Raw genomic sequence first — 72,089 nt, forward strand, 5'->3', positions numbered from 1 at the left:
ATTTTCGACGTATAAATTCGCGTCAGAATTAAAGTAAAAAAAAATAAGTCGGGAGAGGATCTCTCGGCATACAAAATGTAGCGTCGGGAGATCCTCTATTTTAAAAAAAATACTGCAACCTAGAAGAAACCGAGAATGGAAAATTAGAAGGAAACGAATGGAAAAATAACAAAAGTAGAAGAAACCCATAAGTGATTTAGTTGAATCTTAGCATAGGAAAGAAGGAATAAAGAAATACCTTCAGGAACAATAACAATAAAATCAACAACAATAACAAAGACTAACACACATATTTAATAGTTTTCTCAACCTCAAACCAAAATGAAAAAAAAATAAAGACTTACCAGCAAAGGACAGATGACGATGATGATGGAAGGGCAATGACAGACGGCTACGGTAAGGAGAAAAACACACAAAAGAAGGCCTTAACAATCATAAAAACATACCTATTTAGTATTTTTTTCTCAAACTCAAACCAAAACAAAGAAAAAAATAAAAATTAAAACAAACAGTTATCGATGGGGGGTAGACGACGACTCACAAGCATTGACGACAACGACAAGCAACGGACAACGGACGGTGAGCGGTGGTGGACCTTCTTCTTCCTCTTTCGGCCTTCAAACCCTTCATTCATCTCCCTCATTTTCGATCTACCTTTCCCTCATTTTTAGCTAACACAGACCTGATTTACAAATATGGAAATGGAATTCGAAGGGAAACGCTCGATGCATGGCTAAACATGTCGGGAATGTGTTAGGCATTTACGACATCATTACGCACGGCGTCGGAAGAAGTTAAATATATCAAAAAAATTATAAACTTCTCCCGATAACATGCATAATGACATCGGGAGAAGTTAAATATATTAAAAAAATTATAAACTTCTCCCGATGCCATGCATAACGATATCGAAAGAAGTTTGTAAATTTTTTATGAAATTACCTTATACCAACTCGCCTTATGTCGTGTCGAAATTATTAATCTTTCTCGACAGAGACTCTATGATGTCAAGAGAAACTTTTTTTTCTGATGTCACTTATCTCGACGTCCGTGTTGTCCGTCAGGAAATACATATTTTCTTATAGTGCCAGATCAGAAGCTGCTATTTGGTGTTGTTTATTTCCATCCCCTTCATTTCATCATATTTTTTTGGTTAAAATTTGTCTACCCTATAAGGTATCAGCATCTCGGTTTTCTTCATTGTGGTTTCCTTCTTCTTCTATACTATCAAGCCTCTTTTGAAATTCAGTAGCCGCTAGTTTAGATTATAAAGGTATTAGTATGTAATTATTTTTATTGAGTATTTATATATAATAGAACATGTAAATTGTTGACTGTTCATAAATTGTTGACTGTTAACTTGTTCATCTACATGGCCTTTTATTTTTTCCATCTTATTCACTATCAAATTCATTTTCTCCATCAGTTGTTCCATTTGCTCTTTCAGTAAGGTTTGGTTCCTCATCAGAACTTGTTGATTTTTCATTCAACATTTCATTCATCGCTTGATTTTTCTCTATTCTTTCCAGTGTTTCCAATATAAAATCATTATTGTTAACTAAGTAGTGCCCTCCTCTATTAATTGTTAGGTCCACTACATGTGACTGTGATCTACTTTTCTGAAGTTTTGCTTCAACTTCAAGGATGAATTTTTTTTCTTCTTCCAAGAATGGTTCAAACTATGGCATTGCCATTTCTTCTTTTATTGCTAGGAATGGACATATTTCAAGCTATAGATAACAAACATACAAAAACTGTTAATTGTTATGTACTACTTAAAAGATGTTGATTATTAAAAATAATTATCGTGTACTACTTAAAAGATGTTACCTCAGGTGATTCAAATACTTTCTTCTACAAGTTCGTCCATTTTGGTTGACTATCAACTACCCAGTTTATTATTCTTAGTATCTTCATTCTGACTCTTTTTGCAAAACAGTTTTGTCATGAGGTCAAAGTGAGAATTGCTTCATAAGCCCATGCAAGGATTGGGAAGACAAAATCACCCATCGTCATGCCTGTAGCACACTTGCTAGATGCTATTTTAAATATTACATCAACTAAAAGGTCAAAGGCTAAACTACTCCAAGGATATGTTTTAAAAAGTTCTTCATCATCAACCATCAAGACATGGCCAATGTCTACATATACATTATCTAGTTTAGGTAAAAGGAAACTCTCCAAGAAATATAGTTGAGCCATTTTTAATCTATCACTATCAGTCTCAGTTCTACTAATGTTGAAGCAGACATTGATATACATCCTCATTATTTTGCTTTCTCCATCAAAATACATGGGAAATTGCCAAAAATAGGTTAAAAAAAGAGGTTTAAATGAATTTTGGGACAAGTTTTCAAAAGAAAGACTTTTAGGACAATTTGGGTGTGAATGGACAAAAATGCCCTTCATTAAATTTCAATCCCTCTCTATTGAATTTTTCGCCTACCCACGTTCGCTTTTCCTTCTCTTTCGCGTAGAACACCTGAAGTAAAAAAAAAACATCTCCTTTCGTTGGCTTTTGAAATTTCCCGCTCTGCTCTTCGAAGATACTCCGACTGTTCATCTGTCGTCGGTCCTCTAGTGCATTTCGTCGCTTCTCCTTTTCGAACCTAAGAATCAACTTTGAGCGTTTTCTCTTATTTCAGTGAGTTTTATCTTTAACCCATTTTCAATATATTTGCTGTAAATGTTTGGTTTTGGAATCGACTTATTTGCTGGAATTTGTACAAGATTAATCATGACATCGACATCGACCGATGGACCCTTGTACAAGATTAATCCTTCCCATCATTTTTATTCCCTAGTAAGTTGTTTGTCTCATTTAGAAAAGACAACACATAATATTAAGGTCAAACTCAAACCCGATCAATTAGCCTTATTTAGGAAAACAAAGTTTGGGCACTTTTTGGACCTAAATATTGTCTTTAATGGGCCACTCATCCACTACTTACTGTTAAGGGAGGTTGAAGATGAAGGAAAGGATTCTATAAGTTTCTTACTAGGGGGCGTTGTTTGTACTTTCGGTATGAAAGAGTTTAATATCATAACTGGACTATGGGGTCCTAAAGAGGGAATAGTCGACTGTTGGAGAAGTTTTTAAAGACAAGGAGTGTATTTATGTTAGTGACTTAGAGGATATATTTTTGGAATACGAGGTTGATGACGATGATATTGTGAAATTAGCTTTAGTCTACTTTATAGAGATATCTTTGTTGGGAAAAGATAGGCGAACCAAAGTCGACATTAGTTTTTTCAAGATTGCTAATGATTGGAATACATTTAATAATTATGATTGAGGTCAGATTGTTTTTGTACGCACTCTAAGTGCCTTGAAAAGAGCCTTGGACAAGCAATATGCCAAGGGAAAGAAGAAATCAACACAGACAAAAAAAATATACTATCAATGGATTTCCGCATGCATTACAGGTATGTGACTTCTTACTTCTTACTTCAAAACTTATGCATACATTTAAAATTAAACGATCGTTTAGTTATTTTAAACGATCGTTTAGTTGTTTTTTAACGATCGTTTAGTTATGTTAAACGATCGTTTAGTTGTTTTCAAACGATTGTGAAACCACTTGTTTATATATCTATATATATCTTGTGGCACTTCTTAAACTTGTTTGTCAAATGTCGAATAGGTTTGGGCATATGAGTCTATACCAACCATCATTGGATGTGGTGTAGATAAAGTAAACGATCATGTCATACCACGAATGCTGAGGTGGGTGTGCCAACAATCACCAAAGTCCCAAACTATAAGCCAGGTGTTTGACTCGCCAATGGTAAGTAGCAAGCAATAGTAACTTACTTAAGGATCACATGATTTTGTGCTTATTTCTTTGTCCTAAATACATTTGCCTTTTTCTATTTGCAGTTTATAATTAAGGCGGTCATTGAGATGACATCTGAAGAGGAGCAGTTGAAAATTGCTTCAGGTGAACTTTTTGAAAACTTTCGCTCATCTACCATTATTCAGTCGAAGAATGGTGGTTTAAAAAGAGTAAGAGAAGTTGTTAATGATGAAGATGACTTCAAAAAGAGTAAGAAACAAAAGTCCAAGACTAAGATGAAAAAGGCTATTCGGAATCTCCAAGATCGAGTAGCGATTGTTGAAAGGAAACTTAATAGTATAAAATCAGATATTGACGAATTGAAGGGCATGATGTCAACCATATTGAAGCACATTGGACTTCAAAGAAAGGTTAGGAATGAAACTGTTAAGTGTATTGACGTTAGTTGTTTCATATTTGGTAATTACTCATATGTTAAGTTGCATGTTCTCGCTAATTCATTTTGAGGTTCCATAGGGTGACGAAGGGGATCGCAAGGTGTCTGAAGGCTTAGTAGATCATACATTAGATGTTAGAAGGTAAGGTCGATCAGATTTATTACTGTGCCGTGACGAACCACTGCCCTGAAAGCAATTTCGGATGACCGTGGTGCTAATCGTTATGTCGTTTGCTCCCCAAGGTTAACACAGCTTCCCTGGTACGAACGTGCACTCGTAAGTACAGGGAATAAAAACAAAGGGCTTATATATGCTCAGAACACAGGGCGAATGAGAGGAAGAGAGGAAGAGAGGATTGAATTGTATGATTTGATGAATGGGTTCTCTCCAATTTATAGAGGGGTGAGGGAGGAAGTGCATGAAGGAGATTGTTTATCGGGAAGAAGAGGACGCGAGCAAACTTCGCAAAAGTCTGGCAGAGAGAACGTAGGACACGTTTCACGAACGTTTGAACTGCGTGAATGTGCGCCACGTACGTATGTTTCGCGCAAGCGCGGTTGCCTGAGCCCTCCCGCCCGTCCGTCCGACCGGACGGACGGCGGCGGCGCGCGTGTGGGACAGGGTTATACTATCACCACTAACTTGGTTTGTAGTTCCCTTCAATGGTAGTAGTTTATATTTCCTCACCCCACTTCAAGATTTATCCATGTGGGACAAAGTTTGATAGTTTTGCTATTTGAGCCAAGCCCAATAAGTCATTTCCAATAATCCCCCACAAATGATTGCTATAGCAAAGTTTTCGGGTAAGTGAAAAAGAATGAGATTTGTTCTGAGCATAGAGGAGATATTAAGCTTAGGCACCAATATCCGAAGATTTGAATTGATGCGTAGTGAAGTAAGGCAACAACCTTGTTTAGAGGGAGTGAATTATATCTTAAACTCCTTGTAACACTTGGTTGAGACCCTTACGACATGCTCTATCTCTAGGGAAAAGCCTTTGTTTCTGCAACATAAACTTGTGCCTTTTTGGCCATGCACATAGACCGAACCTCGGGTTGTCGTGAGAGCTCTAGAAAGAGACCTTTAAACTCTTTCATAGAAGGCGACCCCACCTTCACTGTCACGTTATATGCTCCATCAAGTTTGTCAAGTCAAACCACTCAAAAGAGCTATGGAGACTTCATTGTCCATACCGAGTATGAACTCACAGGTTTTGGATCATCCATCTAGTCCATTTAAGGACTGTCCATACGATGGGCTATGGACCATCAAGTCTATCGCAACAGACCACCCAATAAGGGGCTATGGACCATCAAGTCTATCGCAATAGACCACCCATTTATCAAGTGCTATGGATCTCCGAAGGGCTTCAGGCCCATGTTCATAGAGGAATCTAATACCATTTTCCTTGTTAGTCCTTTGGTTAAAGGATCAGCCAAGTTCTTCTCAGATCGAACAAATTCCAAGGAGATGGTTCCTTCCTTTAGCAGTTGTTTTACTACTGCATGCCTAAGACATATGTGTCTACTTTTACCATTATAAACACTGTTCTTGGCAGTACATATCGCAGCTTGCGAATCACACTTATGGACACTGGTACAGATGTCCCCCACAATGGTACATCTCCTAGTAGATTTTTGATCCACTCAGCCTCCTGTCCTGCCAACTCTAGTGCTATGAACTCGGATTCCATTGTGGATCTGGCTATACAAGTCTGTTTTGTAGACTTTCAAGATATAGCTCCACCTCCGAGTAAAAATACATACTCACTAGTAGAGTTAACCTCATCATTATCTGTGACCCAGTTTGCATCACAAAATCCTTCTAGTACGGCAGGAAATTTGTTGAAGTGTAGACAGTAATTTATCGTCCTTTTAAGATATCTCAACAAATGGCGTAAGCCATCCCAGTGGTATCTATTAGGATTGTGTGTATATCTACTTAATCTACTGACAGCATATGCAATATCTGGTCTAGTGTAATTCATTAAATACATCACACTACCTATGATCTTTGCATATTCGGGTTGAGACACACTATCTCCTTTATTCTTCTTAAGATGTTTACTAGCGTCAAAGGGAGTTCTCACAGGAGAAACATCAAAGGAATCAAACTTCTTTAGTATTTTCTCTACGTAATGAGATTGACATAGAGACAAATTGGTTTTGTTTTTCCTGATTTTAACACCTAGGATTACGTCTGCTTCTCCTAGGTCTTTCATTTCAAAGTGTGACGAGAGGAAAAACTTAGTATCAGTTATTAACTCCATGTTTGTTCCAAAGATTAACATGTCGTCAACATATAGACATATTAATATGCAATCAGCTCCAACCATCTTTGAATAGACACACGTGTTAGAGGATTTTTTTTAATCCATTGGTTATCAACGTATTGTTAAATTTTTTGTACCACTGTTTGGGAGCTTGCTTGAGACCGTATAGGGACTTTCTCAGTTTACACACTTTGTTTTCTTGCCCAGAGATTTTAAAGCCTTCTGGTTGTGTCATATAAATTTCTTCTTCTAAGTCACCATTTAAAAAGACTGTTTTTACGTCCATTTGGTGAATAAGAAGGTTATGTATTGCGGCCAAAGCAATCAAGGCCCTAATTGTGGTTATCTTAGTTACAGGGGAATATGTGTCAAAATAGTCAACACCTTGTTTCTGGGTATATCCTACTACCACTAATCTAGCCTTGTATCTTTCTATTGATCCATTTGGTTTTGTTTTTCTTTTAAAGATCCACTTACATCTAATTGGCTTGTTTCCCATAGGAAGATCCATCAGTTCCCATGTATGATTCATGACCAGTGAGTCCAATTCACTTTTAATGGCTTCTTTCCACATACTTGAATCTACTGAGTTTAGCGTTTCTTGGTAAGTTTTAGGATCCTCATCTATTAAGTACAAGTTTGTGAAGTTACAGTCAATTTCATCACGCCTTTCCACTATGAAGGTGCTTAGGAAATATGGACCGAAACTTTTCTCAGTTCTCTGTCTTTTACTTCTCCTAAGTTCTAATTCACAACTTAGGTTTGGAGTATCAACAGTTTCAGAACCAGGTGTTTCACTAACGATTTCAGGATCATGCATTCTGTTAGATAGGCTAGGAGCATACAATGATTGTTTTAACGGAAAAACATGCTCAAAAAATTCTGCATCTCTAGATTCGTTTATAGTTTTGTTATTTAAACACATAAACCTATATGCAGCACTATTTTGAGCATACCCGATAAAAATGCAGTCAAAGGTTTTAGATCCTACCGTAGTTTTCTTCAATGCAGGAAATGGTACCTTAGCCAAGCATCCCCAGACCTTTAGGTAGGAAAGATTTGGTGCATGTCCTTTCCGAAGTTCGTATGGAATTTTGTCTAGCCTTTTGTAGGGAATCCTGTTAAGAATAAAACATGCAGACAACACGGCTTCCCCCCACATATTATCAGATAGGCCGGAGCTTAATAACATGACATTCATCATTTCTTTAAGAGTTCTATTTTTTCGTTCTGCTATGCCATTTTGTTGTGGTGAGTAAGGAGCAGTAAATTCATGGATGATACCATTTGATTCACAAAATTCTTTAAGCGTTTTATCGGAATACTCACCACCTTTATCTGATCTTAATCTTTTTATCCTTTTTCCTAACTGATTCTCAGATTCTGCCTTGAATTTTAAGAACATACTGACAGCTTCATTTTTTGTTTTTATCAGGTATATCTTAGTGAATCTAGAGTAATCATCAACAAAGGATACATAGTAGTTTTTACCACCTCTACTAGTCGTGGTTCTAAAGTCGGCTAGATCCGAGTGAATTAATTCTAACAGCTCAGTAGTTCTATATTCAACTGGTTTGAAAGGCTTCTTATGGAATTTACTTTCTATGCAGATGGGGCATTTACCAGTTTCATGCGACTCAGAAGTATTAATGAGTCTCAAGTTTTTAAGTTTTCTAATTGATGCAAAGTTCACATGTCCTAGTCTACCATGCCATAAGTTAGCAGATTCAATCAAGTAAGCAGAACTGGAAACATTTGCATTCATAGAAATCGTGTTTAACACAAATAGACCATTGGACAGATACCCCTTACCGACAAAATCTCCATTTTTAGTGAGGACAACTTTGTCACCTTCTAGCACAATTTTAAGCCTGACCCGATTCAACAGACTCCCAGACACCAGGTTCCTACGTAGGGAAGGAACATATAGAACATTACTTAAAGATAAAGTTTTTACAGAAGTTAACTTTAAAATAACCTTCTCTTTCCCGATTACTTCTGCAGTGGCTGAGTTTCCCATGAACACACATTCTCCATCGACAGTGTCTTCGTAGTCATAGAGAAGTTCATGATTGGTGTAGAAGTGTCTCGAGGCTCCAGTGTCGAGAATCCAGTCCGTCTTGTTTTCTATCAGATTGGCCTCTACTATGGCTGCTATGATCTCACTGTCTTGTTCTGCTAGATTGGCTTGAGGTGTTGGTTTCTGACTTGGCCTCCCTTTTCTCTGGTTGCATTGGTATGATTTGTGCCCTTCCTTTCCGCACACGTAGCAGACCAGCTTTTTCTTCTTAATTTGTCCCCCAGTAGTCTTGAACTGTCTCTTCTTTGAGTTTTTCCCTTTATGCCCTTTTTCCTGCTTCGTTCTGTCTCTGTTTACAAAGGATGATTCGACTAAGTTAACATTAACTGAATTTAAATTTTGGGAGGCTAACTTATCTTTCAGTCTGTTGGCTTCTTCCGTGCGCATATGACTGATGAGTTCCTGGAGCTTTAGATCCTTCTTCTTGTGCTTGAGATGATTACGGTAGTCATTCCAGGATGGAGGAAATTTTTCCAACAAGACATTTGCTTGAAGTATTTCGCACATCTTCATGCCTTCAGACAGGACGTTTGCCACCAAGTTCTCGTACTCATGTATTTGTTCCACGACTGGCTTGCCGTCAGTCATCTGGAATTGTAGCCATTTTCCAACCACATATTTTTTCCGTCCAGCATCATCCCCTCCATACCGTGATTCCAGGGTGCTCTAGATGTCCTTGACAGATTTTTGGACTACGAAGAGGTCAAACATCGGGTCTGACATATGGTTTAACAGGTGTCCTCTAACGGTCTTGTTATCCTTTGCATATTTTTCAGGATCGATCACTTGGTCCTTTACTTAATCAGTGACAGCGACAGTAGTAGGAGGCCCCGTAGATGATTCTGGATCAGAGGATGTTGACGTGGTAGTTGGGGGATCAGATGACGGGGGATATGTAGTGAGGACATAATCAACTTCTAGTTGCTCAAAGAAGATTAACAACTTTTGGGACCAACGGCGGTAGTTCATTCCGTCGAGTGGCTCAAGCTTAGACAAGTCCGGTAGGATTTTGTTGGAGGTCTTGATCGACATAATTGCTTTCAGAATGTTAGAAGGTAAGGTCGATCAGATTTATTGCTGTGCTGTGATGAACCACTGCCCTGAAAGCAATTCTGGCTGACCGTGGTGCTAATCGTTATGCCGTTTGCTCCCCAAGGTTAACACAGCTTCCCTGGTACGAACGTGCACTCGTAAGTACAGGGAATGGAAACAAAGGGCGAATGAGAGGAAGAGAGGATTGAAGTGAATTGTGTGATTTGATGAATGGGTTCTCTCCAATTTATAGAGGGGTGAGGGAGGAAGTGCATGGAGGAGATTGTTTATCGGGAAGAAGAGGACGCGAGCAAACTTCACAAAAGTCTGGCAGAGAGAACGTAGGACACGTTTCACGAACGTTTGAACTGCGTGAATGTGCGCCACGTACGTATGTTTCACGAACGAACGTTTGAACTGCGTAAATGTCGTCGACGCCTTGACTGTCTAAAAAGGTTACACGTGTCCTAGCTGCCATAAAAAATAAAATCATGTTCCTATCTTTCACGCAAGCGCGGTTGCCTAAGCTCGAGCTCGCCCGCCTGTCCGACCGGACGGACGGCGGCGCGTGTGGGACAGGGTTATACTATCACCACTAACTTGGTTTGTAGTCCCTTTCAATGGTAGGAGTTTATATTTCCTCACCCCACTTCAAGATTTATCGATGTGGGACAAAGTTTGATAGTTTTGCTATTTGGGCCAAGCCCAATAAGTCATTTCCAATATTAGAAAGTAAAGAAGTGGATAATGCTAAGACCGAAGATGTTGACACAGGCGGTATCCCTAATTGGTTGAGGATTCCAAAGGAGGATGAACACATTGAACTTAAAAAGAAGGTTTGGTTCCATGTTCTTGCTAATATTGATGTTTAATTTCTATCATTATCCACACTAATGCATTATGAGCTTCCATAGGGCGACGAAGATGTGTTGGAGAAGAAGGTTGATATTGGTTTAGAGGAGCCAATAGATATCGTTGACGATGAGGACGTCACAGAGATAGAACCATTTCTCACTCAACGACCACACGTTCGGCCCGCCCGTAGGAAGCGTGCAAGTGTTTACCTATCAACCTCATTCACAACTCTACCTAAACGATCTGTGACATCAACCACCAGCACCTCTCAGTCTGAACAATTGTTTATGATCCTATGCACAAAATACTTGACATCCATTTAGATAGACTTCGAGCTTAGATTACAGACAAGCGTACAGACGATGAGGTGTGTGAAACCTTTCATGGGAAAAAATCGAAGGTTTTTTTCAGATACATCTCAACTGACTCCTATGTAAAACTATCATCTTTTGAATGATATGACTCATATGATTCCCATATAGCCGAATTGGTCCCTATCATGTTATCACACAAGCCAACCTGAACTTCACCAATATCAACTTCATTCTCATCTAATGTATCGATTTCAATTGGAGGATGAGGGTTTAAATTTTGAACTTGGTTGCTCCCAGATACTGAATTGTAATCTTTGTTTAACACTTTCATGCTTCAGTTGCTTGTAGGCTCAAATGATAGGTATAGGGGGACCTCCAATGGATTTTCACTAAGAATATAAAACTTCAAATCACGATCATTTCTTAACTCAAATGGAGGAGCTTCCTTTTCCCCTTTGATCTCATATATACATCTTATCTTTATGTCGAACTTTGTAGGGTCAACTTCTGCAAGGTCATATAATTCATACTGTAAATCTTTGTGCGTTATTTCTTTAGGGACAACAATGCCTTTTAACACTCCTTCATATTTTCTTCGTCCCTCATCCCATGCACCACCGTGACGCACTAAAATCCGAACATGTGCCATCCTTAAACTACCTTAAGTAGTTTTGTATCTTCAAAAATTGATTTGAACTTAAGAACCTACAAGATGCGTGCAAGATGTAAAGAAATAACAAAAATAGCTGCAAGATGTGTGTGGGCCTAAGAGAGTTACTAAACATGCAAAGAATAGCTCTACATGGATTAGGAGGTGTACAAATTTGATTTTGAAATAAATAGTGAAAGTTTGGAACGTGCGAGATACGTGCGAGATGTGTGCGAGATACGTGCGAGATAAAGCATGAGCGCCTAAGAGAGTTACTAAACATGCAAAGAATAGCTCTAAATGGATTAGGAGGTGTACCAAGTTGATTTTGAAATAAATAGTGAAAGTTTGAAACGTGCGAGATGTGTGCGAGATATGTGTGAGATAAAGTATGAGGGCCTAAGAGAGTTACTAAACATGCAAATAATAGCTCTAAATGGATTAGGAGGTGTACCAAGTTGATTTTGAAATAAATAGTGAAAGTTTGGAACGTGCGAGATACGTGCGAGATAAATCATGAGGGCCTAAGAGAGTTACTAAATATGCAAATAATAGCTCTAAATGGATTAGGAGGTGTACCAAGTTGATTTTGAAATAAATAGTGAAAGTTTGGAACGTGCAAGATACGTGCGAGATACGTGCGAGATAAAAAAAAAATACGTGCGAGATAAAAAAAAACCATTCATTTCTTCTATTCCTATTGCTTACTCCTCCTCTATTTGATCCAACTAAATCCTCATCTTCTAGTTCAATTCATTTTTCACTACCCATTGAACTTTCTAAGAACCTAAAACCAAACTTTGACTAAACTAATTTACGACAAATAACACCAAATACCAGACAATTACGGATGAAAATAGCACCAAATACCCCAACCAAACATTTACTTACGGCAGATAAATTGAAAATCGGTTAGACATGAAACTCATCCAAATAAGAGAAAACGCTCGAAGTTGATTGAATGGTTCGAAGAGGAGCGACGAAATGCACTGGACAACGACCGACGAAGGGCAAGCGACGAAGGGCAAGCGACGATGAGCGGAGTAGGTTCAGGTGTTCTACGCGAAAGAAAAGATAAGGGAAAGGGAACTATACGCGAAAGAGAAGGAATCGATCGTGGAGAGAAGGGAAAGCAAACGTAGAAGAGGGAAAGGAAAAGAAGGGCATTTTTGTCCATTCACACCTAAATTGTCCTAAAAGTCTTTCTTTTGAAAACTTGTCCCAAAATTCATTTAAACCTCTTTTTCTAACCTATTTTTGGCAATTTCCCAAACTACATGTGTTTTATATGACCCCCTCCCTTGATATCATCCTTGGTTATCTTTGGTAAAGGTCCACAGTTAAGTCCCATTATTAAAGCAAAATTTTTAAGATCAAATCTTATGACTCTTCCTCCTATTAATAAGTTTAATTATTTGGATGATTTTGGTTTGCATTGTTTTTGTATTAGATGCATCAACAATTGTGAGGATTAATTTGTAATCGCAAAGTCAAGGAAGTGTCCAAAAGGTGTTTACCTAAATTTTTCTAAGAGGCTATCACCCAATTTTTCCTTGATCTTTTCAATTACTTATAACTTAGTTTCAAGGTTTATCCTTAATGGTCCATTTCTCTTTTGGCTTGACATTAGGTATAATATCTTAAGACAATAAAAGACCTAATGAATATGCAACCAGTCAGAACATAAATATATGCGGTTGTTCTATTTATGCAGCCGGTCACAAATACAAACATATGCAGTTCAATAATAAGTAATCTATAATTAAATTTATCCAAATATAATCTTAGATATTCAGCCAGCCTCAATACAATTAACGAAAAAATATTACTTATAATAGAGGGCATTGTATGTATTACAAACCTCACTTCTTTCTCCAATAGTGAACACTTTTTCTAGACTCTGTTTAGTTTTCCTTATCTTTCACTATCTTTTTTAACTCTTGCCTTCAACGTTGAACATTGTATTAAGTATTACATACATCTATTTTACATCAACGTCGAACATTTTGTTTTTTCTTCAACAATTGGTGACTTTTGTGGTTTTGAAATGATTTCTTCGTGGCTTTTTGATTGTTCACCAATCTCTTCCTTGCTTTCTTTTTCCTCTTTCTCTTTTATATTATCTTCGGTATATTCTACCTCGTTACTACAATTCTTCATTTTAAATAATTACATGTGAATTATATTATGTTGAAAAATATAAACCTTTTGGTCAAATTTCTACATTGTTTATTCACTCTTGATTTTTAACATTTCAATGCTCTATCTTTGGGATACATAATTCTAAATAGTATGCTCGTTATGCTTTGTTTTTTGGTTTTATATGGGGAACCTTTCTTTTAAATAATGTGTTTTTTAAAAAATAATGTAAAAAATAGGATAAAAGGAAAAATATTGACAAAAATAAGGCAGTTTGGGCGACCCATACACGGCTTTGCTTGGAAGGGTCTACGACTTCAATGAGATGGCATGTGGATCCCAGACATTTTTCTTTTTTTTTTTTTTTCATTATTATATATATATATATATATTAAATATTTAAATTTCCAATTTCCAATTTCCAAAATATCTTTCCTTATTAAATATCTTTACAAATTCCAATTTCCAATTTTTAAAAATATCTTTCTTTATTAAATATATTTCCAAATCCCAAATTCTAATCTCCAATGTTTGCAATTCACCGATATTAACAAAATATCTAATTTTTTATAAAATCAAAATGGAAAAAGTTGTGGCAAGAATAATTCTATTGTATGAAAATTAGAATATCTAATTCTTTTTAGAATCAAAATATCTAATATTATTGTATGACTAGAATATCTAATGTTTAATATATTTTTTAATATATATTTTGTTAAAAAAATTAGAGATTGAAATTTGAAAAGATATTTAATAAGGAAAAATATTTTTTAAATTTGGAAATTGGAATTTGAAAATATATTTAATAAGGAAAGATATTTTTGGAAATTGGAATTTGAAGATTGAAATATATATATATATATATATATATATATATATATATATATATATATATATTAAATAATCAAAAAAAGAAAAAGGTGTAGGGTCCATGTGACATTTCATTGAAGTCGTGGACACATGGCTTCGTCCAAACTACCTTATTTTTGTCAATATTTTTTCTCATACCCTATTTTTTTTGTATAGGTGTCATCATTTACCAGACTTCTTATTACATTCTCTTCTCTATTAATATTTCTTCCTGAATCTACCTTAACTTCCACCTTTACCAATTTTATACAGAAAGTTGAAATAAAGAAGATGGATGCAGCTACAAAGAGTTCCTTATGAAATTAAGGTTCTTAACACGTGTTCACCGCTTGAACTTGGTACGACTCTACCCGTCCTTAATATTTAACGATAACAATGATCCATTTCTTTACTAATTACTCATGACTTAAAGAAGTTTTCATAAGAACTACAGTTCAAAATTTACTCTGACAATGGTTGAGGCTGCATCACATGCTGGAAATAATTCTTTTGATGATTGCCTATTAAATGGTGAAATAATTGATTGAGGTTTGTTTGATATAGGACATGATTAGCTTCGAACCAAAATTATGAACCAAACTAATCCATACACCTCATAGTCTTCCTTTTTATAAAAGGAAAATCTTATGTTGGAAAAAAAGTTTTGAATTCACATGATGATTTGATGACTCAGTCAAAGGGCAAGCATTGTCGATGCATTTTGCTTCTAGGTCAAGTTCTTGAAATTGGCTTAATATATGCTTAAAAATCATATTATCGGACCTTGGATAGTGTATAATTACAACATAATAAGAATTGTTAGTACCCTTTTTTTCTTCATTCACAATTTCTTTTTCCTTTCGTTTAACTTTTTCTGTTTGCTTTATATTCTTGAAATTCTCGAATTCAATGACTTGTCTTATGCTTCTCAAATTCTTAAAATGGTTTGTTTTACGAATGATAAGTCGAATTTGAAAATGAATTGGAATGATTATAATGATGGATAGTGTTGGTCATTTGGGTCAAACTTTTACGTAATTGGACCTATATATTTAGGTTATATGAGTTAAAACCTCCCTAAAATACAATTTTTCAAGTTTCCATTTGAAAAAATCAAACCTTACTTTACATTAAAAATGGAAAAACGAAATAAAAATAAAATAAATAGAAATTGATAAAAGTTCATATTATACCCCTAGATATATAGCATGTCAACTACTTTCTACAACTAAAAGAATATATAATTACACTTTATTAAAAATTGACATTAGATCAGCCTTATCTCATCTACTATTGATTTTTTTTTAAAATGTTTAACCTCCATAACAAGAGATTGTTTAGCAAAGGGGATGAAGAAAGTTGGATCACTACCAGTTCGAGGTTCAAAATTTGAAAATTAAAATCTATTATTAAAACTTATTTTAATTTTCAAAATATTAACTCTCGCGATTGATGGCAAACTTATTGATTGGAAATGACAATTTTAATTGAGCCAACTAATTACAACCCTCGAATATGGTTAATATTAACTAAATCCATAACAAATAGATAAGATAACTAATATAGTAATATTATTTAAAAATTAAACACAACTACTAAACTTGTTTAAATTTACATACCACTAATTCTTGAGATCTTAGGAAAAAGTTACTATTGGAAATAAGACATCATAGAAAGAGTTTTTTTTTCTTCAAAATATAACAAATCGACAAAATATTTACACTGTATAGAACAATTTCAAAAATAGAAAAAGCTCATAGGTCCATAATGAGAAAGATAAAAAATGTTCGGGTCAACACGAGCGCTTGTAGTTCTTTTTCTAAACAATCATGAACCAAGATCATTTAGATATTGGTATTCGATTGTGTACCAAGAGCTAAACGGACAGTACAAAATCTAAACGATTTTTTGTTCAAGATCGTATACCAAGATCTTTTATATTTGGTACACAATCTTGTACCAATATACCGTTTAGATTTTGTACATGATCGTGTACCAAGAGCTAGACAATTGTGTACAAAAATCTAAATAATAGTTCAAGATCGTGTACCGATATTTTTTATATTTGGTACGATCCAAGATTGTTTAATTTTGCTACACAATCGTTTAGATCTGAAAGAGAACATATATGAGAGATAATGAAAAATCGTTTATCAAGTGGGGATTTAAGAAGTGAAAAAAGAAAGATATAAAAGAAAAAATAATAATATTTGTAGAACAATTATCATGATTTTAAAAAAATATAAAAGAAAAATCGTAGAAGAATAAGAGAAGAAAGAAGATGGAAAATAGAAGGAAGGAATCATAATTAAAATATTTTAAAAAAAGAATTAGCAAGCATAACTCTGGAATATTTGAAAAAAAGCAACTGATTTCGTGAACTTTTCGAGTTTGCTATACCACTCATAAATATTTGGATGTTTATTATATTTATGAAAATTAACGGTCCAGCGAATGCATAGAGTTAATGGGACACATGTACACAAGGTAAGCACAAATATTAAAATAATTACGGCTAAAAATTAAAACAAACACCTACCCTGTTCAAAATTGAAACTTTGAATGGAGGGATTTTCTAGAATTCATAGTTGACAATGAACTAAAAATTTGGGGCTTTTGGCATTGCAAAGCCCAAACTCAGGCCACGAACAATACGGAATTGCCCAACCAATATCTTTTGATCGAAATCGGAGAACGTACCCCACGAATTCTGCAGTCCACGGCCAAGGAAAACGATGACTTCTACAGAGTCGTCCACTTCTGCTCGAAAAGGTGAGCTTTAAAGGATGTATGAACAAGTCCAACTGTTTATTTTCCTATGTTTGATGAATCCAACATTCAAACTTTATTCAGTTTTCAGACTTAATTGTTCTGATGCAGAAGAAGATTTGTTTTGCAATTGTTGTTTTATTACGGTGCTTTCCTAATGACGTTTTCGATCAAGATTCATCGTGATTTATTCTGGTTTCGTTTCTGGCAGTGGTTGTCCTGTTGAGAGCAACTGGGGATGCTCCCATTCTCAAACAAACTAAGTTTAAGGTTTGTATTATGTCAATTTTCGTCAGTTTATAGATTTAAAGGTTAAAAATTTGTATCATACTGTTTAAACTGTAAATTGGAAATCAATCTTGATGCTTGTGAAAACTTTTGATAATTTGATTTGATTAAAAAACTGAACTTTTACCGTCTGATTCTAGTAATCATGTATACCTATGTAGGTAAGGTTGTGTGTATGTGTGTGATGTTCTCTGAGTGAGCTAAACGGACTAGGCTAATAGATGAAGAAGACGACCAATCTAAGAGCCGAAGGAATGAAGCTTAAACTCTGTTGTTACACAAGTATTAGATCCCATGGATACAATGCCACATCCTTATCCCGTGCAAAATTCACATTTCCATCAAGATATCATTTTTGTCGGGAGTGTGACCAAAGTGCCACATTGCATAGATAAGGGAAAATTATGTGTATATTTGTAAGAACAACTATGTTCAATAGTATGATAACTTTGGGTGAGATATAAAACAAAGTTGCGAGAGTTTATGCCCTAAGTGGGCAATATCATACTATTGCAAAATATGTGGAGGCGCTGGAGGGTTGTTGTCCTCACAATTATCATGTGGATAATCACTGAAACTTTGTTGAAGATTTTGTAAGGATTTTGGGGGCCTTATTAGGTTCTCTGTTAGTTTCTCTCGTTTCTCGTTGACTTACAATTTACTCGAATAGAACCCCTTCTTGTAGTTGGCTCTCTTTTTTATGGGCTTCTTGTTTAACCGTGTTTTTTCTTCCATTTTTCTCAATGTTCGGCTTTTCATCCAAAAAATGAACAAATAAACAAAAATTATTAATTATGAGAACTTGAAGAAATTTTCAATGGATAATCGATGACTGATTAATGACTATTTGGGGGGGGGGGGGGGGGGGGGGCGCTATATCCCTGTTATGCCGTGAATTTTTTCTGCACATGACTTGTGGTATTTATAAAATCTGGAATAAACATATAGAATCACCGGTCTTAGAATGTGCAGTTTTGTAAATTTTATACAGCAGCTCATCCATGAAAGTTCAACTTTTTGGAATTTGGTTTTCTACATTTGCAAGTTTATGGAAAACGTTCATTCACATATTTCATACATTTGACAGATGCCTGGCACAGACAAATTTATTAAAGTTATTGATTATATACGCCGGTCCATTCAACGGGACACCTTGGTATTCATCTGACTTGTGGAATAACCTCTTTTCCATCTGCCAATTCATTTGAAATTAATGACACTTCTCTATGCTAATTGTTTATATTCTTTGAAGTTTGTATTTGTCAACAGTGCATTCTCACCGGGTCCAGATGAGACAGTTATTGATCTATATAATGTGAGTTGATATTGACTCATTTCTTCTCTTTATGTTCAAGTTGCGTTTGTACACTGTTTATATTAACTTTTAGAAGAAAAGAAAAGAGGTGAGGGATGTGTGTGTGTGTGTTGGGGGGAGGGTGAATTGGTTGGAATCTATCTTAAAAAAATCTATTTATTGGCCGGTCAAAGCCTGTCATCTAAACTTAGGGGGTATATTCATTGAAGGTGTAGTGTAGACTTCTGATGTTGATGCTGGTCATGAATCATTCTTGAAAATACCCATCATTGTATATTTTTATGAGGTGAAGGGAAAAGGCTTGAGCAATCAAAATTTGAAAACTTCCTGAAGCAGGATATCTGTAAGAACTCTTAGATTATCATGAAACAAAATATAGCATAAGATCATATGAGTAACCTTAAATGTTTTTTTTATCACCCTTCCCCGAGGGTAATTATTCTCGACTTCATAGCAATTTTTTAATCTGTTTCTTTACTTAGGTATACATATATGGTTTTTCATATCCACATGCATCTAGAGTTTTATCATCTTGTGGATTATTCTTTTTTGTGTGTCTATTTGCAGAACTTTGGAATTGATGGGAAGTTGGTGGTAAATTATGCCTGCTCCATGGCTTGGGGCTAATTTGCAGCATGGTAATGCTGAGTGCTGAGGCTGTAAATAGTATCTTGAACAGTTCATTCTAAGTACTGTGATTTTAAACTCACCCATTACGAACTATAGTGGTAGTAATCCTTCATATTATTGGCTGCTTTCCCCAATGAAAAACGAATCAGTCAAGTTCTAGAGTCATACTTGTCAAGGTCCAGAGTTTGTAAATTAACTGTTTATTTGATCGACGTCTTTAATTAATTGTTTTAAGGTTGAATATGTTAACACAAGGATGTATTGTTCCAAGATATGGAAGCTCAAATTCTTGATTACCCTACTCAGTTTCATATTTTTCTTTTTACAACGTAACAGTTGTTGAGACCAATACAAATCCTCATAAGTGCAATATTTTGTCTGGTACTCCACGTTTAACATGATGGGGACTTACAATCATTCAAATTATCTTTTTGTTTCTTTTATTTTTTTTCTCCATGTTAAGAACTAGTTGGGAACAAATAATACTTATAGTAAGCTTCAAAGGGGCCAATTTGTAGGTTTAGGTAGGAGAAAACACAAACATGAGTTGAGCGATGGTCTAGGTGTTATGTATATTAAGTACATTAGTACTTAAACTTTGCTGCAAATTTGTACTCATCTGTTTTGTTTGGGTAAAATCCAAGGTTGACAAGATATAGACGCTGACCAAAAGACCGTATGTGGCTGAGTGTTATGTGGTGGAGGAATGCTGGTCAGCACTATTTGTCTGATGCTGACCATCTGAAAATTTGGACTAAGCTCGTGACAGAAAGTGAGTATTTTATTTTTCTTGTCTTTCAGAATGATTCTTTTCATATCCCCACCACAACATCGGATTATGAGGCAAAATCTAGAAACTTAAATCATCCCCTCTTAATGAGTGCACTAGCGAGCTCCCCCCCCCCCCTCTCTCTCTATAAACTTGGAGGATTACTATATGTAGCACAAGATCTCTCTGTGTCTCTCTCTTTAAATTTAGGAGATTACCATATTGGCACTAGATGTTTCTTGCAGATTCCCCATAGTTGTGTATAGAATTATGATCTTTGGAATATGATTTTGATAGTTGATGATAGCAGAAGATGAAGTTAGTAGGAATCTATACATCAGCAACCAAATATTTTGGTAAAGGCTATGAGTGAAACGATTAAATTTTAGATAATTCAGTGATGATTTGCATGAGAGTGCACCAACAACCTAAGCTTTATAGTTGCTGCTTATGATACCCAATTACAGGAAATTACTCATCCACTCCAAATCAGGTCCCTCATTGGAAAAATCAAACAAGTTATCGACGTCATACTCCAAGTTTGAGCTGTTTTCACGTTCTTGAGACGTTTCCTCTTCTCTAGACTCTGTGTTCACTTTTCTTTTACACCCTTTCCTTCTTTCTTTTTCACTCTGTTGGTTCATTTTTTTGCTCAAATGAGAATTCCAGTAGTTCTTGATCTCGTTATCTGTTCGCCCAGGCAGTCTCCCAGCAATCAAAGACCACCTAAACTCCGAAAACCAACACTTCTGTTAAGTTAATGAAAGCAAGAAAACATGAGATATATAGAGTGAAAGGGGATAGAAAATGTGACCTGTTGCCAAGAAGTTTATGAAGCCTGAGGATCAAATCTTCTTCTTGATCTGATATATTGCCTCTCTTAATGTTAGGTCTGAGATAATTGAGCCATCTTAGTCTGCAACTCTTCCCACACCGATTGAGGCCTGGAAAATTTGGAAACCCATTGAATATGTGTGCGTGTGGAAGTTGGGAAAGAAAAAGGAGAAGTTGAAAGTTGAAAGGGATGGACCTGCTTTAGCTGCAATGGACTTCCACCTTTTTGCACCATGAATGGCAATAACTTGAGCCAATTTTTGATCTTCTTCTGCAGTCCAAGCGCCTTTATTGACTCCTCCATTTCTCAAAATTTCAGCCTCATTTATGTCTCCTTCAACAACTTGTTTCACTTTTCTTTTCAGAGACTCTTCTTCTTCTTCAGTCATTGGAAGTGGAACTTTAAAGAGAGAGAGAGAGAGAGAGGGAGATTATGGTTTATTTTCTCTTCTTAGAGGGTGAAAATATAATAGAGATGTGAAGAAGCAATTAGAGATATATATGAAGAAATTGGAATAATTTATGGGTTGGCAGTCTTTCAGGAAAAGGACACTCTGATCATGAGGTAGATGATTGAGTGAGATATAAAGTCTGCTTCTAAATAGTTGCTCACTGTTTTACAACTCAACAACAACACAACAGCTAGCAAAATATCCTGTTTAAGAAATTGGGGTTCTTATTATTATTTTCTCCATATTGTTTACTATGCATATAAAATTCAAAGACTCTTGATTTAAACAGCATATATATATATATTAATTTCAGATATAATTGTAATGAGAATATGTACACGTCTCATACTGAATTACTTTTCTTCCAGATTTTTAAATTGAGTTGGAAATTATATTCTCTGTAACATTATTTACATTATGATAGTATCAAAACCCTTCTAATTTAGATTAGTTATATGAAAACCCCAAATGAACTTTTAGAATCATACTCTCCCTGCCTCTATTGCTAAGCTAATGATTTGAGTTGTGTTTTCTCCTGGGCAATGAATTTCATAGTCATTCCTTTGTCTAAATAGTTTGTCGTTAACATTCATAGCTTCTCTCGAGTTAGTACAAATCTGAATGTTAGTAAGAAAATAGTGAAGAACTTTTAATACATCATCAAATATCAATTTTATTCAAAATTTCATATGTGATTGAATGATATATTATTTTATTAGTTAAAACAACGTTTCAAAAGACACTGTTTCTTTTTCATGAAAATATTCAACAACAAGCGAAGCTACAAATACTATTTAAAAAATTTCTTAAATTTATAGGAGGACCAAAATAAATGAAATTCAAACCATGGGAACCAGAAATAGTATTATATGAGCCTACATCATTCTTAAATTATTCTTGTATTGTATGATAAACAGTGAGCCGTTATTATTATTGTTATTATTTTCTCTCTATTAAAATGGTGTTTTCTTTTATTCAAAGGGTTTTATTGTTATATCCTGAATAAATGAAAGTCAATAAATCTCATGAAAATCAGAAAAATAAAATAGTTTTTTTAAGAGAGAGATAGAAAGACCTCGAATTTAGTGAAGAATCTACAATAATGGAAAGGAGGAGAAAGAGAGAGAAAAAAAAAAACAGAGGGTAATTGCTACAGAAAGGACAAAGTGAAAAGAAAAAAAAAAAAAGAAAGAAGAGAAAAGTATTTGTCTTGAAAAAATACAACTTTTTCAGAGCCATAGAAAGGAGAGAAAATCAATAAGTCTTTTTGATTATTTAATTTGATATGATCAGAATGCAAATGCATGAATATCCATTTTCATTGGTCTCAAACTTTCACATTCCTATTTTCCCTGTCCAAACCTGACTTAACAACTACTGTTTATCTTTGTTTCTTTCTTTGTTTTTTTTTTTTTTTTTTGATTTTCAAAAAAATATTAATTAAGTTACATTATTTTTTTTATTCACAAAACACCACCTGCAGTACTTCAATTTTTATTTTTCTTTTATATCATAACATCAATACAAAAGGAAAGTGTTAAACAAAAAGCAAAATTAGGTTTAAAGTATGTTTACTTTAAGGTTGGGATTAGGTGCTCAAAATATAAAACCATATCCATCTTCCCTTCTTCCATGCATTTATCTCTTTACGTACTTTTAATTTATTTGAACTCTAATCTTAATTTGTTTAATATATTATGATAAGTTAATTTGTCATCAATAAAATCCCTCTTCTCGTCCCTAGATTGAATTAATTTAGTTTTTCAATTCATTGGAATTGTTTGTATAAGTTAGATAAGATTACGTTCTCTTGATAAATCTGGAAGATTACGTTCTCTTGATAAATCTGGAAATGTGAGCAGAGATTGAAAGAGATATAAAAATAAAAAAGAAGAAGAAGAAGAAGAAGAAGAAGAAGAAGAAGAAGAAGAAGAAGAAGCATAAATCCAAATTAAAGCAGCAGCTGGGGGTGGGGGTGGGGGTGTGGTTGGGTGGGTCTCTGGGTGAAGAAAGAATAATCCTTCCAACTTTTGGTTAATGTGATATTCCTTTTAAAGCTGAAACTTAAATTCGGATCTCAAACCCTTTGGGTTTTTTCTGTTTGTCTTTTTACATTAATGAACACCTCCATGGATCCACCTCTTTTCTTTCTCTCTCTCTTTTTTAAATTCATATCATACTTTCTCTTATCTTCAAATTTACTGCCCTTGTTATCATTTTCTACCTATTATCATCACTATTATATTATTTGTTGACGTTGTCCAAACCTCAACACTTAAGCCACCCAAACTCATATCTTCTGTCTGGAGGGGCACATGTGCAGTACAAAAATGTTAATGTCTCTCCAGATTTGGGTTGGTTAGCTGATCTTTTGAACACATACAAATCAAAAAACAACTAAATTGAACCTAAATTAGAATCATGCAAAACCTCAATAGCTGGAAGAGTCTTTTTAACACACTGGAGGCGTTATGCGTAGTATGAAGATGAATAGCTTATTAAATAGAACAAGTTGACCGCTCTAAAGGGGAGAATATGTAATCTTCAAATGAGAGACACCGACCTTACTTAGATTCTTAATTTTGTGCTTAGCATCATAGTGCAAAACACTCCTTTAAACATCATAGTGTACTAAGATCTCTTATGACAATCAATTTGGAGTATTTATGGAGAAGCAAGCTAGAGGTCAAGCCGGCCACAAATGCAAAAGACCCACCAAGAAGTCTAATACGAACAAGTTGGATTTGAGTGGCAACATAATTATTATAAGATTTCAAGTGAATTAACCACTCTCATTTATCCATTTAGTTCGTGTACTATTAAAATGTTTTTTCATTTTGAACCTCTAAATTTTAAAATGTATATTTATTTTGAGTAAAAAACTTTATATATATCAAATGATGGTGGAGAAAATTAAATTTAGGTGAAAAAGTTAAATGTCAAAGTTCAAAGACTCAGCATAGAACATTCTTGAAAGTTTAACATAAGAGTAAACCTTTTTCTACATTTGAGCTATATTAAAGTTGAAAACTCAATTACAATTATTTATTTAGTTAAAGAATACAACAATAATATGATTTATGCTCTAATTGGGCTTTGATAATTACAAGGTGTAGATTCTATAATTAGTGACATAAATCACAATACTTGCATAAATCATGTTGTTGAGGGACAATATATGTAGACATGGCTAAGAAAGGCAAAAAGAAGATGAATGTCTTTCTTTCCATTATAAATTTGAGCTGACAACCAATTAAATGAAGGGCAGTGAGGATTATAGGGCAAGAAAAGTCTCAATTATTTTTCATTTTCACTTCATATTGCCCAATTTCAACACAATGATCTCAAACATATAATTATGGAATGCATTTCTTTTACTTGATTTGTTTGTCAAAAAAAAAAAAAAAAAAAGAAAGAAAAAGAAAAAGAAAAAGAAAAAAAGAAAAAGAACTGACAATCATAAATTAAGAAAGAAAGAAAACCAACTTTTTTTAGTTATTGGTAGTTTGGAAAATCACCAAGTATATTTGGTATGATTTAATTTTATAGGTTTGATTTCGTTGGATTCTCTTTCCTTTTAATAAATGATTGACAATATGCATTACAATATTGTATATAGTCTATACGTTAATGAATCAACAATTTTTGCAATCAATAACCCAACATAATCTTGTGGTAATAAAAAAATAATTTTCTTTTATAGTCGAAGATTCAATCTCTTTTACCTCACACATATTTGTTATACTCGAAAAAAAAAAAGGTTTTAATGTAATATATTTTGATTATGAATCCAAATCATATCATTTTAAATGTGAGAGCTTTTATTGAAAGCAATAAACAGGAAACCCCTTACGTGAAAACTCGAGTACATGGAGAAAAACCACGATTTTGTTGTTTTATTATTTTCCAATAAATAATAGGTATACAATGAGGGAGAATAAATAGGATACACGATATAATAAAAAAGAAAAAGATTTAGAAAATAGGGTAAATCTTCCCGTAATATTTTCATAAATATTCTAAGGGTCAAGCCCACTAATTCTACCACTACCTTCGTAAATACTAGTGAGGCCCAAATTGATAACACAAGAGCCGAAGTTTGATTTGAGGAACCCCTTGGTTGAGAACATCAATAGCCTATTGGCTCGAAGGAATGTACGGATTGCATATGCTTCCACTGTCAAGTCTTTCTTTGATGAAATATATATCAATCTTAATATATTTAGTTCTATTATATTAAACTGAATTGTTAGCCATACCAACAGTGGAACAAAGTTTTATTAAAAGTAATATAAAAAGAATTAAATTGAAATCAAAATGACACAAAGCTCCAAAAGGAAAGGTATAAATAGATGGGTTTGATTCAAATAAAAAGGTAACTCTAATTTTCACAAACTCAGACAAGTAATTGGGCTTGACCTATATGACCTTAGTCAAGACCCCTCCCCAAGAGGTCACCTTAACCTAAACCTAGACCTCTCCCAAAAAGGTTAACAAAGTGATCAATTAGGCCAAAATAGATGTAAAGATTTGACCCATCTGATCATAGTTTTTGAAAATAACAATAATAAAGAAAAAAAAAATTAAAACTTTATGAACTAACAAAAACACGTTAAATAAATCTAGAAAAAAAAAGAAAAGAAAAGAATGAATTAAGGGCTATTTGATAGGCAAAGTAGGAACATAATTTTGAAAAGAATGTATCCAAAGGAAATAGAATTGCAGTTTTAGGTTTTCAAATATGTGTTTTTGGTAGGCATTTTCTAAAATCACTAACTATTAAGTTTGAATATGAAGTATTACATATAAATTTATGAACTTGTTTTATGTCGAAATCTTTGTATTTATTTTGTAATTTCATATAATATATAATATATTACATATTTCAATTTAACAAAAATAATTGAGTTTATGACATGAAATACCCATTTAAAAAAATCTTGTTTTTTTATATTATTTTTAGGGGAATTATTGTGTATAGCATATATATATATATATATATATATATTGCTATTGAGAATTTAATAGATTTTGACAGATGTCGTAAACAATTTTACTATTTTGCTATTTTTTGAAATGTTTCTGGTTTTTTTTTTATATCTTTTTTAATATAAGTATACATTCTAATAATTTGATTTCAAATCTAAAAACATTGAAAGTAGATTGTTTTTTAAATTAATTAGCACTGTTTGAATCACGTAGAAACATTTTTCAAAAACTGAATCCAGATTACATGTGTTTGACTAAACTCGTGAAATTTGGATACATCAAATAAAATTAAAAAAAATGCTCAAACATGACTTAATTAAATAATTCAAATATAGACAAAGAAAAAGAAGTAATTGAGAATGCTCCTTATTTAGAGAATTGGCAAATAAGATATGCAACAAAAGAGTAAGCAAATCATCATTCCAAATCCCCAACAATAAGAGCAAATTTTTTGGCATGGAAATTAAATTTAGAATGCAAGCTAAGCCTTGAACTCTTCTTTGGCTCGCTCCTTTAGGTCTATAGTAGCATCACTGGAGCTCACTTATACAAGAGTATCCTAACCAATCTCAATGTGGATTGAGTTGAGTACTGCACCCCCATGCCTAAGTAATAAAAATATTTTGCTTACTTCAACCATATATTGAATTACTTACCCCTTGAAGTTTTTTATGTGGAGTTATCACCTAAAAAATGGCTATCTTTTGATGCACAAAGTCGTCGAAAAAAGTCAAAAAGAGCGTCGAGCTGATATCAACTTGCATTATCGGTGGAAACGCATCGAAAGACAAGATTTTTCAATGGTACAAGGGTAGCCGTTGGGAGAAACCCAAAACTCTGACAGTGCAAATACCCCGTCAGGAGATAATAATTCCCGACACCTTATACAACAACATTGAGAAATGCTACTAACTCCTGATAATTGTTCTAATATTAGGAGTTTCTTTCACGAAGCAAACTTTGGGATGATCTTCCAACGCTCATAAGGAGATCTTTGTTCAAATTTTTATTTTTATTTTTATATTATTTATTAATCTTTAATAATTCTCACCTCAATAACCTAAAATTGAGAGGAATATAAATCAAATCAAAGAATTTCATAAATGATAAAATTCTTGAGCAAAATTCATTTACATATGTAGTATTCTTTATAACAAAAAAAAAAAAAAAAGTTCGCAAAATGTTCACTACAAGAAATCTGGAAACCGACATTAAAGGCCTTTAATGTCACTAGACGACCGACATCGGGTTTTAATGTCGGTTGGGCTTTAATGTCGGTTTATAACCGACATCTTTGAAGGTGTTATTGAAGGCCTTTAATGTCGGTTCATCTTTAATATCGGTGGATAACCGACATTAAATATGTCTTTAATGTCGCTTATGATACATCTTTAATGTCGTTTTGAAACCAACATTAACGATGTATTTAATGTCGTTTTTTCAAATTTATTTTTATTAAATCCTTTCATTATTGTCTATTTTGTATGACACCAAATAGTTAAAAATGAAATCTTTTACTTGTACATAGACAAAATGAAATCTTAATAATGTGTACATTTATATACAACTTGGCTCCAAACACAAAGAAATTATGAAGCTTAATTATTACACTGATCATCCTTTGGAAAAAAAGAAAGAAAGAAAGAAAAAGAATATATTGAGAGAGCAATAACTAAAACTGCAACTAATAGTAAACTAGAACGCTTCACAAATGACTAACTTCAAGATCTTGTCACAAAGATGAGGGTCTAGCTAATTGTACTCACTTGCAACCATTTCTTCTATTGCAGTCATTTGTTTAGTGATAGCTCCCTGTAAAAGATATCAAGATGGTTCAATTAAGTAACAATGTTATGACCTAGTTGCTAGTAGAAATATTCACATTTGATTACTAATTAATAAAGTAAAGGGTTGGTTACCAAACATAACTTTTATTGCGTAATGCGGAAGGGTCTGAGGGTGGCTAGATGGATCGATGACAGCAATCGGAATATGCAAAAGAACCCAAAACTTTTTTTTTTAAGGAAATTAAAAACATGAGTTAGCATAAATATTTCCATAATTAAGTGATGACAACACCTTGAGATTAGAAAATGACCAACATCAAAGAGATGCTAATTAATTACCAGAACGAAATTGTTTGATAGAAGCCCTATCAACTTAGAGAAAATGAGGAACAGTGAGAATTAGCCATTCACAAAGGCAGTGTTTTGAAAAGCCCTCTTGGACGGATCTAGCACCTTCCCTTGGAAAGGCACACTCTATGCCTAAATGGAAAATCAAGTTTACTAAGCCTAAATGAAAAATATACTTTGCGGGTTTTTTTCTTCCATATTTTAACTTCACCAATGCTTTCTCTGTTTAATGTAATATTTTTAGAAAAAAGAAAAAGAAAATCGGCAGCCCTTGCGCCTTGTACATTTAAAAACACTTCACCAATTTTTTTTTAGAAAAAAGAAGATAAGCACTTAAAACTTACTGATGCTTGACAAAGTTGACTCTAACACCAGGTAGCTTGGAGTATCCAGGCCAAATAGTCTCATTTGGAGTGCCTAGGGTTCTAAAAATCTGTCAAGTCATACCAACAAGAAGAAGAAGTAAAAGAAGCAGCTCGTTATTATAATACAAGAGTTTTTTTTAAACATAAACTACAAAGTTTGGCTTATCGTTTCATTGAGATTTATCGTTTATTTGAGTCTTTTCAAAGCATTCTAAATAACTGTTTAAAGTTTAAAGACCAAATAGATACGAACAGTAAATTGGATCGGGTTGGGTCGAAAGAAAGCTTACTTTTGCATAAAGCTATATACCTCTCAAATTGTCATTCTGAATGGACACTTTACGGTGTTGATTCCCATCAGAATTCTGAAGGATGAGCAATGCTTATTATTGGAAAGAAACATCCTCTTGGAAGGAACTCAAAGCACTGATTAAGGATTCATAAACCTTGATTCCCCTTATGAACACAGAATCACTCAAGAACTCATTGTGATCATGCAATAAGATTGGAGTGTTAATCATTGGAGAGAAACCAAGAACAGGAATCCTCATCTGTCTCATGAATCGAGCATCCGTAGTCGTAGCCAAGATTTCGGGCTTAGAAAGCTTCCCTCCGGCGTCGGTCAGAACCAGGGTATTTCCCGTTATTCCATATTGTTACAGCTAAAGAGGTATACAATCTACATTTTCTAGTATTTGAATGCTTAAGAATTAAGTGGTTCGACATCGTGTGGAATTTTGTTTGTTATGTTAAAAGAAAATCAAGCATGGGCACCCAGGGAGAGAATAGTTCTAACCTCAGAAGGTAGGCTCTTAGAGAAAAGACACAGGAACCATTCAGTGGCGACAAGGGAGACATCAAAATCCAATGCTTCCAGATGGGCAGCTATCCTGCATTTGCTCTCCAATTTATCCAAATGTTTGTACTCATCAGACAATAAATGAATGTCAAAACAAAGTAAAGCACCTGGGACACTTTTTGATAAGTAAATCTTTGAACACCCTTTGCTCGACATGACATCTAGACAAGTTGGTCGTGTAACAGTCACTAACTAAAACATTTTCTAAGAGGACAGCTAGCATCCAAAAAGCATCTTCTTCTGTTTTCATCACGAGCAATAACAATGCAGCATCATAGTTTAAGCCCTGCACCAAAACTGAATTAATTCCAAAGTCTGCTACAAATTACAGGTCTAATTCAGCGCTACAAAAGGGCCAATACCAACGTATGTGATAACTATATCTTTTACCAATAGCAAATAGAAATCGTTTCCAAACTCTGAATCAATATTCTAGAGCAACAAAAGGATGAAGAGGACGGAAGAAGGAGAGAGAGAGAGAGATGAATTAAGAATGGATAGAACACTGCAGCAACTAATGAGAAACATAGTTGAATTCCAGTTTTAGACTGAGAAGAAATAATTTGGAATGTAGAATTAAAGTAAATGGGGAAAAACCTGTCGCAAAATTTTACAAAGTTACTGAGCAATTGTTATGTTCGAGAAAAGGAGAAGAAAAAAAACCTACCTGACAGTATCCAACCCTAAACTCATCTCCCGGTGAAGCTTGTCCTTCATCCATCATAAACCCTACATTCAACTCCTTGAACTCCTTTGACTGAACGGACTTCGCAGCTCCATCGGAACCCCCAATCTCCTCATTCGGTACATACGATATATGAACCGTACGGACAGGGATGAAATCCTGGTTTCTGAGATTCCGAATGGCTTCAAGATATTGGATGGCGACAGAATTGTCATCTTGAGAACCACGGACGAAGATTTTACCATCGGAGGTTTGGACAGCGGAGAATGGAGGATGAAGCCACTTAGAAGGCTCGGTAGAGACAGAGTCCATGTGAGAGTTAAGTAGAACTAAAGGCAAAGAAGGGTTTGATCCATACCAAATCACAAGAAGAAGAGGCTTACCTGGACCGAACTCGAGTACCTGCGTATGGAGACCGATTTCTTGTGCTTGAGATCTGAGAAAGGCGACGACGGAGGCGTAATTGGGATCTGGATGTGCGGTTTTGATTCTGAGGTAGCGTTGAAAGCGAGAGATCGGAGAATCTTGATTCTGAGGTAGCGTTGAAAGAGAGAGAAAATGAAAGGAGAAGAAGATAAAGAGTAACTGAAAAGAAGCGACAGCGAAGACGAAAGTTCGACATGGGCTGTGCCGGTGGTTGCGGTGGTCAAGTAGTTCAAGTAAGTGGCAGAGCCGGTCGGAAAGTGATGAGATTGAGCAGCTATCGAAGAAGAGAGGGAAGAAAGTGATGAGATTGAGAAGGGTGAAAGAAATTTGAGAAAGATGAAAAATAGTGTGTGGGAGGGTTTGAGAAAAGAGTAAAGTAAGAGAGAGAAAGTTTAATTTTTACAAAATTAAAAAATAAAAATAAAAATAAAATAAAAAATGGGCTTTAATGTCAGTTCTAACAAAGCAGGGTATTTAATGTCGGTTTTAAACCGACATTAAAGCTCTATCTTTAATGTCGGTTTAAAACCGACATTAAACATCCGCCTTTTGAAAAACGACATTAAAGCCCATTTTTCATTTTTTTCACCCGACATTAAAGACTAGATTTCTTCTAGTGGTTCTAGAAAAATGGTTGTGCCTAGAATACATAGAAGATAATGTCATCTCCATAAACTATCTCCAAGTGTCAACTCCAAGAAACATCTCCAAACATTTGTTCACCTACAAGCACATTATTACAACATTCAAGCATCCTAAAACTTCATTTAAGATTAAAATAATCGAAACATCGTAAGGTTCACTAAGCTCAAATAATACTGTCAAAATCTCAACTAACATTCATGCATTAAAGCATTCAACTAAGTTCAGCCAAATAGACAAAGTTCAATTGGACCCTCTAATGACTTCCAAATAAGGAAACCGGTCAACCAAACAAGCAAAAACCTCATTAAGGTTCCAAAACAAGTTAGACAAGTCTAAACCCGTTATTCATTCACACTTAAATAACATCCTAAAATTAAATAAGCTCAAACAATTGTTATAATATGGTATACCACTCGTGTACCTAAGGCTTCAAATTGATGGTGTTTGGAGCCACGAGGAAAGATTTGCAAGAGATCGATCACTTTCTTGTGGCACTTTTGCTCCGACTGTTATGTAGTGCAACTCTTCACCTTGTTAGGATACACTTGTCACGACTAACTCATCTGTATAAGATGTGCTTATGTGCATGAGAAAAAATCTCAACATAAAATGTCGTCAACTTCTTGACAATTGATCGAGTAGACCTTCGTGATAGAGCCAAGCTAATAATGTGAAGCACCTCTAGATTTCAGGGGTTTGACTTTGATAGCAATGTGTAGTCGCACTTATGTAAGGCTTCTCTTGTTGATACCTCAATGTAAAAAATGGGTAGAGGGGTGAAAGGTCTCGTGGTCCATGATGAACTAGTTGATAAAGGCGTGGGTAAGCTTCTAAAAAGAATCAAATGCTCTAATGAGAAATTTTTTATAACATGACTAAGTTAGGCTAGTGAGATACACATATAAAGCACGAGAAACATATAGCCTTAGAAGAGAATAGAACTAGAAGGCTACGTAAATTACTTGTCATTAAGTGCTTGGTGTCAGGGGCATAATTGTCCAACGTATTATTTACCGTTGGCCGTATGCCCAAATACCCCCAAATCACTTTATCTTTATGTCTTGAAAGTAGTTTAGGTTAATTCTTTCGTTTAGGTGTCGCCGAGTCACAGTGTGACATTTCGGCTTTTTCATATGCAAGCCTGCCAAGGCCAAAATTCTCAATATGTACTATAGGGGGTACATGAACAGTCCGACCCCCGCCCAAGCCTTGTCGCACTCTTTGCATGCTGAGTTATTTTCCTTGCAATTGACAGTCTTCAATGCTTTCTTTATGACGTTTTCAACTATTTACTTTCTCTCTCCCGTTTTATAAAAAACATTTTCTCAAGAATGGGGAGGGAGGCTACGTCATACCGCGAGTTTGTTCGCGGATTCCGATTATCGAACGACTGACTTGCTGATTGAGTTAAGCAAGTGCCGCACAATCGTGTTGAGAAGTTACGATTGTGACAAGTGGTATCAGAGCCAAATTGGCTAATTGACGATTACACCGAAACATGTCGTCGTCGAATCCATCGGGCAAGGCCCAGAGAGACCGACTAGTAGAGATAAAAGAGCAGATGCTCTACCTAGTCGAAGTTCCCGACTCCATCCGCTACTTGGAGTCTCGTGTCGATGAAATTTCTGAGAAAGCTAACATGATCGATGCGGTAGCTGGCCGTGTCGAAGGGTTGCCGATACAAGAGTTGTTGGCAAGGGTTGACGCCCTAGAAGAAAACACCAACGCTAGAAGAACTATTAACTACGAGTGTGGAGAGAGTTCCTCAGGCTTTGCTGCCCACATGGAAGAACGTGTCGGCGAGCTTGATAGCGCTCAGAAGACACATTAGAGATGATAAACGGCATGTCAGAGGATTTTAGAGTCACCCTCGATGTCGTTAGGAATGAAATCGCAGATGTGAATGCAAGACTGAGTCTCACGATGCGAGCAATGGCAAGCCAAGCTCCAGCTGGAGGAGCAATTTCGGTTAGCAAAGTAAAAGTCCCAGAACCAAAGCCCTTCTGTGGGGTAAGGGACGCAAAGGCCCTGGAGAACTACATTTTCGACCTTGAACAATACTTCAAGGCTACAAACACCGTCACCGAAGAAGCCAAAGTGACATTGGCAATGATGCATTTGTCTGAAGATGCAAAGTTGTGGTGGAGGTCCCGATACGTAGACATACAGGAAGGATGTTGCACTGTAGATACTTGGGACGCCCTAAAGAGAGAACTCCGCTCGCAATTTTTCCCCGAGAATGTGGAAATCCTGGCTCGACGAAAATTGCGCGATCTAAGACACACTGGCGAGATTCGGGAGTACGTGAAGCAGTTCGCAGGGTTAATGCTAGACATCCGGGATATGTCAGAGAAAGACAAAGTTTTCTATTTTGTCGAAGGGCTGAAACCGTGGGCGAGGGCCAAGTTGTATGAACAAAGGGTCCAAGACCTCACGTCAACATATGCAACAGCCGAACGGTTGTTCGATCTGACAAGTGACTCTCATCAAGATGCGAGACGTAACCAAAGTTCCTCACCAAGAAGGAATAGGGATAGTCGCCCGAGCTCTCCCAAAGCTGTCGGGGGAGACAAACGTTCTGGTAAGGACCACAAACCTTACCAGTCAACCACCGAAAATACATGGCGGAGGTCGAATGATCGAAGCCCAACCAAGCGTCCCCTCAGTTGTTTCATATGTCAGGGGCCCCATTTGGCAAGGGAATGCCCGAACAAAGTCGACTTCCATGCGTTTCAGGCCTCCTTAATTGCGGATTCAGACGATAAGTCAAATCAAGTCGAGGATGAAGCGGGCCTGATAGATGAGGGCGAAAAGACCCGAATAGGGGCCATAAAATACATGTCATCTCTCCAGAAAAAGTTAGGGGAGAGCCACGTGCCATCGAAAGGGGGCTTACTGTATGTTGACACCTGGATCAACCAAAAACAGACTAAGAGCACTATGGTTGATTCTGGTGCAACCCACAACTTCATAACTGAGGCGGAAGCTAGACGTCTAAGGCTCCGTTGGGAGAAGGATTCAGGAAGGATGAAGGTCGTGAATTCCGTTGCCCTACCTATCGTCGGGTTGGTGAAGCGAACGACGATAAAATTGGGAGGATGGAAAGGCCCCGTAGACTTTGTAGTTGTAAAGATGGACGACTTTGATGTAGTACTGGGAATGGAGTTCCTCCTTGAACATCAAGTCATCCCAATGACTTCAGCTAAATGTCTAGCGATCACCGGATCTTTTCCCACAGTAGTACAAGCAGATATTCGTCAGCCTAACGGGTTCAAAATGATATCGGCCATGCAACTAGACGAGAGTCGCGCCCAAGAGGAACCACCATCTGTGGAGATCCTGCTTGCGGCGTTAGAAAAGCCGGGGGAGACAGTCCCCAAGGACACTCTTTGTGTCTCGAAGAAGCACCATGGTGTGACGCCAAATAGCTGGCCCATCAGAGGCAAAAGCGCATGCGAAGAATGCTTATCGCATGGCACCGCCGGAGTTGACCAAACTTCGGGAACCATCAGAGATGTTGTTGAATACAGGGTGTAGTATACCCGTACAAGCTCCGTATAGAGCCCGTGTCGTTTCCCTGAAGAAGAAGGACAGGAGCCCACAACAGTGTGTTGACCATCGTACTCAAAGTAAGCTCACGGTCTGGCGTAAATGTCCACTCCCCATGCTCACGAGGCGGGTGGACTGCCCACGTGGAGTGAAGCATCTCCCAAAGTTAGGCGACCGACCGAGGCAATGTCGAGTAAGAACAACGAAGGCAAAGGGACTTGAGAAACATTATGTCTCTAGGCATGAAGCATACGAGTTCCCCGTGGTGCCGCTGAGTCTTACTGATGCCAAGGGAGGAAAGTGTTGTTCTGTGCAGGGCCAGATGAGCGTGCTGAGTCGTATGGGGGAGTGCCACCAAGGTGGGTCGTCGAGAGAAGAAGACACTCAGTGGAGCGAGAACTGCGAGCGTCGGGTCACCTTGAATGGTTCAAAGCAAGCTATGGTCGAGGGGCCAAGTCTTGGGGTCGTCGATGCGACCAAGACTCTTGAAGTCGAAGCCGAGCAACTCAGCTACGTGCTCGAAGAATACCTGCATCATTGTGTTGATGGCAGACAAAAGAATTGGGTTCAACTGCTGAAGGTAGCCCAATTCGGTCATAGTGCTCAGACAGACTCGCCGAGCAAGAGAAGTCCGTTTGAGATTGAAGGTAAGAGGCATCCTGTATTGCCGCCTCTCGCTGATGGTCCTTACGTAGGGGACCGCCCTTAAGTTCACAGAGTTGAGGAGGAATGGGAACAGATGGCCAACATCGCTCGAGTGTGCCTAGAAGAAGCTTCAAGGCCGATGGAGGAGGGGGTAGATCGAGAGCGATGCCCTCTTGAGTCCGAGTGGAAGACCAAGCTCCCATTTAACGGTGCAGCAATGTCGTACGATCATCTGTCAACTTGGACCTGGAGGAAGACAGAGAAGTCGAGCAAGCCCTTGCTGACAGAGTAAGGATTGTTAGAAGGCCCATGAGGGAGGTACATAAATTCCTGGTGCAGCGGAAGAAGCCCCTCGTGGAGGTAACCAGTGGAAGACCTGTCGAAGATTTTGAAGCGTGGATGCAGAAGACCGAAGAGCTCCAGCTTCGCCAGTTGACGAGGACGTCAACCGTTTAAGTGGGGGAGAATGTCAGGGGCATAATTGTCCAACGTATTATTTACCGTTGGCCGTATGCCCGAATACCCCCAAATCACTTTATCTTTATGTCTTGAAAGTAGTTTAGGTTAATTCTTTCGTTTAGGTGTCGTCGAGTCACAGTGTGACATTTCGACTTTTTCATATGCAAGCCTGCCAAGGCCAAAATTCTCAATATGTACTATAGGGGGTACATGAACAGTCCGACCCCCGCCCAAACCTTGTCGCACTCTTTGCATGCTGAGTTATTTTCCTTGCAATTGACAGTCTTCAATGCTTTCTTTATGACGTTTTCAACTATTTACTTTCTCTCTCCCGTTTTATAAAAAACATTTTCCCAAGAACGGGGAGGGAGGCTACGTCATACCGCGAGTTTGTCCGCGGATTCCGATTATCGAATGACTGACTTGCTGATTGAGTTAAGCAAGTGCCGCACAATCGTGTTGAGAAGTTACGATTGTGACACTTGGCATCGATAGGGGATGAATTTAGTTGCAATTAGGTATAATGCTAACCTTCGAGAGAGCACACACCCAATGGGTATGAGACAAAGGCTTACTCATTTCTTCTAGGCTGGCAAAATGCTTCCTTCTTTATAGATTCCATTAGAGACATGAATTATATTATTGTCACATGGAATTTGAAGAAGAGTTAGAACCATGTTTTATTAGAATCTTAGTGGGGTCTTCCAAGGCTTTCACCCTCTTTCTCGTAGCAATATTAGAGCAGGGCAAATGAGCTCTACCTTATCAAGCTCCATCCTAGTATGGTTTGGTTGGGAATGAAATGACATTCGAGAGACACCTTTGGACTATCTTCACAATGTAAAATCTCACTTTGTTGATCTTTGTCAAATATGGTTAGCCATTTATTGAGCTTTGTTGTTTTGGTTGATTGTCAGTGTCCATTATCCTCTCCATTGATACCTCCAAATTTTGGCACGAAACCCCTATGTAGGCCTTTATTCTCATTTGAATTGAGCTCGCTTGTGGGCTTTGCCCTAATTTATTCCATTCATCACATAATTGAGAAATCATATACGCCTTAGTTTCTATTTATACGAGACAAAGTCAATATATTAATGTATATAAGTAGTGAAAGTTTATGTTTATTGACATCGAAAACCTTAAAGTTTTTCGTGATAAGTTGAAGAGATGGTAAAGACGAGTAGCACATCAAAGACAAGTGAAAATTCTTTCTAAATACAAAGTTTCTATAGGATGTATTATAAAATCATAAGTTTTTGATGAAAACAGAAACTCAAGGTTCCATGATCAAGATTGATGCCAAATCATGTATACATTACAAGAAATATATCGTGTTTATATATAAGAATGGAATGGGAAAGAAAAAAACAAAAGAAAGAAAAATCTAAGAAGCAAATAAAAAAGTAAAAGATTTAAATACACAATCTAAAAAACATTGACGAAAAACCTATCTAAACTATCTAAAAGGGCTTCATTTCTCCAATAAATTGGTTTAAGTTTGATTGTCTCTAATATTTGATCTCAATAAGCCCTAATTCAAGCTTAAATTGTTAAATACTTAATAGAAAAAAAGAAAATTACATCGTTTTCACGTGGGTGTAGATTTGTTAGTAAATAATTACTACACCATCCACGTCTAAATTTGGTACGTTAATTATCACTAATATTTGATTCCATTAAACCTTAATCCAAGTTTAAATTAGTAAATAATTGATAAAAAAAACTAAAATAATTTCACAATAATTTCGTAAATAATCCAATTCTAAGTTAATTGCAACAAAAATTTCAAAAGAAAATCTCATTTGCCAAAAATTATAACGTAAATTAATCTTTTTAAAAAATATAAAGTTGATAATTTAAAAAAGAAAAGAAAAGAAGAAAACCTACATCTTATTTCATTTTCCTCAATAAATAGTGAAATTAATTAATTTTTTTTTTATTGTTTAATATGTGTCCTCATTTTCATTTTTGATAAAGTAACTCCTCTCCCTTTTATTTTTTTTTGTTCGCTCCCATTATTTTTTGCTAGAAGAATTATGGTATTTTCTTTTTGTTTATTTTCCTAATTTTCACTGGTTATTTTAGCTTTCGGGGATGAAGAAATTTGTCTATGGTCGAGGTGGACAAACTTGATCTTGAAATGCTTTATGTTCTATGCTTTTGTCGTATTTTCTTTTCAGTTTTTAATTTTTATAAATCCACAAGTTTGATTTATATTAATTTCCTGTTTTTCATGATTTTGTATTTGTTTCTCTTTTAATATTTTATAAATATACACTAATTATGTCTTTATAATTTTCAAATAAAGTTTAAAACCAGCCTATCATTGTAAATCTTAAAAAAAGAAAGAAAGTTTTAAGTGTTTATCTTTTGCATAAAAGATTAATAAAAGAATAAGTTTTTGTTCAAATCAAAATTGCAACCACAAACAAATATAGAAAATAGAACATTATTTGATAAAATATTCACACTTTATAGAAAAATCAAGTGCAATAAAAGTTTTCTTTTTGTTAAGCAAACTGGTCCCACATGATTATTTCTCTTAACAACCAACTTAAGATTCTCTCCTTAAAAATAGGATTCTGTTGAACTGATAAAGTGGACCCAAGTGGTTAAGATTATTTACAAATTAGTTACTTCCTAAAGAAGTATCATCAAGTACAAATAGTGAAGTTTCCTAAGCTTCCGTGCGTGGTTTTTATTGAACTCTGAAAACAAAGAAACGTGGATAGAGAAGCACTACAAAGTCGACGTTAAAAACACCCTCAACCAGTGCCACCATTGAGGGGGAGCTTGATGTCATTTATTATATAGTTATGATCATTATAATATTTCATGATTTAATTCTGTCTTGAACAATCCGAAAAATAGCACAGAAGCAAAGGATCATAGTGCTGTTTCTCCAGTCATAACTATGCATTCAACTGTCGTTGTAGCTGTTATTAATACAAGTCTCTATCCTGGGCAAATTGTCCCCCAGATGTAGATGCGAATTCATCGAACTGGGTTAACAAATCTCGTTGTGTTGTATTGCCTGTCTATCTCCTTTCACCCTACTCTTAACATACCTGAAACTACATCTGTTGCATATCTCGACAATTGTTCATATTTCAATTGGTATCAGAGCAGAGTTCAGTATTCGATCCTTGATAGACGGTATCCGAGAGGGAAACTCAACTAGCAGACCTCCCCTTTTGAACAGAGGAAATTATGGTTATTGGAAGTCATGAATGAAGGCCTTCCTAATGTCACTCGACATGAGGAGTCGGAGAGCCGTCATATCCGGATGGGAGTATCCCACTTAAAAGGACGGAGTAGGCCAAACTGTTCGAAAATCTGAGTTGAAATGGACAAAAGATGAAGATGATGCTGCTGAAGGCAACTCTCGCGCACTGAATGCACTGTTTAATGCCGTCGATCCAAATATATTCAAACTAATCAACACATGTAAATCGGCCAAGGCTTCCTGGGATATCTTGGAAGTAGCCTTTGAAGGAACCTCCAAAGTGAAAATATCACGGCTGCAGATCTTGACGTCTCGATTTGAAGCCCTTCAAATGGGTGAAGATGAAACTATAGTTGAATTCAATGTCCGTGTCCTTGACATTGCGAACGAATCAGATGCACTTGGGGAAAAAATGTCCGACTCCAAACTTGTTCGAAAGGTTCTCAGATCTCTGCCCTCCAAGTTCAACATGAAAGTCACGACGATCGAAGAAGCTAATGACCTATCTAAAATGAAATTGGATGAACTATTTGGGTCACTGCGAACTTTCGAAATTCACTTGGGACATACGGCTAGCTGAAGAAAATCGAAACTAGCACTAACCTTAGTAAAGGAAGAGCCAACTGAGGAACATCGAGTGATGCAGGGTAATGATGCCCTTACAGAATCAGTAGTTCTGCTGACAAAACAGGTTGCGAAATTCAAAAACTAGTTCCACAAACATATCGGAAGCCAACACAACAACAGAGATGACTAGACCTTAAGACAGTCAAGAATATCAGATGCCTCTTCAGGGCACTACCGAAAGAAGGAACACGAACGAGGAAAAAGGATTGAAGCCTTAAAATCTGACAAATATGGCAAAGGGATCAGATGTCATGAATGTGAGGGATTTGGGCATATTCAAGACGAGTGTGCTACTTATCTTAAACGCAAGAAAAAGGGTTTGGTAGCTACCTTCTCTGACGAAGAAGATTATTCCGAAAGCGACGATGAAGAACCTAGAATGGCCCTAATTAGTATCTGCACCATGAATGACGAAGTAGATGTTCAAACACATGACCAGCTGGAATCAAAGAACTTAACTGACGACACAGCAGATAGAAAGAAGACTGAAGATCAAGAAATTATCTTGCAACAACAAAAACGAATGCAAGATCTAGTGGAAGAAAACCAAAGCTTTCTATTCTCTATGGTAACTCTAAAAGAAGAACTAGCGGAAACCAAACATCAATTCGAAGAACTCCTAAAATTTGCAAGGATGCTGACGAACGGGACCTCGAAACTAGATCACATACTCGACTAGGGGAGGAATTTTGACGACAAAAGAGGACTCGAATTTGTAGAAAGGGACACACTTGTCAGAAAAATTGTCTTTATCCGAGAAGGTACCCTTCAGAACAGTCTTACAAATAATGAACAGGGGGAAGGGGTACTGAAATGACTAGCATGCCTGTGAAATCCCCAAACAAGCGAACACGCAGAATTTGTTATTTCTGTGGATGGGCTGGACATATTCGTCAGAATTGCTTGAATTATCGACTACTCGCGCGCAGGCAACTTGATACACGACATACTAAATACCTGAGTAGACCTAAAACAGAATGGTGCCTAAAAATCCATGTAGAAAACTGCAAGGTGGCTCTCACCTCTGTCAAAAGCCCTAACTTTGGTGACTGGTACTTTGACAGTGGGTGTTGCAGACACATGACAGGTAATGCAGATTTATTCTCTGAACTGAGTGAATGCAAAGCCAGGTTAGTAGTATTTGAAGATGGAGGAAAAGGAAAAATAATTGGCAAAGGAATGATTAACCGTCCAGGTCTACCGTTTCTTCTTGATGTTTGACTAGTACAAGGACTGGCTGCAAATCTCATAAGCATCAGCCAACTATGTGACCAAGGCTATCAAGTTAGTTTCAGTAAAGATAGATGTAATATGCTAGATGGTCAAAATAAAGTATTCCTCAGCGGAACAAGGCTGTCAGACAATTGCTATCACTGGGATGCAGAAGTGACCTTATGCAATCTATCAAAAGTGGAAGAAGCTGGACTCTGGCACAAACGACTTAGACACCTTAGTGGTGCTACTATCTCCAAGGTCATCAAAGATGATGCCATTATTGGTTTTCCCCCGCTATCATTCTCGTCACTAGAAAGCTGTTTGGAGTGCCCAGCTGGCAAGCAAGTCAAGTCTGTGCACAAGCTTGTAAATATCTCCTCGACGTCCCATATTCTGAAACTTCTTCATATAGACCTAATGGGGCCCATACAAACAGAAAGTCTGGGAAGAAAACAGTATGCAGTAGTGTGTGTCGACGATTTCTTTTGCTACACCTGGATAAAGTTTATTTTTGACAAATCGGAAACCTTTAAGACTTGTCAGACCTTGTTCACTCAACTCCAAAGAGAGAAAAGTACTGACATTGGCCGAATACGAACTAATCATGGGCATGAATTTGAGAATCAACACTTTGCGGAGTTCTGTGACAATGAAGGGATCTTTCATGACTTCTATGCCCCATTAACACCACAGCAAAATGGAGTTGTAGAGAGAAGGAACCGAACTTTGCAGGAGATGGCCCGAGTGATGATCCATACAAAGCAACTACCAATTCAATTCTAGGTTGAAGCTCTAAACACTGCTTGCCATATACACAATAGAGTCATTCTCTGTCTAGGGACTACTACTACCTTGTATGAGCTGTAGAAAGGAAGAAAACCAAATGTGAAGTATTTTCACATCTTTGGCAGCACATGCTTTATCTTGAGTGATAGGGATCATCGTAGAAAGTGGGACTCAAAGTCAGATCGTGGAATATTTCTGGTATATTCTGCTAACAGCCGAGCCTACAGGGTCTACAATCAGGGTTCGAAACAGTAATGAAATCCATTAACGTCATTATTGATGACCTTGGTAAGGAACCCAACAGAAATCTTGATGATGAAGATGAGGTTTTTTGGAATTCCCTTTCTCATGAACCTGCTGAAGGAGAGTCAGAATTGATGGCCCACACTAATGAAACAACTCACTTACCCTCTCATCTCGATTCAAATAGAATTGACATGTCAACACTTCTACATCAGCCATTCACTCTGACACACATGAAAGTGAAGCAACAATATCTGCAAGTCAGCACACTTCAGAGCGAACTGCGGGTGCAACTGATTCTTCAAAATGTGACCTCATACCCCCTACGCATATAGCCAAAAATCATCCCTCCAGCTTCATTATTGGAGATGTTTACAGTGGAATCATAACTCGGAAGAAGGAGAGGAAAGATTATGCAAAAATGGTTGCTAATGTGTGCTACACATCTTTACTAGAACCAACCACAGTCTCTGCAACACTTTCCGATGAACACTGGATCTTGGCTATGCAGGAAGAGCTACTACAGTTTGAAAGAAACCAAGTATGGGAGTTAGTGCCAAAGCCACCTTATGCTAACATAATTGGTACTAAATGGATCTTTAAGAACAAAACAGATGAAGAAGGTAGAGTTATCCGTAATAAAGCTAGACTGGTTGCTCAAGGGTATTCTCAAATAGAAGGACTGGACTTTGGAGAAACATTTGCCCCGGTTGCCAGATTAGAAGCCATCCGACTACTGCTAAGCTACGCATGCTTCCGGAGGTTCAAATTGTTCCAAATGGATGTAAAGAGTGTGTTCCTAAATGGGTACTTATCTGAGGAAGTGTATGTGGCACAACCAAAAGGATGGATCATGTCTACAAACTTCGAAAGGCAATCTATGGACTTAAACAAGCTCCTAGAGCATGGTATGAGAGACTCTCCACTTACCTGTTACAACAAGGATATCAAAGGGGTAGTGCATATCAAACTATGTTTATATACCGTCAAGACACTGACTTTCTGATCGTTCAGATTTATGTTGACAATATTATATTTGGTGGTACGTCCTCAGACTATGTTGAACAGTTTGTTGGCCAGATGAAGGGAGAATTCGAAATGAGCATGGTTGGGGAACTAATCTTCTTCCTGGGGTTTCAAATTAAGCAAGAAAAAACAGGGATCTTTTTCTCTCAAGAAAAATATGCAAAGAACCTTATATCTAACTTTGGAATGGATAAGGCCAGACCTAAAAGAACGCCCGCCGCTACACATCTAAAAATGACTAAGGACACAAATGGTGAAAGAGTTGATACAAACCTATACTGAAGCATAATTGGGAGCTTACTCTATCTAACAGCCAGCAGATCGGATATAGCTTTCGCAGTAGGAGTTTGTGCTCGGTATCAAGCTAACCCGCGCACGTCACATCTTCATTGTGCTAAACGAATACTCAAATATATATCAGGTACATTTAACTATGGTATTTGGTATACTTATGACACAACTGGTACTCTTGTTGGCTACTGTGATGCAGACTGGGCAGCGTGCACAGATGATAGGAAGAGCACATCTGGAAGGTGCTTATTCTTAGGGAATAATGTAGCTGCTTGGTTTAGTAAGAAATAAAACAGTGTCTCCCTCTCAACAGCCGAAGCTGAAAACATTGCTGTAGGGAGTAGCTGCTCTCAATTGTTGTGGATGAAACAAATGCTTGATGAATATGGGATAACTCAGTCATCCATGATTCTCTACTGTGATAATCTAAGCGCAATAAGCATCTCCAAAAATCCAGTTCAACATAGCCGAATAAAACACATAGATATCCGACATCATTTTATTCGAGAGCTAGTTGAAGCCAATATTATAAGATTAGAACATGTTTAAAGTGCCTGTCAACTAGCAGATATATTCACCAAGCCTCTGGATGTTGCAACATTTGAAGGACTGAGGGCAAGTGTTGGAGTCTGTCAATGGTCTGCATGATAATTAGTGGGTCAGGGGCCCAATTACTCCACTTAAGCACATATTGGGCCTCATATAGTACGTTCAACCCATTTAAATTACCTGCCCCTAAAGTTTCAAATTCAAAACTACACCGGGTTCCACACAGTAAGTTATATATCTCTTAATATTTCTGGATTTTCTCTGATAAGTTGGGATTCGTCTCTGTAGATTCTCCAACGCCCTGCCTATATCAATGCTTATTACTAAGAATGGTTACCACTCGATTCAAGAAATATTCATCTGGTATCTCCTCCTCAAAAAACCCTTCGGCTTCTTGCAGTTCAGAATCAATGGATCCACAGCTCCAAAGTCAACAACTTCTTTGAAAGGGAAACAGTACAAAGGAACTTCGACTAAGCATCCATACAAGAAGGTGCGCAAGTCCATTCCGTTGGGTGAGTATAGTGCGGCTCCCAGTCTTGAACATAGCTCCCATGCAGAGCGATCGGTAAATCCTCCGTCGCCAGTTACAGTTAAGGAAGAAGTTCTTGAGTTCTCCTCACCCCAGAGTACTCGTCCTTCTGTATCTTCGTCAGTACCAAAGTCGACCTCGAGGCCTGAACTGAGGGTTTCTGTGGAAACTGTGGTATTAGACTCTGACTCATCAGACAGTGAAGACAATGTGATCCTATCTACTCTTTTTCACCGAACAAGAAGAGTACGTAGCAATCAAACTGCCTCTCCCGCAAAACCTCAGGCAAGTGGTGGTGTGTCTCCTATGGTAACGCCGCCTAGATCTAGTGAGCGTACTAAGTACTTCGGTACTCCATCATCCCAGGCCTCTCCCAGAACGACTCTGCCCTGTGAAGCGGATAATGATGATGATGATTCTGATGATGAAGACTATGCTCCAGGAACGAAAGACAAGACAGAGGTGAAAGCCATGTCCACATCGATTGAGAACCAGAGTGCATCTTCTGAAAAGGACCCATCTGTTCCCAGATCAATTGAAGAACTGGGTGAGTCCTCAATTCCTAGGTCAACTGAAGGACCAAGTGAGTTCTCAACCCCTGTGTCCCCACCAGCGCATGTAGCATCCTCTTCTGGCTTTCGCCGCCCACCTACTAATGGACAGCGAGTTGTTTCTACCAAGGCTAGACGACGAAAGGTACCTCCTAATGTGTCGTCCGTACCAATTGATGAAGTATCTTTTCACTCTGAGGAAGGAGCACACAAATGGAAATATGTGGTTAAATGGAGAATTGCGGATGAGGCTAATATTGCTGATCGATACAACTCTTGCCCTGCCGTAGTAGAATTGATATGCAATGCCGGACTTATTCGTACTGTCTCTGAGGTTGGTCTGTTCTATCCACGACTCATGCGGGAGCTGATTGTGAATTTACCTTCAGACTTCAATGATCCAAGTGTCGACGAGAATCAAAAGGTACATATTCGTGGTGTGTGCTTCAATGTGTCTCCTAAACTTCTGAACTCTTATCTGGGTATCACTCTGCCTGCTGACTATGCGGTTTCGTATCCCATTCCTGAACGACTACTGAGGAACTTACCGGTAGAACAGTCCCAGTGTGGCAGTCAATGGGCAGTTACCAGTTGCCTCCCTGACGATTAAGTATTCAATTCTTCATCGAATTGGGATTTCTCATTGGATTCTGTCTACGCATGCCTCAACTATTTTGACATCGCTGGGTCACTTTGTCTATCTTATGGGTATTGAAGTAAAAGTGAACGTTGGAGAATTCATCTTCAATCATCTTCTGCGGCATGTTGATACTTTTGCTATCCATATTCCAATCTGCTTCCCGCGAATTCTAAGTGGCTTTATTCTGCCTCAGTAGTCAAACATTTTGACTCCTCTGGATACTGTTGGTTCAGCACCTCGGGTTATACCCTTAGTATGCGCTTGTTTCAAGGGGCTCACTTTCCTGATGTTGCTGCTGAGTTTGACAATGCTCCAGGCGGAACCAGTACTTCTGCTGCTTCGCAACCTGCGGTTGGTCATCCTATGACTCTCTCTGTGTCACTTGCCAATCGCCTACTGCAAGCTCTAATTGATGAATCTCGTGCTCTGACCCATCAAATAAGTGAGCTAACCGATCGACGCACTGTATTGGATGCTGTCATCCGTGACCTCCGACGTGTAGCTTCTGGAACTACCCCTCCTCCGTTTGATTAAGATGCTCTGGATTTGATTTTGCACTCAAGCAGGGGGAGTTAAGATGTTTTGACTTAGTTGGCAAGTGGTGTTGAGATCCAGAAGAGTTGGTTTCAGTTTATTTTTGTGATCAGCAGTCTCTGTCTTTTGCTATATCAGTAGATTCAGTAGTTTTTTTTCTGTATGAATTCTGTTACCTCAACGATCTTAGAATGGTTCAATTGTTTTAGGTCAGGAGGTCTCAGCTCTACTTGAAAGATGAGTGTATAGCTGTTTTCTGTTATTCACTTCATTAATGAAATATGTGTTTTTCCTTAATATGGGTACTATGTCCTCTGAAATCGACTGTCGGGAAGTTAGTTAATCTGGGTGCTTGACTGCAGAAATAAAAGTCAGTGGTACTTAGGGGGAGTCTGTTAAGCAAACTAGTCCCACATGATTATTTCTCTTAACAACCAACTTAAGATTCTCCCCTTAAAAATAGGATTATGTTGAACTGATAAAGTGGACCCAAGTGGTTAAGATTATTTACAAATTAGTTACTTCCTAAGGAAGTATCATCAAGTACAAATAGTGAAGTTTACCAGGCTTCCGTGCGTGGTTTTTATTGAACTCTGAAACTAAAGAAACGTGGATAGAGAAGCACTACAAAGTCGACGTTGAAAACACCCTTAACTAGTGCCACCATTGAGGGGGAGCTTGATGTCATTTATTATATAGTTATGATTATTATGATATTTCATGATTTAATTCTGTCTTGAACAATCCGAAAAAGAGCACAGAAGCAAAGGATCGTAGTGCTGTTTCTCCAGTCATAACTATGCATTCAATTGTCGTTGTAGCTGTTATTAATACAAGTCTCTATCCCGAGCAAACTGCCTCCCAGATGTAGATGTGAATTCATCGAACTGGGTTAACAAACCTCGTTGTGTTGTATTGCTTGTCTATCTCCTTTGCACTCTACTCTTAACATAACCGAAACTACATCTGTTGCATATCTCGACAACCGTTCATATTTTACTTTTAATGGTTTTGTTCTATGGAGTGTAAATAATTTATCAATTTTTCTATTTTTTAAAGAATCCCTTTTCAAATAAGGAATTATGACAATTTTTTTAAAATCTGGATTTAAACCAAAGTTGTCAATCCTTTCTGTGTTGTCGCGACATTGTTCGATATGTCTAAGTTCATATTACTTATTTTCATAAATAATATCGTGAGCAACATTGTATGCAAAAATGTTGTCAAGTTATTTAAGTATGGTTCCATTTCTTGTCATAACATATAATTTTATTGAGATTTTTTACATTCCTTTTTTACTTTAAAATTCTTATGAGTACTCATATTCAGGATTTCTTCTAGAATATCCATATTGTTAACTGATCATTAATTGACTATTTCTTCTTCAAAGATCTTTCTCTTTGTGACGGTGACGGTGACAGCGAGTTATGTGAAGAAGTATAAAAGCTTTGTGATTGTGAGTTTCTCGTTGAAGTTCTTCATGAGAAATACTACGAAAAACCGATAGAAGAATCATTAAGTCATTCGGGACTTCAGTTGAATACATCATCTATAGATCTGAGATTAAAGGGGAGATATTTTATCCTTCTTATGAGTTATGGCTATTATGTTCTTACATATTTAGTTCTATTGTAACAGTTCTAGGACAACACGGTGATAAATGTGCAGAGTGTTGTACCTCTAGTCATAACTATGTATTCAACAATTATTACATGCACAATATATAAAATCTTCTATCCTGGGCAAACAGCCCCCCAAATGTAGATGCGTATTCATCGAACTGGGTTAACAAATGTTGATGTGTTGCTTGTTCTTTTTCCATGTTACTCCAGCATAGTATCCTTTTCTACAATTGTGGTTACAACTGTTACATATCACTAGAACAGTTCATACTACAATTGGTATCGGAGCAGGTTGTCACACGGTCGTTGATGGAAAGAATTTGTGAAGGAAACTCAACCACTAGACCTCCTATTTTAGATGGAGGAAACTATGGGTACTGGAAGTCACGTATGGAGACATTCTTTATGTCTCTAGACATGAGGTGTTGGAGAGCCATTATATCAGGGTGGGAGTACCCCACTGAAAAGGATGAAACCAACAAAGTTACACAAAAATCTGAACTAAAGTGGACAAGCGAAGAAAATGATACAACCATATGCAATTCACATGCGCTAATGCACTATTCAATGTCGTTGATCATAACATATTCAAGCTAATCAACACATGAAAGTCAGCTAAAGTCGTATGGGATACCCTGGAGGTAGCCTTTGAAGGAACGTCAAAGGTAAAAATATCATGACTGCAGATCCTGACATCTCGCTTCGAAGCACTTCAGATGACTGAAGAAGAAACTATCGCTGAGTTCAATGTTAGAGTACTTGACATTGTCAACGAATCAGATGCGTTAGGAGAAAAATTTTTTGATTCAAAACTTGTCCGAAAAGTTCTTAGATCTTTTTCATTGAAGTTCAATATGAAAGTCACTGCAATCGAGGAGGCGAATGACTTATCAAAAATGAAGCTGGATGAACTATTCGGGTCATTACGAACTTTCAAACTACATTTGGGAGAAGGTAAGAGTAAAAGGAAATCTGGGATTGCTCTAACCTCTATCAAGGAAGAAGGGATAGTAGAGTCCAAGGTGTCTGCGAATGAAGAATCTGTGGCTGAATCCATTGAGTTACTGACAAAGCAGGTAGACAAACTTAAGAGTCAGTTTCATAAGCACGTTAGCGGTTAAAGGAGCAGTCCTACTCCAGGTTGACATATTACCCTAAAACATCTAGTTCATTCTCCTCATCTGGTCTATATAGAAGGAAAGATTACGGGCGGGGAGAGAAGGATTACGAAACGTCAAAAATTGAGAAGAATGGTAAAGGAATCAGATGCCTTGAGTGTGAAGGGTTTGGACATATTCAAAGTGAATGTGCAACCTATCTCAAACGTAAAAAGAAGAGCCTTGTAGCTACGCTTTCAGATGAAGAAAACTATTTAGAAAGCGATAATAAAGAAGTTAGAATAACATTAATCAGTAGCATCACAATAAATGAAGGAACGAAAAATGAGATCTTTCAAGTGCCTGACCAGCAAGCAACAATGTCAAATAAATCTTTCAAGAAAAGCACATTGAAAAGAAAGTGGGAGGAAGATCAAGCTACAATGTGTATTAACAAGAAAGGATACAATGCCTAAAGGAAGAAAATCATAGCTTCTTATCCGTAATAGTCACTCTGAAAGCTGAATTAAAGGAAGCCAGAAATCAGTTCAAGGAGCTTTCCAAATCTGTAAAAATGATGACAAGTGGAACTCATAAATTAGATGACTTGCTCGACCAAGGGAAAAGATGCGATGACAAAAGAGGATTGGGTTTTTTAGAAAGGGATCTGACAGGACTAAAAACAAAATTGTATTTGTATGTGAGTCAAACAGTTATGACGACCAGAGAAAGATAGCAAAAGAAAAGAAGATAGAAGATACTATTCTGCCTATTAAGTCTCTAAATAGACAAAACGATGGATTTGCTATTTCTGTGGAAAGATTGGTCATATTCGGCCATATGGTTATCAGCTGCAACATCTATTGTACCAAAGACAAGTCAGCAATTAGAGCAAACATATACACAGGCGCAGGACAGAATGGAGACCTAAAGTCAATATGGAAAACTGGAAGGTAGCCCTTACTTCTGTTCATAATCCTAACTTACTGACTAGTATGTTGATAGTGGATGTTCCAGGCACATGACAGGGAATGCATCATTCTTCTCTGAACTTAGCGAGTGCAATGCAGGATCGGTCATGTTCGGTGATGGAGAAAAAGGAGGAATAGTCGGCATAGGGAGTTGTCAATGCCCAAAATAGCAATTATTGGGCCGGACGTCTGATGGTTCCAACAGCCGGTCTTGTGTTATTGGGCCCAACAGTCATAATCTAAGCCTAGTTTGTTTACTTGTCAGTCAAGAAATAAACTTAAATTTAGTTGGTTTCTGCGTCGTCAGTCATCAAATTTTTTGCAACCCATGATCATCTCTGGTTAGTTGCTATCGTCTACTGCTGTTTTATCTTTTATTCTTGTTTAGGTATAATTACTGGAGTGTGCACACAATTGTGGTCACTCGCGTCGAGTCTTACCAGTCGACTCCTTTCACACTTGTTCATCATTCTTTCGCTTCATTTGAATCATCTCACATGATCTCAATCAATTTTGTTGGAACTACACCCCTTGTTACCTGTCTAAGTATGTGTCTGTTTGAAGATTCTCATATACCAGATGTCTCTGCTAAGTTTGACACTGTGTCTGGCAATTCTAGGGCTTCATTTGCTGTCAGTCCTACTGTTGGTCAACCCTTTGTTCTATCTGTGGTATGTGTATAGGTGCTGATGGTTGAGTCTCTCTCTCTGACAGGACAAATCAGTAGATTCTCTGATTGGCATACAATGTTGGAGAATGTTTTGTGTGATCGTCGTTGGGTGCCTTTGGAGTATGCTGTTTCTTCTGATGATTCTCAGGCTTCACTTTATTTTTGCAACAAGCAAATGAGAGTGTTGTCTATTTGGATTTCTGTGATTGGGTTTTGTGTTCGGTCAATTTTCTCTGCTTTTAGTTTTGTTCGTTGTATATTGCAATGAGTATGGTACATAAGTTGTGTGGTTTTCTGAGTGTGAAAATTCTAGTTGTTATGGTTTCTGTTGATGGTCTTGTGTTTCTGACCGCATGGTTGTTTGGTTTCTCTACTTTATGTTTGATAAGGTGTGCTTGTCTGTAGAAATAAAGTAGGTGGTCTCAAAGGGGAGTTTGTTAGTAAATGATTCCACCTACTTTATTTTATCATGAGCAAATTAATTAATTAATTGGTTAGCAAATTAATTAATTAATTGGTTATGGAGTTGGTAAAGAATATGTTAAGATTTTTTTTCAAGGATGGTTCCACATGTGGTTATGATTTATTCCTTATATATTGATAATATTCTCTTTTCAAGGATGGTCTCACGAGTGGTTAGGATTTATTCCTTATATATTGGTAATATCTTGTATTAGAAGTTATGTGAAGAAAAAGTACAAAAGCTTTGTGACGATGAGTTTCTCGTTGAAGTTCTTCATGAGAAATACTACGAAAGACCGATAGAAGAATCATTAAGTCATTCGGGGCTTGAGTTGAATACATCATTTATAGATCTGAGATTAAGGGGGAGATATTCTATCCTTCTTATGAGTTATGGCTATTATGTTCTTACATATTTAGTTCTATTGCAACAGTTCTAGGACAACACGGTGATAAATGTGCAGAGTGTTGTACCTCCAGTCATAACTATGTATTCAATAATTATTATGTGCACAATATATAAAATCTTCTATCCTGGACAAACAACTCCTCCAGATGTAGATGCGTATTCATCGAACTGGGTTAACAAATGTTGATTGTTGCTTGTTCTTTTTCCATGTTACTTCAGCTTAGTACTCTTTTCTACAACTGTGGTTATAATTATTACATATCACTAGAACCGTTCATACTACAACATTAGAACATTTATAAAATATATCTAAAATGATATAACATATTTGACAAATCTATAAGATTTAACCAAAAAATTAAAGTCAAGAAATACTTGATATTCAATATCTTTTCTGTTTTGGATCACTTAAAATTGGATTACTCAAAATAAGGTTATTTAAGTTTCTCAAACATAAATTTTATTCCTCAACAAATACGAAAATTCTCTATGGTCTAAAATGGTAACCACACACATATATATACATATACTTCAAATAGAATTTAAGTTTGAATATATACTTATTCAACACATATGTCATGATATACATATCTCTTACACCCAAAATTTAACATCACAAAGTTTTACGATGAAATGTCATACATAACTTGAAACAATCAAAGATTGTTTTTTCATTAACTCTATGCAATTGCAAGATTTTCAAATTAGTCATTCTACCAAAGTATGAGGATAAAGTACATACAATTTTTGTCAAACATATGAAAATATGAATAAAGTTTTTGATTCGATCAAATCAAATTGTAAAACTAATAAAAAAAATGTACCTTAGCAAACAATTTCATAATTAACATATATTGCATACTTAGTTATCAAATGTTTAAATTCATCTTCTTTCAACTTTATGTTTAAATTCAAGAAATATGAATGATGGTGATGAGAAGATTAATGATGAATACACCAAATACATACATATATATACGACAAAATCATCTAAATCAAAATACTCACCATATTTGAACAAAATTCTAAATACCTAAAAAATTATGGAGATAATTCTAGCCGATCTTTAACAAGAATCAAAATCAATTTCTACGAAGCCTTCAAAGTAGTAGAAACTCGTGCTGATAACATGTTATAAAATAAAGAACAAAGAAACAACCAAATAGAAGAATAGAAAAGAGAAGAAGAAGAGAAGACAATTGAACTCAATTGTGGTGGGTATACAAATGATCTTTACAACCTCTATTTATAGGGTTGTGAGAATAAACCAAATATAGATAAGAAAGTTATGGTAATTAATGGGAAGCTATTGTGTCACACCCCCTCCCGGACTACCTGCTACCTTAGACCGAAAGATGGCGTGAAGCCGACGTACAACGTTATTCTGTACCTGTATCTGTCGACTCTGCTTAAAACTTTCATGTGATGAACTTACCAATCTAGTATATAAACTATTGTACATGCCACAAAACACATCGGATCCTAGGCTAGTCAAACACAGCTAGTCAAACACATCATGAAGTGTACCTCAAAATTTACCAATTTCACGAGTAAACCTAAAGACACCTTAATCAAAATATAACCAACAAAATTTACACAACTACAGCTCCTAAAGCTTATACAAACTGTGGAGTATCTATAACATACAAGGGTGTGAATACATCACAACACAACAGACTTTATGCCCAACTCAAAACACGTACTGGCAATCGATAATGAAGCTTCCGCAGACTAAGGCAGTCTATCAGGCACCGGGAAGTCGATCTCTACCTGGAAAATGGGTAAAACATTTTGGAAAGGGTGAGCTATGGAGCTCAGTGAGTGACTCAGTTTAAAACTATGAATTTAAAGATAAGAGCACGTGAAAACTTTACACATATAAATCTGTTTATACAAGTCGTAAATGTAAATGTATAATAGTAAGAATAGCTTCCTTAAATACTCAGCATGTTCATCATTGAAATCTAGCAAGGCATATCAAGTATATCGAAGCATTTTAACTAACATGACGAATCTACGTTGTGTAGGGTACACCTAGTACAACAACGTTTACAAGCACTACGATGTAGTGGGGCCCGCCCAGCACTCCCATCGTCTTTGTCGTAGTGGGGCCCGCCCAGCACTCACGACAGCATCGTTGTTACGGAGTACACTCAACGTCAACAACGAAATCTAACCAGTGTGCACACGGTAATCTCTAGCCTCAGGCTCAAGATCTCAGTCATGTAGTTAATGAAAATTCCATAAATCATCATAAAATATTAAAACATGCCTGCTTATAAATTTTACACAAAGCTCGAACTTTACTCAGCTCTTTCGTGGAAAATTGTAGTTCTTAAAACAAAACTTCATACTAATTCATGCTTTGCTTAAAATATTGTGGTTTAAATACTTTCCAAACATTTAATATCTACGTGCTAGCATAAATTTCTTTAAGAAATCTAGTCTCCAAATGTATACTTGAAAATAGTCATGAAATTCAAATACCTTTCATGGCTTCGTAAATAAACATTTAACGCATTCAATCATAATAGCAGTTATGGAAAATATTTCAAAGTTGGTTTTGTCACTCACAGTCTTGGGCTAGATCCTTGGTCTATAAGCTCGGTTTAATTCTTCTCGGCCTGCCAACAACCCAACCGAGTATTAAAACCTTAAACATTCTGGTTTCCTAAAGATATACATAACATGTCGCACCAAAGATGACGCTCGAAAACAAAGCTTAAGAAATAAAATCCTATTTCAACAATTCTCTAAAATTTCCAGATTTCTAACATAAACGCCAAAGAACTATAACTTTCTCAATACTTAACCAAAATGAGTGTTCTTTATATCAAACTCTTCATTTTGAGATCCTCTAAAACTTACCTCAAGACATATAAATCTGATTCCCCGTGCATAAACACATATAACCCTCAAAACAGAACCACTTCCAGAATCGCGCGCACACGACCTCTTTAACTTGTTCCTACAATTTAACCAATTTTTAGTCGTTTTTGGTTTACAATTTCTTCATGAAAGTTGTAGTAAATTGAATAAGCTTTCCAACCATACCAAATAGAAATTCTAACTCCACCGATACACTCTGAAATACAAGAAAAACCAGAGACCTCCTGATTTCGAGTGAAAACCAACTGCCCTGTTTTCTTCATCAAAAAGAACCAAATGAAAATCCGAATTTGCTCCAACGTTCTTCATAAAGTTTGTTTAAAAATGAGTTAACTTTCAGTAAATGTAAATCTTACCTCTTAATTCCGTTTGAAGAGTTCAAACCGAATTAAAAACCAGTGATGTGCAGAATGAACTAAAATTCAGCCATTGATACACTTTGCTTGAGTTCTCCTCCTCTTCTTCAACCTAAAAATTCTAGTAAAATTTCTCTTCTTCTTCCAAACTCTCTCTTAGAAGTTCTCTGCAAATTGAAGAAGGAAAAAGAACAAAAAAATAAAGGGAACTTGGATGTCTTCAAACTTGGCGGTGAAGGGAAGAGAAGAAGAAGAAAAGAGAAAATGAAATTTTCTTCTCCTTTTCTTCTTTTTGTCCTTTCTTTTCTTTCTTTTCTTTAATTAATTTAATAAAACTATTTAATATATAAATATATATATTTATATTTACACTTAATTTCCATTTTTTTTCTTTTTTTTTTCCACATTTAAAGAAATTAAACCAAGAAAATATCGGGTTTACATATTGGATGAATTTGTAACCTAAGGAGGTTATGGACATTTAATAATACGTAAATATTCATAATAGTTTAAATTTTTTGAATAGAGGGAGATTACCATTTTTTTTGGTAAAAATTACAACTTTTTAAATCTTTTTCGGTTTAGATAAATTTTTATTTAAAAAATATTTTCAAATAAAGAGACAGGGATTTGAATTCAAGGTAATTAGTTTTTACAAGTACAAATAGGTTATTATTTTCCTAAAATTAAAAAAGTTATTTACGATTGTGTAACCAAATTAAACGATCGTGTAACGAAATTAAATGATATAATTGAAAAGATAAATTGTAACCATATCTAAATGATCGCGTACCAAACAATAACCAAATCGAAACGATCGCAAATATATTACGCGCGTGTTGTTGAGAGTGTGGTTGACGGGATATTTTTGGTATTTTACACGGTGGGTCTCTTGGCTTTTTCTGTTTTTGAAATTGTTCTATATAGTGTAAATACTTTGCCGCTTTGTTATATTTTTTAAAAGACCCATTTTTAAAATGCGTTTTAAAAAAATGAGATTGGAAAATAATCTATTTTAAAGAAAACATTCACAACCAAATTTCAATATAATAATGACCGAGAATTCATGAGATTTTCCATGTTATATTAAAATTACGAAGATATCCTTCATACTAAATTGCATTTTTTTACCTAGCCAAATGATTTTCTCCTAACCAAATTTGATATTCTTTTTAAATTGCATAACTTCCTAAAAAAATTTAATACGAAAAAAAATAATGTTTAGTTTTAACTCTAATGATTTCAAATTTCTAAAAGAATCAATAATTTCAAGATAACTTGCGATTAATATCAAAATATATTTCTTTCTATAAAAATCGAAATATGTGCAATTTCTTTACGAAATTAATTCATAGTGTTTAATAATCTTTTATGGTAATTTGAATTAAGTATAAACATTTTTTGTATATGACAAACCAAGTAAAATTATGTATATAAACACTTATAAAAATATTTAACTAAAGAAGTAAATGTTTAAATTTTAAACTCATTTTAAAGAATGTGTTTAAAAGAAAATGTATTCATGAATTATATATATATATATATATATAGATAATCCAAACACACTCTAAATCATTTGTAATCATCACTTTTATCAGTTAACTTATCGGTACTAGGAAAATTATCTTTAGTTTTAAAATCAGATCTTTATTATTTTTTATTTTATAATTACTTTTAGAATTATTTTTTAATTTTACCTTATACTAAAGTTGCAAACTTTTATAATTAGGTTTTTTTTTTAATACAAGTTCTCTTTCTAAACTTTACACAAGAGCACGTACTATCTTAAAGGGTTGAAGGAAGAAACAAGTTTTCTTTACTTTTTTTAAAAGGAATCTCTTTATTTTTTTTTATATGAATACTAGTTTTCTTTTAAAAACATTGATTTTATTTAATTTTTGTATGTGAATACTAGTTTAATCGCTTAAACGGTAGCTAAATTTAAATGATGGTGAAAAAAACAACCGTGTAACCAAATCTAAACGATCATCTAAAAAAAATCTAAAAAAAAAAAAAACCGTTTAGCCAAATCAAAACGATTGTGTGCCAAAAATCTTGAAAAAATCGTTTAAATCTGGCTACCTAAATCTAAACGATCGTCTATCAAGTCTAAACGACCGTGCATAAAAAATCTTTAAAAAGGATAGTTTAGATTTGACTACCAAAATCTAAACGATTAAATCTAAACAATCGTCTACCATATTTAAACGATCGTGTACCAAATATAGTGCGCATTGTTGACGGCGTTCTTAACGGAACATTTTTTGTATTTTCCATTGTGTGCTTGTGGACTTTTTTCGTTTTTAAAATTGTTTTATACAATGTAAATATTTTTACTGCTTTGTTATATTTTTGAGAAGACCCCTTCATATAATTTGATTAAAAATAATGTTAATTAAATCATAAGAAAATATTCAATACTTGACTTAATTTTATTTATCAATCAAATGACCTATGACCTATATATAGGCAATACAAGTACATTCAACTAATGAACAATAAACAAATCAGAAAGTGGAAAACTTAAAACAAACTGTCCTATAAACTAGGTACTAGTGTGCTAGTGGTGATGACACATACTTACCCCATTAACACACGTTAGGCCTAAAGACAAGGATAATAAAAAGAAATTTTCAACAATGCCTCCCTTAAACTGATAATATTTCTCAGAAAATATTAGTTTAAAGACTTATTGATTGCACAAACTCCAAGCAGCTTCCGTAACTTCTGAAATGCAGTCAACTTCAATGGTTTGGTCATTATATCATCAATTTGGTCTTCACTTTTGCAGTAGTAAAGTTCAATAACTCCATCTCTTGTTAAATCCCTTAGGAAGTGAAACTTCACATCTATGTGCTTACTTCTTCCGTGTAGAACAGAATTCTTAAAAAGTTTGATGGCAGAGTTATTATCACAATAGACTTTAGTAGCACCCTCTTGCTTGAAGTATAGCTCCTTAAGTATTTTTCTCAGCCAAATTGCTTGACAAGTGCAGAGTGTTGTAGTTACCAACTCCGTTTCAGTTGTTGACAGAGTAACAAGTGGCTGCTTCTTTGACCACCACGAAATTGCTGCCGAACTCATCATGAATACATATCCAGAAGTACTCTTTCTATCACCAAGATTACTAGCATAATCACTAAAGGTAAAACCAACTAAACTTAATTTTTCACCCTTCTTATAGAATAGTCCATATTATGAAGTTCCTTGCAAGTATCGAAAAATCCTCTTGGCAGCTAAAAGATGCATCTTTGTTGGGAATTCCATGTATCTGCTGATAATGCTTACATCATGCATAATATCAGGTCTTGTTGCTGTCAAATACATTAAACTCCCCACAATTTTCTTGTAGAGTGTGTTGTCAATCTTCCTTCCTTCAGGATCTCAAACAAGTTTAAGACCCACTTCCATAGGCGTGCTCATAGGATTGCAATTCGCCATTCGGAACCTATCCAATATCTCTTGTACATATATTTTTTTAGAAATAAAGATTCCACTTACTAATTGAACCACTTCAATCCCAAAAAAATAATGCATTTCTTTAAGATCAGACATTTCAAATTCAACCATCATAGATCTCTTAAATTTCTCAATCATGACACTGTCGTTTCCAGTAAAAATAAGATCATCCACATATAAGCAAACAATGAGCAATTTTTTTCCATCTCCAATTTTTGTAAAAAAGAGTATGCTCATATGGACATTTCTTAAATCCCTCCTTAGTAAAATAAGCATCTATACGACTATACCATGCTTGTGGAGCTTGTTATAGTCCGTGTAATGCCTTTTTGAGTTTATAAACTTTGTGTTCATCTTGACCTTCACATAACCAGGAGGTTGATCGACAAATACCTTTTCTTGGAGCTCACCATGTAAAACTGCTGATTTCACATCCAACTGGAAAATAGGCCATGAATTTTAGGCTGCCAAAGAGACCACCAATCTGATTGTATCATGTCTTGCAACTGGAGCAAAGACTGCTTTGTAGTCGACACCAAATTCCTGCTTATACCCCTTTGCAACTAAGCGCGCCTTGTACTTGTTGACTTTGCCATTCTCTTTCAATTTTGTCTTGTACACCCACTTGACCTCAATTATCTGATGACCTTTAGGAAGATTAGTCAGCTCCCATGTGTTGTTTCGTTCAATGGCTTCGATTTCTTCATCCATTGCCCTTTGCCATTTTGGATCCTTAATAGCTTTTTCAAAAACTGTAGGATCACAATCGGAAAATAAAGCAAAATATGTAAGTGGGTCATCAGATTCATCGATTCCTGTCACCTCATAGTCTGTCATCCACGCTGGTTTTCTTCTAGTACGTTGAGGTCTTTCTTTGTTGTCCGATGTTGTTGACAAGCTTGGTGGATTAACCGGCCCATCTGTTGAATCGAGTTGATCACGATTTGCTTGCTTTTGTGACTCTTCATCATTAATTCCATCAAAGTTCGTGGACACTTGTTTTTCAAAAACCTTTTTGTTCCATTGCCAAAAATTTTCTTCATCAAAAACTACATCACAGCTGATGATAATTTTCTTAGTGCAAGGATTGTAAAGCTTGTAATCTTTTAATTGATCACTTACACCAAGAAAGACACACTTTTCTCCTTTGTCATCTAGCTTTGTTTGCTTCTTTTATGGAATATGGGCATAGGCAATACACCCAAAAATTTTGAAATGATCTACCTTCGGCCTCTATCTGCTCCATGCTTCCTCCGGAGTCATATTTCGTACAGCAAGTATGGGACTTCTATTCAATATATGGATGCTCTAATTGACTGCTTCAGGCCAAAAATTTCTTGGAATACCACTTTTCATCAAAAGGCTTCTCACCATATTGAGAAGAGTGCGATTTTTTCGCTCACAGACACCATTTTGTTGCAGCGTGTAGGCTGCAGTTAGCTGCCTTTTGATTTCATTATTCTCACAGAAAGTTTCAAATTCCCGTGAGATATACTCTTCACCACGATCTATGCAAAGAACTTTGATTGAGCTGCCAATTTCTTTCTCAACTTGCACTTTATAGCTCCTAAAAGCAATAAAAGCTTCAGACTTGTCCTGCAAAAAATATACCTAAGTTTTCTGACTATAATCATCAACGAAGGTGATTATATATCGTTTTCCTCCATTTGAAAAGGGATTTATCAGGCTGCACAAATCTGAATGTACCAACTCCAATGGTCTCTTTGCTCTCCATGACTTTCCTGTTGGAAAAGGATCTTGATGTTGCTTGCTGACAACGCACTCTTCACAAACTTCAGCATAAACTTCAATTTGAGGAAGCCCAGTATTTTTCTGCTGTAGAGTTTTCAATCCACCAAAGTTCAAGTGACCATAGCGAAAGTGCCATAGCCAAGAGACATCCTTCAATTTCATTGAGAAGTAAGAATGAGTTGTGTTTTATAGATAAAGTCTGAACATTCGGTTTGCTATCATATTCACTTGAGCAACTAAACCCATCTCTATATCTTGAATTCTACAGATTCCATCTTTAACAGATAATTCATACCCTTTTTCTAGCAACTTGCTCACACTCTAAAGTTTGGTCTTTAAATATGGAACAAAAAGAACACTAGAAATGGTGTGGGTAGAGTTCCCTTTGGTTTGGATAGTCACCCGTCCTTTTCCCAAGACCAACACGATGGAGTTATCACCAAATTTAACAATATTGCGAAATGACTCATCAAGTTCGGAAAAAGCCTTCTTGTCTCCACACATGTGATTGCTGCATCCTATATCTAAATACCACATGTTTTGTTGAGTTGCTTCATTTACATGGCACACCATTAAAAGAGATATTTCATCTTTTCTCTCTGCAAAGTGAGTTCTTTCTCCATTTTGCCAATTCAAATTTGTTCGACATTCTGATTGATAATGGCCATATTTATGGCATCGGTGGCATTCAATATGTGATTTTTTTGTTGGCTTGTAAGTTGTTGTGTGATGGTCTCCTCTTTCCTTTCCTCTTCCTTTTCCTCTTCCTTGAAATTGATTCTCTTAGTATTGATGGTGTCTTTGTTTGCTGCCACGATTGTTGCTTCCTCTGCCTTTAAATCGTCATCTTCCTCATCCTCTATCTCCTTTAAATGTTGACTAATTTTCAGTTGAAGCCTTCAATACTTGCTCCTCTTTTTCTTGCTTGGTAACTTTTTGCTCATGAACCAGCAAAGAGCTCTGCAACTCATCAATTGAAAGATTATCAATATCTTAGACTCTTCTATGAAACATACAACGAAATTAAACTTCGATGTCATTGATCGAAGAATATTTTCCATAATGGCGACGTCTTCCATTTTTTCTCCATGGATCTGCATTTTGTTGGCGATTGTCATTGTTTTTGCAAAGAAATCAATCACCGACTCGCTCGTCTTCATTCGTAGAGTCTCGAATTCGGTTCGAAGACCTTGAAGCTGCACCCGCTTTGCCTTCATGTTCCCTTGATGCTTCTTTTTCAAAGAGTCCCAAATCTGTTTGGAGGTTTCTTTGCAAAGAATTGTTTCCAAAGTTGCTCAATAAATTGCTTGGAAAAGATAGTTTTTTGCTTTAAGGTCCTTCAGTTTCAATGCTTCCAATTCTGACTTTTGTGTATCAAACAATATTGCTCCAGGTGCAGGCTCTGCTACTCCAGATTCAACAACCTGCCAATATTCCTTAGACCTTAAGAAATTTTCCATTAGCATGCTCCAATGGTCATAATGACCATCAAAGCGAGGAATCGCAGGTTGGACAAAGTTATCAGTTGTCATGATAATACACTACTGCTGCAAGACAAATCAAACAAGCATTCACTCTCTCACTCCTTTTTTTATTCACCAACTCAACTCTCAGATCACTCACCCATTTTTGTTTGTTTAACCCAATATCATTCACCAACCTAACTCGGATACCAATATTAATTAATTCAGAAGAAAATATTAAATACTTGACTTAATTTTATTAATCAATCAAATGGCCTATATATAGGCAATTCAAGCACGTTCAACTAATGAAAGATGAACAAATCAAAAAGTGGAAAACCTAAAACAAACTCTCCTATAAACTAGGTACTAGTGTGTTAGTGGTGATGACACAAGTACCCCACTAACACTTTAGACCTAAAGACAAAGACAATAAAAAGAAATTTTCAACAAATAAAATCAAAATAAGATTGAAATTTGAATTTTCTCATAATTTTTTTTTGATAACTTGAATCACCCATTTTTTCATCAGATCAGGTATCTCTTCTCCCTTCTCTTTCTCTTCCTTTTAATTTTGTTAATAGACTCTTCCCAACTTCTTTGCTTTCATTTTAAAGTATCTTTTTCTTCTTCTTCAAAATTTTTTCATGCATCAACACTTTTCTCTCTCTGTTTTTTTTTTCTCCTTTAGCGTACGCCTCTTTTTCCATTTTTCACTGTAGAAACATATGGAGTGATTTTCTTTAAGTGTTTGGCAACCCATGGTAAATTGGGTTAAATTCAGTAAAAATTACTAACTCAATGTTTGACCAACCCTTTAAATGTTGATAAAATTATTATGCAATTGAGTGTTCAAAATTGCATAGGGAAAACATGTTACATTTAAGGGCCGTTTGAGGTAAGAAATAAATTATAATAGTCGGAAGATTATAATAATATGCGTTTGGGTACAAAGTATTATAATATGAGTTATTATAATTTTGTGTTTGAAGTGCAAATTGTTGTAGACTGTGTTATTATAATTTGTATTTGGGTGAAGAAATATAGTTACATGAAGTACAAATTTTTCTTTGACTAATTTTGTTAAATCTTGTTAATTAAGATGTTCATCTTCAAGTACTCATCTTGCTTGTATTGATTTCATTAAATCTTTCGATTAGAATGTTTATTTCAAAAATTTGAAGACAAAATAATCACATTAATTCAAGAAGTATCTTAGAAGACAATTTTTTATCATTGAATTTTATACTCTGTCCTGTATCAATTTTTGTTATTAGACTTTTTATATCAATCTAGGACAGTTTGGAGCCATTGAATTTCATAAATGAGTTTGTTTGTATAGGCATGAAAGTTTGTAACTCGTGTTATTATCTTAAATTTTTTATACAATATTTACGCAACAAAAATCACATACAATTTTTGAAACAGAAAGAATTAAGAAAGCAAGATTGTTTTTGATAAAAGGTCTTCTTTTTTTTCTTTTTCTTTTTTCAAATAACTTGGGTATGGTGTAAGTTTAAACAATATATATAGAAATAGAATCAAAGAAGAAATTTATAACTGTTTTAGAAAATAGAGATTTTAGGGATGGAATCCATAAATTATGCGACCTATCTGTTGTCAAGCCCAATGGGCTTTCTTTACTCCAACGTCACCCTACTGCATTCTCAATAATAATAATAATGGACTAGAATAGTCTAAGGTCTATAATTTTACATTAAGAAATTTCAGAAAAGGTTATAAAATTTCACAAATATATGACTGAATTTATTTTATTATTCATTTTTTTTAAAAATATGAAATAAATAAAGAAATGTGCAGGGCATTACAAACATGAAGTACGTAAATATGGTAAGTGATTAATTTTAGTATAGTAATATTATAATGAAAAGTACTCTTTAAAGTATTTTTCTTTTGGTGGTTTTGCTAAAAGATTCTTCCCTACCAATCTCTCTCACTTTCCAATCTCTCTCTCCGTCCATTCTTTCTTTCGTTTTGCATTGTTTTTCATATATACCACGTAATTATAGTATATATTTAATGTTCTTTGGTATATGTAATGTTGAAGAAAACTGAATATATTTGCGATGTAGGGACTTTGATGAAATAATTGAAGATCCAGGAAATTGTATGAAAAAGTCATCGAATGGGGAGGATATGTTAAATTGGTTTATGAATAGTACATTTGAAATAATACATTATATATTTTATGAATGAAAGGTTGTGTTTTCAATTTGTTAAATTGGTTTATGTATTTTATTTTAAATATTCATATTATATGTAATAAATAATAAGTTATGTTTTAAACAAGAGTGATTATATATGAAGGATAGTATATTAAATATAATCAATTGAGGAACTTTGATTAGTACCGTTGATGGAAATTTATGGAAAAATATGGAAATAAAATAATCGAACTAAAAATTGAAATATGAATATTTCGAATAAAAGTCTGAAACAACATATTAAAAGTCTAATAATAAGAAGGAAAAACTAGTTCAATAAGGAAAACTTGCATTTCTTTTGGTCATGGCCAGCACGTCCACAATGACCACATGTAACACGTCTCTTGAACTTTATTTTAGAAGGGATTCTAATCTTCTTTGGTGGGAGGCTGACAACTTCAATTTATGTATTATTGAATATATAGAATAATATATTTGTAATAAATCACATAACATAATCATATTATGCAGTAGTATATATGTAAGAAATCAAAGAAAATACTAATCAGATCGAAAAAAAATAAAGAAAATGATACGAAACGTTAAGGAAAAATATGAATAAGATGTATACATTTGAAATTCAACTACAATTTATAAATTATTGAATATATGCAGTAGTATATATGTAACAAATCACATAACATAAATACGAATAAGATGTATATATCTAATAAATAACATAATAGAAGTAGATTAAACAGTAGTATATAAATGTATATATTGGGAAACTTTACTAAACAAAAATATGAATAAGATGACCTGAACATGCCGTAATTAAACAAAATATTAAGAACATGAAAAAAATTTGTGTATGTATTATTGAATATATGCAATAGTATATATGTAACAAATCACATAATATAAATGTATTATTCAGTTGTATACCATAGTATATATGAATGATGGGACATTTAATAAAAAATCTATGTCGAACATGACAAGAAGATGAGCTGAACAATAAAAAATTAAACAAAATATGACGAACATGACCAGAATATGCTGTAAATGGTGAAGGATGAAATAAATTGAGGAAGATAAAAACAAAATACGAGGAATTAATTTTTTATATGAGGAAGACAACTAACTGGAAATGAGGAAGACAACTAACAAGAAGATTGAGGAGAACGAAAGGACAAAATAAACTGAGAAATTGATAGACGAAATCAAAAACGGTGAAGAACGAAAATGGTGAAGGACGTTTCAGCCGGAATCGGGATTGCTTGAAGGCTCCGGAATTGATTGAAGAAACTACCGGAATTGATGAAAAATTCATCGTCGATGCGCGGATTAAAATTGATGATGTTTTACGTGGTGATGAAAATAATATTGATGATGAAATTATATGGTTATTAAAGTGATTTATTTGATAATATTTGCAAATCTACGATAAATGGTAATATAATTTTGAATATAATTAAAATTGTGTATTAATTATTAGCACAATGAAGGAAAAATTACATAATAAATTCAATATAATGTAAATAAGAAAATATTTTGTATTGATAATTATGATAAGATTATAATTGTCTTAAAAATATACGAAATCATAATCAAGAAAATAAGTGAAATTTCCTAGTGAAACTATGTCCTTTCTCTAAATGTTTTTAATTATAAATTGGGAAATTGGATTAAATGATAAAAAAAAAGGAAAACAGTCCAAATATGGTAAATATGATAAGAAATTAGATATATATATCAATTATCAAAGGGTCATCAAATAGCTATAAGATGACTATCCATTTTAAAATTTTTTACTTTTGCAATTTATAAAATGTGGTAAAATAGATATTATTATCATAAAATTTTATACTATTTTTGCAAATGCGTCTTACAAATTCTTAAATTCTTCGATTTATGTTTGTTTTTCTCTATCTAGTAACTTAGAGGTACAGATTAATTTTTTGTAAATCCAAGTTATGGCAAGGGCCGATTACTTAACAACTACCTATTTACTAAGAAAAATACAATTGATATTTAAGTAGTAGAAAAAGAAATTACAAAATGTTTAAGATTGCCGTATTAGACATTCTTCTCTCATTTATGTCTAAGAAATTGTGAACACACCACACACTTATTAGCATACAATTTAAATTTCACTCAACCTTTTTAAAAGTTTAATTTTGTGCATCTCTACATTAAATTGAAAATTTAAATATTTCTTAGAAGGGTTTAAATACATTTTTGAGATTTTGTATATGTTGAACGAGAAGTTTTGGACTAATCATAAATTTGCACGTTATTTATCATATTAATAATAAAAATATAAATAATTAAATTTGGAACTAATTAAAATTTGACATGTGTTCCAGATTGAAATTGAAGACATAAATTGGTAAATTCTGATGCTGCCATTTATTTTCATCATGATCGTCAGATAAGTTAATTATTTTAGTCCAATTAAATATTATTTAGGGGCGACAAGAAGAATAGCAAAATCTAAAATTTACTTTGGATAAATGACAAATTTATTTTTAAATTGTCAAAATAGCAAAACAGTTAATTTCCACATAATAAATGGGATAACTATGCCTTAAATACCTCTACATACTTTACAATATAGACTCCTAAATACAATAGTAAGAAAAACCACAAATACCATGTAATTAATACATACTATGCACTCCGTTCAATTTCCTATTTTTCCCTCCCAAAAAATAGACCATCTTCTGTAAAGGCTTTCCGGCGCATTTGTTATTCCGTTTTTTAAAGGATTTTTGGCGCATTTCCACCGTCGCTTTTCCACCGTAGCTTTCTCTTCCATCGCTTTTTCACCATCGGTTTCTCTTTCGTCTCTTTTCCACCGTCGCACACCCTTCCTTTTTTAATCAGTTTGCACCACCCAAAGTATCGATGAGTTGTTTCCTTTCACGCTTCTGTTCCTTCTTCAACCTTTGGATTTTTCCTCTGTTTTATGCATGTATCGGTAAAAAACTAACGAGTTCTCAAAATTTTCTTCAAATTTTCTCCAGTTCTAACATTCTTCAAATTTTCAAATGGCTTTCCACCCGTATTTGTTTTCCACCCGCACCGTCGCTTTCCACCTTCTTCTTTTAGTACAAATTTTCGTTTCCCTTAATTTCGGTTGATTGTCTTCCGGTGAATCTTATATTTTTGTTTCCCTTAATTCCGGTTGGTTGGCAAAATTAAAGATAGATCACATTTTATTTGGCATGATTTTAAGGATGGTTGGGATTTGATTCTAAACTTAAGTATTTTCATTATATTTGCCATAATTTTAGGGAATGATTGAAATTTGAATTTGAATTTTACTTGAGATTTGAGATTTGAATGTTTTAAATGATTTTTCGTTACTTTTTTAATGTTTTTGTTAATAGTTAATTATTGCATCATATTTATCATTATTTTAGGAAGTATTCATTGCATTAAAATTTTAGGACGTATTCATTGTGTTAATAACTAAAGTTTGAATATATAATTATTGAAGGTAAAAATCGGAATAATTAGGGGATATTGAAACCAATTGAATATGTTTAGGGATCTTTGAAAGAATATAATAATTTTTTGATTTAGTTAATAATTATAATAAGTGGGTGTGTTCACAAATACATTGTAATCGTATATGTGATATTTTATTTGATTTTCTGATCTTAATAAATATACTGTATTTGAATCTGGACAATTCTCATCTGTTGAGGGGTAATTTTGGACCAAAAAAGTGGGGAACTATTTCAGGTAGTTAGTTTTGCCATAAATAAAAAAAAAAAATAACAGTTTGCTATTTTTCTAATTTCCATTCTTATATTTGCCATTTCTACGGATTCCCCTATTATTTATTTGAACAAGTTCAATTGAACTTAGAAATAAGCTTAATTTAGCCCAAATATTGAATAAGACTAAAATCCATATAACTGAACTTAGGGGGTTTAAAAATTTTCCAAAAAACTGAATCGCTCCTTGAAGCTCAAGATCTTTGGAGATACAAATATTCCTTCAAGACTTTAACTTCAAGAATATCAAACACTTCAATTTCGTACATCAAGCATACCTATTCAGTCAAGAAAGAATCAGAGGATCAAGTACTACAGTTTCTTGGAGTTGAACATTTTGAGTTTTTGTATCTGTTGAACGAGAAATTTTCGACTAATCATAAGTTCAACTCCACGAAACTGTTGGGTTTTATGTTATAAAACTCATGAATAGTAAATTTAATCTATTGACCATTAATAAAGTGTTGTTATTGTAATTTCAATAAAGCATCATTACTTATTAGTTTTGTCTTAATAACCTAAATCCAATAAATTAACATCCTAAGTTGTTTAATGAATCTTTAACTGTGTGTAAAGACATACGAAGATTAATGTTCAAGATAGAATTTAAATGATTTATAATATAGGGATAAGACTAGGTACCTTATCCTGATAACATTATGGATATTACTCTTTATATTCGATACAAATGCAATAATTCAACGTGTTCATGTAGGTGACAAGTGAGTTGTAACGACCCAACTTTCCGGACTAAGCTGAGGTCACTACTCATGTACTAAGACTCGACCACAAAACACAAAAACTCATAAAGGACCGGTTACGATTCATTAAAAACGTTAGAATTACTACAAAAGCAGTTTCGGGCCCTAGTTTAAATCACAGTCACGAGAGTTTCAAATACAATACTCAAGTCATCAAACTCAAAATCACAAAACCAAATATTCTAACAAAATATATCAGCGGAAGCATAAAGAAAACCAGACGCGTCCATATGGCCTTCACGCATCCTTCCTGCCTCTCGTCGTTCTGCCCCTCGCTGTGCCCTTACCTGAAAAGTTAAAGAAGAGAAAGGGTGAGTATAAATATACCCAGTGAGGGACCCACTACTGGGCCCGTTAGGGAACAACAGTTAATTTCCTATTCAGTGGTACCCTACATAATAGTCTAGTTATTCCGTAGAACGCACATATCAGTCTCGTGATTCCGAAGGATGCACGTATCAGTCTAGTGATCCCGAGGGATGCACATATCAGTCTAGTGCTCCCGAAGGATGCACGTATCAGTCTAGTGCTCCCAAAGGATGCAGATATCAGTCTAGTGCTCCCGAAGGATGCACATATCCGTAAGGTACACTACGCCCTAGATGAAGCTAACCGTTACCCCTCAGTCCATACTAAACCATCTACAACAGTCATACCCCAACAACATTCATATTACAATTTCGCCATAGGCTTCGCCAGTCAGATAGTATAAGTTTAAACAACTACATCCTCAGTTGCTATATGCGTTTCCGCTTCACACACCATTATGATATCCCTAGACCCAGTCAACTAGTCAATCAAAATCGGACTCACCGTCCTTCCACGACCAAACTCCATGATCAATGTCCAGACAAAAGACTACCACGTACCTAAACCGTAAAACTTTAAGGTCCATCGACATACCATTCCAATCCACAACGTAGCCCATTAACATAACTACAATATACCGAACATCCGGCATCGGTGTCTATCCGTAAACAACTCCTTACACCCGATGGCACACAAGCTACAACTAGCGGTCGCGTTACCTTTACATCAGACAAGAGCATAGCAACGATACTTAAAAGTCAAACACGCATACATTGATTCAGTACAGTTACTAACGTGTAATCCCCTGTGGATTACTACGTTTCCAGCCTCGATCCGAGGTCCAGTAGTAGGAAAACCCTTACCTGATACTTGGTTATGCCCCCCGATCGAGTCCACGCGCAACGGATCCACCTAAACAAAAACACAAGGGTCTTAAACGAGGATACTAGTAGAAGTCATTTTAAATGGTCCTAAGCAACATCCGTTGACTTACCCGAGGAAAGGAAAGCTATCTCCAAATTAACTTGCCGTGGGACCGTGAACTTGAGCGTCAAACCCCTATTACCTTCAAGGAACGAAAGATGGGACCCAGTCTTACTCCAATATTCAAACTCGAAACGATTATAGTAACATTGGGTAAATTACCAAAATGATCCTTACCGAAGACTCACCGTGACCCGAAGTGGAGGGAGAAAAATATGGCTTAGGTGGCTCGGATCGGCTTGGCTCACCTTCGGCTCGGCTTGGCTCGGCCTCAGCTCGCGGCTCGGCTTAACTCGGCTTACGGCTCGACTCAACTCGGATTGCGGCTCGGCTCGCGGCTCGGCTCAACTCGGCTTGCGGCTCGGCTCGCGGCTCGCTCGATTCGGATTCGTGGCTCCGGTCGGTTTCACTTCGCGGCTCGGGTTCAACTCCTTTTTCCTTCCGACAACGACGACGGTAGAAGGCAGCCCCTTGGTGTTCTGTCTGCGTCAGGCACACGGGATGAGGGGAGGAAAGCGCCGAAGGCGGCGATTGGCGTTAGAGACAGATCCGGCGTCGAACGGAGGAGCGGTAAGAAGCTCAGTTGTCGTGGGGGGGCTCAACGACAACAATCGGCCGACGGCGTCGATTGCAGGTGAAGCTTCGACGTGGGACGCGGCTCGACGGAAGAAGACGAGGAGACGCGGACGAAGGCGGAGGCGTGCGTGACGGAAGAGGATGGTGGGAGGCGGCGGCGGTGCTCGCTGGGTGAAGGAAGAAGAAGGTGAAGTCGAAGCGGCCGGGGGGGGGTGTGTGTGTCGTCGCGCGCAGATAGGGTTTTAAACAAAATAAATAACCTAATAATAATTAATAATAACATAATATTAATATTAAATAATAATAATAATAATAATAATAATAATTAATAATAATATTAAATATTAATACTATAATAATATTATTAAATAATAATAATAAAAATAATATTAAATAATAATAATAATAATATTAAATAATAATAATAATAATAATAATATTAAATAATAATAATAATATTATTAAATAATAATAATAATATTAAATAATAATAATAATAATAATATTAAATAATAATAACAATAACAAAATAATTTATAATAAGAATAATTAATAATAATAATAATATAATTAATATCATATTATTATTATAGCAATCTACAAAACATTAAATTTAAAGAATTTCGTATCCCCACAAAGTGATAAAATTTACCTCGAAAATTCGGGGCGTTACATTCTTCCCTCCTTAGGGAACTTTCGTCCTCGAAAGTTTTATTCCTCGAACAGTTCGGGATAACGGGACCTCATGTCATCTTCTCGCTCCCATGTAGCTTATCCATCCGGTGATTCCGCCATAAGACTTTAACCAAAGGAATCTCTCTATTCCTCAACATTTTCACATCTCTAGCCAGCACCTCAACGGGTTGTTCAGTATAGCTCAAGTTTTCATCAATCTCTAGTGGCTCGTAATCCACTACATGGGATGGATCTGGCACGTACTTCCTCAACATAGAAACATTGAACACATCATGAACTGTCGAGAGTGATGGTGGCAACGCCAAGCGATAAACTATAGGGCCAATCCGCTCCAAAATCTCAAACGACCCAACAAAACGGGGACTCAGTTTTCCTCTCCTTTCAAACCGTAAGACACCTTTCATAGGTGCTACCTTCAAGAACACTTTGTCCCCTACATTAAACTCAAGATCCTTCCGTCTCACATCCGCATAACTCTTCTGCCTACTCTGTGCGGTATGCATACGTGATCTAATCTTCTGTATCGCTTCGTTAGTAGACTGAACCAACTCAGGGCCCATCAATCTCTACTCACCCACCTCACCTCAGAAAACCGGGGATCTACAACATTTGCCGTACAAGGCCTCAAATGGTGCCATGCCAATAGTAGCCTGATAACTGTTATTATAAGCAAATTCCATCAAATGTAAGTGGGAGTCCCAACTACCTGGAAATTCCAATGCACACGCTCGCAACATATCCTCTAAAACTTGGTTCAGACGCTCAGTCTGACCGTCAGTCTGTGGATGGAAAGTTGTACTAAAGTCTAACCTCGTGCCCATAGCAGTCTGCAAACCCTTCCAGAATTTGGAAGTGAAACGGGCATCTCTATCAGAAACAATCGACACTGGCACTCCATGTAATCTCACTATCTCAGACATGTACAGCTGTGCCCACTTACTAGCAGTATAGGTGGATTTACCCGGAACGAAGTGCGCTGATTTTGTAAGTCTGTCCATCACAACCCAAATCACTGTAAAACCCCTCAGAGTTCTTGGCAGTCCTGTAATGAAATCCATGGACACGCTTTCCCACTTCCATTCCGGTATGCTCAAGGGTTGTAATAAACCTGCTGGTTTCTGCCTTGGTGCCTTAACCTGCTGACACACCAAGCATCTACTAACAAATTCTGCTACCTCCCTCTTCATGTTACGCCACCA

The 72,089-nt window shown here is 35.7% G+C and overlaps 4 protein-coding genes and 2 long non-coding RNA genes across 6 annotated transcripts; 1 reads left to right on the top strand and 5 right to left on the bottom strand.

Annotated features, from left to right (window-relative positions):
• Window positions 1–16,974: 16,974 nt before the first annotated feature.
• On the top strand, window positions 16,975–19,722 carry LOC103501992 (ubiquitin-like protein ATG12). Its single transcript, XM_008465779.3, has 5 exons — window positions 16,975–17,196; window positions 17,405–17,463; window positions 18,569–18,637; window positions 18,734–18,796; window positions 19,364–19,722. The coding sequence occupies exons 1-5, from the start codon at window positions 17,160–17,162 to the stop codon at window positions 19,421–19,423; spliced, it is 288 nt and encodes a 95-aa protein (XP_008464001.1). The 5' UTR covers window positions 16,975–17,159; the 3' UTR covers window positions 19,424–19,722.
• An 839-nt stretch (window positions 19,723–20,561) lies between these two features.
• LOC103501991 (transcription factor MYB114-like) lies at window positions 20,562–21,704 on the bottom strand. Its single transcript, XM_008465778.2, has 3 exons — window positions 21,226–21,704; window positions 21,010–21,139; window positions 20,562–20,921 (listed from the first exon to the last, which is right to left on the bottom strand). The coding sequence occupies exons 1-3, from the start codon at window positions 21,416–21,418 to the stop codon at window positions 20,657–20,659; spliced, it is 588 nt and encodes a 195-aa protein (XP_008464000.1). The 5' UTR covers window positions 21,419–21,704; the 3' UTR covers window positions 20,562–20,656.
• Window positions 21,705–28,008: 6,304 nt separating this feature from the next.
• On the bottom strand, window positions 28,009–30,118 carry LOC127148911 (uncharacterized). Its single transcript, XR_007820154.1, has 3 exons — window positions 29,937–30,118; window positions 28,950–29,038; window positions 28,009–28,282 (listed from the first exon to the last, which is right to left on the bottom strand). It is a non-coding gene; the product is annotated as an uncharacterized LOC127148911 (long non-coding RNA).
• A 287-nt stretch (window positions 30,119–30,405) lies between these two features.
• LOC103502007 (uncharacterized) lies at window positions 30,406–31,890 on the bottom strand. Its single transcript, XM_051083387.1, has 3 exons — window positions 31,886–31,890; window positions 30,497–31,214; window positions 30,406–30,426 (listed from the first exon to the last, which is right to left on the bottom strand). Exons 1-3 carry the CDS (start codon window positions 31,888–31,890, stop codon window positions 30,406–30,408), a joined length of 744 nt encoding a protein of 247 aa, XP_050939344.1.
• A 20,980-nt stretch (window positions 31,891–52,870) lies between these two features.
• On the bottom strand, window positions 52,871–55,201 carry LOC127148905 (uncharacterized). Its single transcript, XR_007820144.1, has 5 exons — window positions 54,938–55,201; window positions 54,747–54,831; window positions 54,561–54,660; window positions 54,267–54,316; window positions 52,871–53,462 (listed from the first exon to the last, which is right to left on the bottom strand). It is a non-coding gene; the product is annotated as an uncharacterized LOC127148905 (long non-coding RNA).
• A 5,579-nt stretch (window positions 55,202–60,780) lies between these two features.
• Window positions 60,781–61,365, bottom strand: LOC107992041 (uncharacterized). Its single transcript, XM_017047632.2, has 2 exons — window positions 61,165–61,365; window positions 60,781–61,014 (listed from the first exon to the last, which is right to left on the bottom strand). The coding sequence occupies exons 1-2, from the start codon at window positions 61,363–61,365 to the stop codon at window positions 60,781–60,783; spliced, it is 435 nt and encodes a 144-aa protein (XP_016903121.2).
• Window positions 61,366–72,089: the final 10,724 nt, after the last annotated feature.

Source organism: Cucumis melo, chromosome 4, assembly GCF_025177605.1.
Source record: "Cucumis melo cultivar AY chromosome 4, USDA_Cmelo_AY_1.0, whole genome shotgun sequence".
Lineage (NCBI taxonomy): Eukaryota > Viridiplantae > Streptophyta > Magnoliopsida > Cucurbitales > Cucurbitaceae > Cucumis > Cucumis melo.

Bases quoted from the DNA above. Each gene is read 5' to 3' on its own strand.
- LOC103502007 (XM_051083387.1), bottom strand. The intron at 30,427-30,496 runs GTAGGTTTTTTT...ATTTTGCGACAG, and splicing joins TTAGGGTTGGATACTGTCAG to GTTTTTCCCCATTTACTTTA.
- LOC107992041 (XM_017047632.2), bottom strand. From the start codon at position 61,365: ATGAAGGCAAAGCGGGTGCAGCTTCAAGGTCTTCGAACCGAATTCGAG. The intron at 61,015-61,164 runs GTATGTTTCATA...CAACATTTAAAG, and splicing joins CATCGAAGTTTAATTTCGTT to GAGATAGAGGATGAGGAAGA.
- LOC103501991 (XM_008465778.2), bottom strand. From the start codon at position 21,418: ATGACTGAAGAAGAAGAAGAGTCTCTGAAAAGAAAAGTGAAACAAGTT. The intron at 21,140-21,225 runs GTCCATCCCTTT...CAAATTTTCCAG, and splicing joins GTCCATTGCAGCTAAAGCAG to GCCTCAATCGGTGTGGGAAG. The intron at 20,922-21,009 runs GTCACATTTTCT...TTCGGAGTTTAG, and splicing joins CATAAACTTCTTGGCAACAG to GTGGTCTTTGATTGCTGGGA.
- LOC103501992 (XM_008465779.3), top strand. From the start codon at position 17,160: ATGACTTCTACAGAGTCGTCCACTTCTGCTCGAAAAG. The intron at 18,638-18,733 runs GTATTCATCTGA...TATTCTTTGAAG, and splicing joins CCATTCAACGGGACACCTTG to TTTGTATTTGTCAACAGTGC. The intron at 18,797-19,363 runs GTGAGTTGATAT...GTCTATTTGCAG, and splicing joins CAGTTATTGATCTATATAAT to AACTTTGGAATTGATGGGAA.